Below are 72,089 nucleotides of genomic sequence, written 5' to 3'. Positions count from 1 at the left end.
TTATCATGGTCCGTGGTTGACTCGGCAACTAACAGCGATCACCTTCCTGTAGTTTTTGATATTACTTGCCCAATAATAACTTTAGATCAGCCAACACGCATATATGTCAATCACAAGAAATTTCAAAGCTGTCTGCGTTCTGCTCTTTTAAAACTTCAGAATGCCAGTGGTCAGGAAATTGCGTCTAAGATCGGCTCAATACTAGACGGATCTCGGAAAAACTCCGAGGTCGTTATCCCATCGAGTAAACGATCCTCTTCTCGTTGGTGGAATGATGAATGTACGCGCGATTACAGAAGACGAAAAGCTGCCTGGAAAAAGCTCCTACATAATCAATGCCCAACAAATTGGAAAGACTATCAGTTTCTCGCTGGCGTATTTAAGCGCACTGTTAACCGTGCAAAAGAAGAATATGACATTAGACATTACGATTACCTTTCCAAGTCAAAAAATAAGCGTGCTTTGTTTGCGTACCTTCGAACAAGAAAAGTACTGCCAACGCCTTTAACATTAGAATCTTGTATCTTGACGCCGCAAGAAATGAGCGCTTCACTGGAAGAGATAGCCAAAGGTTTAGAACGTCGCTTTACCACTAATCTATCGGCTATTCGCAACATGTCGGTATCTTCGCATGATTTTCCGGCAATTTCTTTATATGAATTGACTCAGACTGTATTATGTCTACCGAACACTGCTCCTGGACCAGATGGAATTACGAATTCAATGCTAAAAGTTTTACTTCAGGAATCGCCTAACGTTCTTTTAGAACTTGTGAATTATTCCTTAAAGAATGCATGGATACCCTTGGAGTGGAAAATTGCTAAAATTATATTGCTGCTTAAGAAACAAGATGGAGGGTATATTTTGGATAACATAAGGCCAATCGCCTTGACGTCAAATCTAGTAAAATTAATCGAGAGAATTATCCATACTCGAATCAATGATTTTATTGACGAGAGATCAATTCTAAGTCCCTGTCAAATCGGGTTCAGGGCTGGGTGTTCAATTTGGAATGCCCATGTTGATTTAGAAAGTCGTATACACTTAGCACGACTACGTAATGAATATGCGGCTTTAGTTACTTTAGACATCGCTAAAGCATATGATACTGTAGAACATGGTATTTTATTGGATCGATTGGAATATCTCAATTTTCCGGCATACATAGTAGCGTGGATTCGGAAATTCCTTGTGGACAGAAAATTTTATTGTTTTAAAAGCGGTTTTTCATCGACTACCCATACACAAACGAGAGGAGTACCGCAAGGCTCAGTGCTTTCCCCGGTGCTATTTAATATACTAATGAGCACCATTCCACGACACGAGGAAATAACAACTTATGTGTATGCTGACGACATCGCATTCTTTGCAACGGCAGATAATATCCAGACATTATATGAACGGATGCAGACTTACCTTAATACCCTGGAGATCTGGCTCGATCACAATCACTTTTTGTTTAATCCGAGTAAATGTGCCCTTCTTGTTTTTCCACTGCAATGCCCTGTGCACATCTCACTGAGTTACCATTATGAGGACATACCACAGGTGGAGTCTATTAAGTACCTTGGGGTAATTTATGATCAATCCCTTAACTGGCGACCCCACATCGAATATACAGCTGGAAAGGTGCGCGTGCTGTTGGCATGTTGCGTAGGCTAAGCAACTACCGCACAGGTTTGAAAAGAGACACACTATTAATGATCTATCGCATGTACGTTCGCCCTATCTTGGAATTTGGCTGCGTACTATTCTCTGGTGCCCCAGCCTATAAGATACGGCCTTTAATTCTTTTGGAAAGGGAAGCGCTGCGCTTATGCCTCGGCCTTCCAAAAACTGTTTCTAACAACGTTCTGTATCTAGAATCGAGGGTTCCTTCTCTTTCGTGCCGGTTTCGCCTTCTGACTGTTCAGACATTCTTAAGAATTTACGAGTCCCCACTACGACAATTAGAAACAGCTTTTATTTCCCATCCGGAATTATTTTTTGGGGCTAGATGGCCGCGATTTCACACACCCCAAATTATATTTGCACAACGTTTACTGGACCCTTTGAACGTACATATCTGCGATATAACCCCGCCTCGTGATAATTCGTACCCTGTGGATATTCAATTTGATGATATTTTTCCTAATAATGCAAAATTACTCCCCCATCATACTTTAGACGGTTTATTACAAGAACACCTGCAGAGCATTAGCACTAACATTATTATTGCTACAGATGCATCACTGTCATGGTCTCTAGATGGTTAAGCACAACACAGGAACACCGAGGATAACGAAAAATTGCTTTATGCGAGAAAACCACTAAACTATTTACATAAGAAGTAGTGAAGAAAGCCCAACTATATAAACAAACATCCCTTGTGCACACTATCCCAAAACTAATAAAAAAAATTGGGGGACGCTTAAGCTTCGCCTTTAACAGCTGAACGCGATAGCGATATTCTGTTCCTACTGCGCAGTTCGAACACTACGAGGGTTTAACAGAATGCGCCCACTAAGGCGTGTGCCTTATGTAATGGGTAGCATGCTTTAAACCAGGAGCAATTATGCGCGAGAAACTTCTTCGAAGTTGCGATGCACCCACTACGTGGTCTTAAGGGAATACGCGCACTAATGTGTGCGCCTTTTGTAATGGGTGGCTGTCTTTAAACCACGAAGTCGTTATGATATTGGCATGGTGTGACGCCCTATGGGCAATGTACACTTGTACCACGCAATACTACTGCGATGTTACATCTCGTACTGTGACACCTGTATACAGGACGCGTATTTTTGGGAAGCATGAAAGTTACTTTCAGTGCAGCTGCAAGCAGAGGCGTGGCTGTGTGGTAGAACACCTGCTTGCCACGCAGACGGCCTGGGTTCGATTCTCACCCGGACTTAATATTTTTATTATTTATTTTATTTGCAGCTTTTTCGATTTTTCGGTCACGGACAAGATGATGATTTTTCGCTCACAACCAACGGTGCCGACGCCGACAGCGCAATTTCTGCGATACGAGCTCTTTAACGCTATCGCGTTAATATTTACAGTTTCATCACGGGTTACTGGCGTTGATGTGGCAGCTCCGGTGCTGAGGCGACGACTTGTCGTGTCTGCGAAGTGCGTTGCTTCACCGGAGCACGACCATCTGTTGCACCGTCGGGTAGCTGCAGTTGCCGGTCCACGCCACGTCAGGTACTTGCTTTGGCTGTACCGCTCGTAGTCCGGTGCGCGACCCACGGAGCATAGCCGCAGAACGTCTGCGCGTCCTCAGGAGAAGGGTCTCGCAGATGCGCGCTGGTCGCCCTCCTGGTCACGCCTCCCAGGTCACAGTACGTTGCTGCGAAGGCTGGGGCACATTTCCAGGAGCTGTGCTGGCGGACCTCAGGCGAACGCCTTGCCACGACCACCGCTCGTCCGTGCCTCTACCCGTTCCAAGCGCGCTCTCCTTCCTCCTTCTCCTCGCCGGCCACGTCGCCTCTCGTGCCTCTTCTTCTCCCTCTTCTTTGCGTTCTTTATTCAATTCTCCTTCAATGTATGGTCTTCTTCTTTCTCTTCACTCTATGTTTCTTCGTATGACATCTGTCTTTTCTCTCATTTCTTCTTCCTCTACATCTCCCTCTTCTGCCAGAAGTCAACAAATTCATGACAATGATACGCCCTCCTTTTGAAGAGTTTTTCGGCATGAAAAACTGCTCCTGACGTCCCAGGGCCTTCCGTCGTCAATGTGTGTCATATAAACGTTCTCTTGATGCACTTCACCGGCACACTCACATCACATCACTATCACCAATCACTTCACCACACATCACGGCTATTTCACTAAACGTCACATCACATGTGTCGCGGACAGTTCATAGGTGACATAAAAGCACCATGTCACTGTGTCTACTGTAACAATTCCACCAAATGTTCACCATAAGAGTAAAGTGAAGTCTTAAATACACTCGCTTACAGTGGAGAAATCACTATGCCGACTACTCAACATATTCGACAGTTGGCTGTCTCGAAAACTCTCGTGTTGCTAAACTGCATGAAGAAAGTCCTAAAACATACAAGCAGGGTACCCTTAATTGTCACACTGTGACCATTATCACAATATTTCTTTTTCGCTTTCCCATCTACTTGCAACATCCCTCTACAAACTTTTTAACATCTCTCCGCAAACCCGGCCAGAACACTACTTTAGTTAACGCAATTACAGTTCGCCTCACTCCTTTATGCCCCTTGGCATGGCACTGCTCCAATACAGATAGTCTATACCTTGCCGGCACCATCAATTGCATACACTTTCTGCCTTTGTGCACGAACTTCCTGTACACCACGCCATTATTCAGTACGTACGTCACATCTCTTCTCGTTCCTTCACTCATTGGCTTCTCTCCGATCCTACGTACTGCATTTTCCAGTGTCTCGTCATTTCTTTGCTGCTTACCTAGCCCAGCTGTGGGTATGCCCAACTCATCCAGTGTTGCAGACGGGTTCACCTCCTGTCCTACCTCTTTTTTAACGAAAGTCTCCTTTGGCACCGTTGCGTCTCTTTTTGCATCTTTCGCCTTTCCTACGCGACCACGTATCCATGTACTAGGCATTTTCCATTGTGCCACTGGGTCGTCAACGGCTCTTACGCCTTTCACATTGCCTAACACCACGTCATACAAGGGCTCTTCTAGACACAGTGCAGTTATACGCCCTGTGAAATATGGGGTGTCTAACAATATTCTGGCTTCCGGCAAATACCTCTCTGACCCATCTGCCAGCACTACTCGTGACGTTTTTCCTGTCAGCTCCATGTCGTTGACCAAACTTCGTCTGACGAGCACCGTACTAGCACCCGAGTCTCGAAGTACCGACACACGTTTGTCGTTCACTGTCCCTTTGACAACTGGCATATTAATATGTTTCAGGCCAGCTGCGGTCACAGCTGCACTCACTATATTCGTTATCTCAGTTTCCTTTCTGTCACCTTTCTGTCCTTCTCTATTAGCTATCACCGCTGATACTTGATCTCGCGGTTTCCTTCGGCATTCCTCAGTCTTATGGCCTCTCATATTGCACACCTGGCAATAACTTCTTTCCCGTTGAACACCGCATTCCACTAGACAGTTACGGGCTTGATGACCAAGGCGATTACAGAGGAAGCACCGTTGCTGCATCTGCTGCTTTCTATGCTCATTATTTCGGGGCTCAAAATTCGTCTCCTCTTCTTCTCCTGTGATCCTCTCTTTATTCATATGTCCTAAATTTCCAATCGCCTGAGCTTCCATATATTGGTCGGAATAATCAGCTACCTCATCGAGTGATCCTAGCTTCCTTTCCTTTAGAAACACACATAGCTTCGGGTGACAACAAGCAAGAAATTGCTCCCTAACCATGCTGTCACGCACACCCTCATACGTTTTGGGAGTATCAGCCATCTCCATCCACCTGTCAAAGTAGTTAGACAAGCGGCCCACAAACTGCTTTCCCGTTTCACCGTCTTCGGGCTTACATTTACGAAATCTTTCACGGAAGCCTTCAGCAGTCAGCCTGAACCGCTGAAGCAGTGCTTTCTTGACTTTGTCATAGTCCATTGACTCGGAGGCGGGCATTCTCCCAAATACACTCAAGGCTTCGCCTACTAAACAGAGACTAAGTGCTGTCGCCCACTCGCTTCTATCCCAACCTTGTCCCACAGCAATTCTTTCGAACCGGTGTAAATAGGCATCTAAATCATCTCTCTTCTCATCAAATGGAGCCATTAACTTCCGCGGACAAATGCTCTTAGCTCTCGGCAACTCCCTTTCGCTAGAAACCGACGACCTACTGTCATCATCTCTGGGAATCGAGGCGTCTGCCAAGCGCAACTTTAAGAGAAGAATCTCTTTCTCAGCTTCACGTGCCTCGCGAGCTTCCTTTTCCGCGCGTTCAAACAAGCTTAGCGACTCCTCTCGGCTGAGTCCCAGCGCGGTCGCGATTCCCAACAATTTCTCGTAATCCATGTTCCTGTGAAGTGAGAGACCAATTGGGTAGGATAATCAATCCTGGCAGGCTCGCCAATATTTTGTCATGGTCTCTAGATGGTTAAGCACAACACAGGAACACCGAGGATAACGAAAAATTGCTTTATGCGAGAAAACCACTAAACTATTTACATAAGAAGTAGTGAAGAAAGCCCAACTATATAAACAAACATCCCTTGTGCACACTATCCCAAAACTAATAAAAATATTTACAGTTTCATCACGGGTTACTGGCGTTGATGTGGCAGCTCCGGTGCTGAGGCGACGACTTGTCGTGTCTGCGAAGTGCGTTGCTTCACCGGAGCACGACCATCTGTTGCACCGTCGGGTAGCTGCAGTTGCCGGTCCACGCCACGTCAGGTACTTGCTTTGGCTGTACCGCTCGTAGTCCGGTGCGCGACCCACGGAGCATAGCCGCAGAACGTCTGCGCGTCCTCAGGAGAAGGGTCTCGCTGATGCGCGCTGGTCGCCCTCCTGGTCACGCCTCCCAGGTCACAGTACGTTGCTGCGAAGGCTGGGGCACATTTCCAGGAGCTGTGCTGGCGGACCTCCGGCGAACGCCTTGCCACGACCACCGCTCGTCCGTGCCTCTGCCCGTTCCAAGCGCTCTCTGCCTTCCTCCTTCTTCTCGCCCGCCACGTCGCCTCTCGTGCCTCTTCTCCTCCCTCTTCTTTGCGTTCTTTATTCAATTCTCCTTCAATGTATGGTCTTCTTCTTTCTCTTCACTCTATGTTTCTTCGTATGACATCTGTCTTTTCTCTCATTTCTTCTTCCTCTACATCTCCCTCTTCTGCCAGAAGTCAACAAATTCATGACAATCACAGTGTGACGAAAAGTCAGGTGTTGGTATATTTAGCCCGAATTTGGACTGGTCTTATTCCCTTCGACTACCCGACTTCATACCCGTTTTTGTGGCTGAATTTCTGGCAGTAGTGCTCGCATTGCGCAAGTTAAACTCGACAATTACATCTGCCGTTATACTCACAGATTCCCTATCCCTCTGTGCTGCACTTTCTGCTGGGGTTGACTCCCACGTAATAAAGGCGTTTCGTGCACTGGTACCCGTGCATTTGAGAAAAGTTCGCTTAGTTTGGGTTCCTGGACATAAAGGGTTGCTCCTAAATGAAATTGCCGATTCTTTAGCGAAGTCGTCGATTAATGGACCGATTTTACCTTCTTTTCCAACATCCGCTTATGTGACGGCTGCGCGATTTCGCAGGCGTAGCATTATGGAAGTTTTTGCAGACACAGCACTCACAAGTTCCACAGAATATCGGCACTTATTATATCCCTGGCGGAGGTCATTTTGTCAAACCCGTAAACTGGAAGTGTCAATTACGAGGCTACGATGTCGTGTACCGAGGCTAAATTTCTACCAACACAGGTCTGCTCAGGCACCCTCTCCACTGTGCGCATTCTGTGGTGAGCTGGAAACAATTGATCATTTCTTTCTGACCTGCAGGCGATATACTACAGCACGAAAAACCCATTTGGAAAGGCCTTTACGGGCTATTGGAATGAATTTATCTGTGCCTGTGCTTTTGTCTTTTGGAGCCTCTATTTCTGGGTTCTCCAATGCGAAGGTTTGCGTGGCTGTGAGGGATTACCTCAATGAAACCAATCGGCTAACTAGATAATCTATATTACTATTCTTCTGTGTCAACTCATGTATATAGTTAAAATATTCGGGCATTGATTTATTTTATTTCATTATTGTTATTTCTTTATTTATTTTTCATATTTGATCAAGTGTCAAAATTTCCTATCAAATTTATAATTTTTCTATTTTGTAACCTCCCCTCTAAAGAATTATAACATTTATAAAACCACTCAAGTCTTGGCCAATCCCCCACAGTGGGTGTGAGCCAAAGTTGCAGGTGAACAAGAACAAGAACAAGCCCTTTGTAATGGGTTGGAAGCATTCAACAACCTTCTCGTTGCGCAATTCGCGTTGTGTGACGCCTGATTGCAGAATTCGCATTGTGCGACGCTTGGTGTTTATTTTACTCTTCTACCACGCTATATGGCATATGTTAATGTGGTTCCTGGTCATGAACACGCGCCTGGTCATGAACACGCGCGCCCTGGATAAGTTTAGTAATGAACGCCCGGGCCTGGGCCGGGCCCGGACTTGGAACCATGGGGCCGGGCCGGGCTCGAGCTGGGCTCGGTCATGTATGCCCGGTCCCGGGCTGGGCTCGGGCTTCATAAAGCGGGCCCGGCCGGGCCCTGGCCGGAAAATCAGGCCCGTGCAGTGCTCTAGCTCAAAGTACCTTTGGTTTGCTAAGAAATGCTTCGCATAAAGAAAAAAATTAACCAGCTCCACTTCCCGGACACTGATGAAACAGAGAAGCCGGTGGCCTTCTCTTCGTCAGGCTATCGCATTTCTACGTTTGGCAAGTCCTTCAGATGTGTTGTATCGCTGCTCTTTATTAAACTCTCTTTGTAAAGCTTTGAGATGGTAGTATAGTTTTATTGCACTTGAACATCCCACTCTTATACACAGGTTTACAAAGAAGGCTTCACCTAATATGCGCGTCAGTGGCAACGTTATCAGGAATGTTTCTGGAAAAGCAATCTACACTTGTGTGCACGTCAATCGGCACGTTCACCACCTGTCCTCCAATCCCATATTGGCCACTGCCTTGAGCTATACCATTCCCGCGTTAGTTCTGGCTGGCGCTCACGTCGGGCGGCTTCTTCACAGGGAGAGCGAGGAAGCTCGACCATTCTGAAAGCACGAACGTCGCAAAACCGAGACTAAACAGCTGCATCCTCGACCAACGAAAGCATTTGAGGAAAAAACTGTAACGACGCAAAGAAGACGGGGACGAAGCGAAGACACGAACAGACAGACACGTGTCTGTTCGCGTCTTCGCTTCGTCCCCGTCTCCTTTGCTTCATTACAGTTTTTTCCTCAAGTTATGAACCAACTAGCTCAGCAACAAGCCCTGTTGAAAGAAAGCACGTTTCTTCTTTGTTATTCTGTTTATTACTACTGCGCGGGCCTTCGGTTCCCGCAGTCTTCTTCTTCCTCTTGTTGTCTCCTATGAGTTGCAACCGCTTCCGGCTCGCAACAAGTTTTCTTCTTCATTTTTAGTGGACCAGTCGTGAGTAGTGGGATTTACCCTATTTCTATGGCACATACCCGTAAAACGACCATGGGGGTTACGCCACCATCGGACACGAAAGACTCGACTAAGAACAACTTCGCGGTTAAAATTTGGGGCAGAACTAGTGGCGCGAAGACTGAGGAAACGGGCGAGCTGGTGGCGTTTCACTCCTCCTTTGCCTCATCACCCTCGCATTACTCCTCCTCACCCTCGCTTCCCATGTTCAGCTCCTCGTTATACTATGCTACGCACGGACACTCTGTCCTCCCCTCCTCCTTTTCCTCCTCATCCTCACTCCAGCCCCTTTATATACTATGCTATACGCGGCGATGCTAAGCCTTACCTTTTTCCTCCTCCTTCCCTCCTCCTCATCCTTACTTCCCTTCTCCACCCTTTCGTTTACTGTACCACACACGGCTACGTAGCGCTTTACCCTGCACCCTCCTCCTTTCTCTCCCCTTCACTTCCCTTTCCTGGCCCCTTACTCTACTATACATGCCTGAATGCAAATAGCGCAAAAAAACGTAAGACTAGACGAAGAAGGCTACAGCACAAGCGCTACAGCACAAGCGCTATATATTTTTGTCTTTCTAATAAAAGTTCAGTTGTTAGTATGCGCTTGTGCTGTAGCCTTCTTAGTCTAGTCTTACGTTTTTTTGCGCTATTTGCATTCATCATGAATTACCAACTCGCCCAACAATCAATCCTTCTAAGTTACACATGCTTATGCTATGCACGGTTTTGCCAGCGTGAGAACCAGCATGACACATGACACGACGACAGCCCGGGTCCTTAAGATGCTCCGCACATGAAAAGTTTCTTCTGCATTCCTGCAATATATGCTAATGTATAGATTGTGTGAAAAAAAAATACACATAGCTGAGCTTTTCTGGATACAGTAAGGCAGACCTCTTGAGCCTTTAGTTGCGGAGTCGTCGAAAATTTCCTTCTCGCGGTAGCGAGTGGGTCGTTTCCAATGTATTGCCATTACTGGCAGCTTCAAGCACAGGCGCTGGCAGCGTCAGGGATATGCGGTGCTCTTTCTGTACAGTCTCTTCTGTGACGGCTGGACGTGCTGTTGTCGAAGGCCGGGTGGATCAAGAGGACAGCTTAGTAAGCAGGTTCACTGTGCATACAACGCAGCTTTCGATCGATTGAGCGGCAGTTTCTCCCATGCGTCGAACTTCGTCGTGTAGACTGACGACGTCGGAGGGGACACGGATTTTCAATGTGTCAGCCATTCTCAGACACGCGCTCTGGCAATTGTTCCTTAACAGCTCATAGCGTCCTTGTTGGGTCAACTTGCCGATGGCGTTTGTCACCTTAACAAAGGTCCAGTCGAAGTCCCCTAGATGCACCTTGAAATAGACAAAAAAAAACAACTATTTCCAAAAGGGAAGCTTCACAGAGATGCGTTTGGCTACAGTCTGGCTAACGAGATGTACTGTGCCGCTAAACGCTGCTGTTGCTTGACTATCACCATGATGTGCAACGACATTGACTTCAGACGAAATATGTTTGCGCAATTTCATAGTACGGATATTCTAGAGCGTTGCTGTACCAAGCAGACAACGCTTCTGCTAGTTCCATATCGTGCAGAATGGCCTTCCACGTGTGAAAACGTACAATGCCAGTTAACCGCATGCAGGAAGATGGGGAGGGTGTGAGTAAGGAGCAGAAAACTTCGGGCATTACACCGTGGCGAAATGAAAGGAAACGGTGTCAATCCTGGCCGGAAAGGTTCCTCTCATGAAAAATTCGGAATACAATTTTTTTTATTGGCGCATATGCTTGAAACTGCTTAATTTCTTGCATTTGCATATCCTGAATAAGAACTCCGACTGTCTGTGCCCGCGCATTCCTTCGTAGTAGCTTTTGTTTATACGTTCTCATGATGTATGATTACTAGAGGCCGGATTTTTAGGCACTAAAAAAAGCCCGTTTTAGGCGCCAAAAATAGGCATGCAAAACAATGTTTTAGGCTTCCAAAATCGTAAATATAGGCACAATAAATTTTCACATAAATGCAAATAGTTTCAAATGAAGGCGTGCGCGATCTTTATCTACGACAGGAAAGCAAAAATGTTATTGCTTAAGATGGCACAAAGGCGCCAACAGTTGAACATAGCCCTACAATTGTGCTTTCTCCCTCACGGTTCACCCCTGTTCTGCACGATGAGTCAAGTGTCCACTGTAGAATCAACACACTCTTGAGTGTCTTTCGGGCATGACTGGGAAGTGCAGACCAGGAGCAGACAGCCAGATCGCTAAAGGACCAGAAGGGAGGGATTCCACCTACTGGCCGGGTCGAATCGCGTAGATACCATTTATCCCCTGGCTGTGAACCACTGGCCTAGCCAGGCGGTGTGGAGGTAGCGGGAATGGGGTTCAGCCTCCCTCCTCCCCGAAACTTTTCAGTTTGGCGTGTGTATATATACACGCACACATACAAACGCATGCACGAAAATACATAAAGTATAGGTAAAACCTCCCCCACCCACCCACAAACAAAACTTCAGTCTAGGCTACCGCGGTGAACACCTTAAAAAGTAAACAGCAAACAAAACAAAAGCTGCGTGCACATCACATTTTTCTTGCATTCTTTTCTTCCCGACTCTCCTTTCTCCTGACAACTTTCGGCGGTTTGGCATGCGCCAACTGCTCGAGCCACATCAGCGCGGCGGCGAATGCTCACCGGCGTGTCCCACTTCACTGCTGCTAGCGGTTGTTTCCGGGATTTGGTTGAACTAGAGGACTAGGTTCAACTCCATATTTCCCAACAGTCAATGTTACGCGGTAACACGATTAACGGTCTCAGATAGCAGCCGGGAGCAAAACTTGAGGCTAAATAGCGTTAATATAAGCGCCAATATTGAAAATAGGCATTTATAGGCATTTGTAACCATTTAGGCACGAACCCCCAAAATAGGCATTTATAGGCACCATAAAAACACTATAAAAGCCCTTCTTAACCTCTAATTCATGCTCATATATGAAAACGGCGCGATAGGAGCGCGAGGAAGAAAATAGGCATTTGCCTAAAATCCGGTCTCTAATGATTACTACTGAGCTCAAATCCCCTCAACCGGGAGCTAATTCTAAGATGAACATCTCTCACCTGTCTTCGAATTAGTGGCTGTATCTTATCCATCTGGTTTTGGTTCCGCCAGCGACACACGAAGGCCAGATCTCTGTTGTCGTCGCGTACCCCATCCACCAGCTGAATCATGCCACCTCGTTCGAAGGACAGCGCCCAGTGAGTCAACACCAGCGGAGGCTTGGAAACTCCACGGCACAGGATCATACCGGCCGTATTGGCGGCCCATTTTAAGCGGCTGTCTTCGAGGTGGATGTACAAGAGGTGCACCTTCCTCTTCATGGCGGTGGCCCTGAAACACGGTTGCGAAACACGCTTAGTCAGTGCGACTGCGCCTTCGCGCGATAGGAGGCCGCTAATGCTTACAATGCTAATGAATTACCGCGTACACCTTGGCATTGTACGGAGGAGTCTGTATATAGTGCTCTCAATTTACGAATTCTACACGGCGTTACGCGTTGTCCAGGAGATCGCTTTTCTTCCGCCCACACGAAATATTTCAATGAAGCGTCCATAGCCTGTGTATTACTTCCCAATTTGTTATTATTATTTTTTTTGCCTTGTAGGCAGAACGCATTCGTATGGTTCAGCTCAGTTAACGTTGCGCAAGTATGGGCGCATGACTTAGGGGTTAAGGCACATGCTTTGGCACCGGGGAGACCCGTGTTCAAACGCCAGCGCCGGAAAGAAAATTTATTTCGTCATGTTTCTTACTTCCTTGGTGTAAGGCAGCTGCGGGCCAGGAGGTTTTTTTTTTGTTGGAACACCAGCTTCACAGGTCAATCGATACAAGCTTCGCCTGAAAAATTTCGTTGAGCATATGGGAGATGAATTAGAGCACTGCACGGGCCGATTTTTCCGGCCCGGGCCCGGCCCGGCCCGAAAACGCCATGCTCCGGCCCGCCCGAGCCCGGCCCGGTGTTCCTGAATGTGGCCCGTACCCGGCCCGGGCCCGAAAGGTTTGGGCCCGGCCCGGCCCGGCCCGGCCCGTTTCAGCTAGTTATGCCTTGAGCATAAATGAGGCACTGTCCAGTCTTCGGTTATTGTGAAGATACCTGCCGCACACAAGATATTTTCTAGATTGTTTTAGGAACTTCTTTCAGTGTCACGACTTTCACTGGTACTGTGTATACTTTCGGTGAATTACGCGCGTAACACTCTTGCGAAATGATTGCAGGGCAATATAAAATATAATTGGAGTCATAGCTGGCTCTTTCATGTACGCACGCAGTGCTAACCACGCAATCTCATTTTTGCATTTCAAAGAACAACTACAAAATATAATACCTGCATAAAGTGGAGAAAAAGCATGGCAGACATTTTTAAATTGAGTCTACATCAACTGCATACGAGCTAGGGCTTTTGAGTAAAGTAGCAAGTCTCCTGCAAACCTCATCTATGGCACAATGCAATGGGGATAAAAACGTGCTCTATCTGCTTCTGGGAGGAATACGCCAGGCTGGGCAGCGTTACATAAATTAAAGCTGTCGTGTTGACTCCTCGGCAGGCAACTACACCCAACCTACACTACGTTTTCGTGTTCAAAACAACAAGGTTCTTTGTCCCACCCTTCTTCCCCGAGTCACCGCCACCGTCACCGCCACTCGGGGAAACGAGTGTCTCTATGGTCTGGCGCATCGCCACTAGTAATGGGAAAATTAACAACGGCGTTTGCCCTGGGATAAGAGTCGCTCCGCATCTTGCACTTAAAATCAGTGTTGGCGGTAACGCGTTACAAGTAACGGCGTTACCGGTAACGCGTTACTTTTTTCGGTAACTTAGTAACGTACTCGTTACTATTTAGGAACTGTAACGGGTAACGTACTTACGTTAACATTTTTCGGCAACGTGAGGTGTCACGTTACTCGTTACTTTTTTTCTCAATTATCCCGGAAGTTTCACACAAATTTCCCTCGTCTCATAGGCGCCACTATTGCAGAGCTCGCCCCGACGTTCTATTGTCACAGCGGCGTACTCATGCCAGCCCGCCAGGCGTTAATTGAATAGACTGTTGACGAGTTGGTAATTCATGATGAATGAAAATAGTGCGAAAAAACGTAGGACGAGACGAAGAAGGCTACAGCGCATGCGCTTGTGCTTTAGCCTTCCTCGTCTCGTCCTACGTTTTTTCGCGCTATTTTCATTAATCAGGCGTTGAGAGTACCACCCAATGCGTCCTTCGAGTGCCTATTCAGGGTAGGTGTGGACGTATTGATTATGAGAGAGGCAATCTGTCCGATGACAGCGTTCAAATTCAGCTGTTGCTTTATTTCTACAAGAAGCTGTAGTTATTGGAAAATTCTCCTTGCAATAATCTAGCGATGGTTATCAAATTTGTTTTCAAAATGAAAGTTGCTTCTTTCTATCGGCAACTGCGGGTACACGTTTCTATAGTTACCCAATTTTTCAGCGAACGAGGGTGACCTTGAACACCTTCACATAAACGCTCGCAATTTTTTAGTCAGGTATACAGATTATTAAAGGGGAGAAATACATATGTGAAAAAATCTCCCCCCCCCCCCGAAACTATGCCGTTTAAGAATTTCTTTATGACTATTTGATCTTCTGCCTTGTTAGTAGAAGCGCACTATCAGAATTACTGTAAATTTGTTGACAGTTGTGGTGTTTTCTTTAAGGAGAGCGTTGATGATAAGATGTAATTTGTGTTTAACGTCACACTGAGAAAATGGATTTACCATGTGCCACAGAGTTAGCAGCCATCACGTGTAACTGTATAGGCGACTTTAGGTCACTCCACTATTGCGAAGCACTGTCGTTGCCGGGGGGGGGGGGGGGGGTAGGTTGAGGGTTTCAACCCTCCTCTACCCCCTGCCCCGAAATCTTTCAATTTTCCATGTGTATATGTACAGGCACACATACAAACGAACGCACAACCATACATAAAGTATGGCTGAACGCTCCCCGCCCCAGCCCTGAAAAAAATTGCTGGCTACGCTACTGTTGCCATGGTACGACACATTTGTGCAACGTATTCTCGTTAAATCGGTACTTCGCGCAAAAAATGTTAGTGATGGAAATTTTGTGTGAATTATAAATATCACCTTTCTAAAACTGTTATTTGGGGTTCCTACAGTGTAAATGCGGTGAATAAAATTTCTGACTATAGAGTAACGGCAGAAGTAACGTCCGTTACTTTTTTAGGGTAACTGTAACGGTAACGCGTTACCTTTTTAAGAGGCAACGTAGGGCGGTAACGCATTACTTTTTCGTTAGCGTAACGAGTAACGTATTTAGTTACTTTTTTTCGGTAACGCCTACAACACTGCTTAAAATGCACGAAAAACAGCTCCTGAGATATTAATGACCCACAAGTCGCGTTGGCCAGTCTACGGGCATGCGAGCGTAGCTGCATACTCGAAATGTTTCCCTAGATACAAACGCGCACATCTTATACACACTAATCTAGGCAGCTTACCGTTGTTTTCCTTACACGGTACCCAAGAACGTCTTTCACTCACTATAATGGCGGAAACTTATATTAGGCCTTTCTTGAAATCCCATGTAGCATACCGATGGAGCAAAATTGTAGACGTCTTGTACTGTGCAATTTCTATGCACGCCAATGCACTCCAGGTGGTTTAAATTACCCGGAGCCCTCAACGACGGCGTCTCATATAGCCTGGGTCGCTTCGGGAAGTTAAACCCCATAAAACAACGAAAACAAAGCCACACAACGTACACACGCAATTATACCTATACGTATGAGACCCGGGCCTACTACGGGCCTGGCTCAGGCCCGAGCCCGACCCGAGCCCGAAGACCAAGGGCCCGAGCCCGGCCCGGGCCCGATCCAAGAACGCCTTACCCGGCCCGGCCCGGCCCGCGGGCCGGGCCGGGCCCGGGCTTTCGGGCCGGCCCGGGCCCGTGCAGTGCTCTGAGATGAATTACCAGCGGAGTTGTATCTACGTTTCTGCTGTAGACGCCTCTCCGCTCATCTCTCCGGCGTGAGGGACTGCCGACTGTTACGTTCTCCGTGGACTCACGCTATTTCAATGCTTTCTCGCTTTGCAATAGCAAAGCGAAGGCCAGTTTTTGGTCAGTTTTTGCTGTCTGTATTCGCGTTGCAGCTGCGAATGACTCTCCCCTTTGTTAGCTTTGTTTTTCTCCAGCGGGAACGTGCTGCCCTGTCCCAGTGTCTCGCCTACTCCGGTCCCCGCAGTACTCAAAGTTATACGATAGCAGCGCCGCCACAAGAAGCCGAGGCAAGAGCCGCCTGACTGAGCAGGCTCCATCAGCTGCGCTGTATCTATTGTTCTCGTTTAAATAGGGATGCGAGTCGGGCAAATTACATCACACCCTTGCAGAACGCATGATCTAGAGGTATAGGCAGCCTCGCTCTAAGACTGTTAACTCAGACGAGTGCATGCGCACGCGTTCTACACGGAAAAGAAAGTGTAAAATATCTTTTAGGGGCGAAGCTCCTCTTAGTCTAACCTTGTCGCGCGTCCGGCGTACGGCGTAAGGCGTAACCGGCCCATCACCGATCCTTTGCAAACTGCCCACTACTTCGTCTTTGCAAACATCCCACCACGACCCATCACCGATCTATCGCTTCACCGACCATAAAGCCATTATAATGAAGGGGAACGGAAGCAACGTCTAGCTACCACTTACGATTAATAAAATTTCTTGTATAAATATATACAGTGTTTGTCACGTCTTTGATGATGTACTGGGCTATCGCTTTGATTACTGCTGGGCGAAACCACTGAAGATTTCACGGTGTAACCATGATTGCTTCAGGAACTTCGCCGAAGCTCTTCATCATTCACCCGTGGATTTGCTGTGAATTTTTTTCTTTGCACTGAAGAACATACACGAGTGCGTACTAACCGATCACATCACGCCTTGAACTCATAAAACCCGAATAAACGCCACGTTGGCGTACCTTTCTCACCTTTCGAGTTCAGGGCTCAAGGTAGTCGACCTGGCCAATCTTGGAGCCTTGCCCGTAGCTAGAGCACCTGCTTGTCCTTGAAGCCGGCTTGGCGTCGGCCCCGGGACTACCTGGCTGCACGGTTGGCTTCCGCTCTTCGACCGCCGCCGTCTACTTTGCGCGCGCAGCTCGCGCTCAACGCCTCGCGCCTGCTTTCTTCTTCGTCGTCAGATCGCGCCGATAAGCTGTCATTTTCTTCGCTTTTCGGCGCACATCTTTACACCTGGTCTCTTGGAAAGGATAGAAAGGATTACATGGCAAAAATTGCAGCGTACAAAGATGGACACGTACCACGAAAGTTGAAGACAGGAGGATGCGCTTATTTCCAACAGACTCTTGAAGAATTTTTGGAGAAAGTCAGTGCGCAAGAAAACGTAGACAAAGAAGGGAGGAAAGACAGACGTCGCCGCACCCGCAAGTGAATGTTTATTGGAAGGTAACATGAACTTATAAGCGCAAAACTCTGCATGTAAAGTGAGGTCAACTTCCGAAAAAAAAAATAATTCCCTCATCAATAAAAGAAAATTTTTATGCCACATCCCTGAGGGTTTGTTAACCCAAGGATCGCGGGTCTTGCTAATGTGAGAACCTTCTGAGACTTCTCGTGTGAACCGGTCATAGTGCTTAAACAGTACTACAAGGGTATTTGAAAAACCGGTCGTACAAGGGCACGTGGCTAATTTTGTTACTGCTTCATGAGCCGAGGAGATACATGAGCCGAGGAGAGCAGCCTCAGCGCGCAGGCGCTGAGGCTGCTGGCTAGGACGACAAAGCTTCGTCATGAGTTAAAGCTGAACATTGGACAGAATTCTGCCTCGTTGGGAAGGAACTTATGGTTGAAACAGAGCGGCCCAAACCAAGCTACTTAATAAAATTAAAAACTTTTTTTTTTACATATATCGCCACCAGCAAACCCATTCTTTGCTCCTTTCAATGAAGGGATCACTGAAGTAGTATGTGTTATGTTGGGGGCTCAGAGCCCCGCAGCACAGGAACCACCCGACACAGCGGCTGGCAGGAGACTGTTTTTATTGCTTTTTTTTTTAGAAGCGGACGAGAGGAGGTTATAGCGAGGGTAGAAGAGGAACACGATATGCAGGAGCTGGGGACGAGAGTCCAAGGAATGCGCCGCGCGCGCTAGCGCGTCGGGCAGCACCAGCAAACGAGGAGTTAAACACCTGGAGTGGCCGTGTATGCGATAGCAATGTATGCGATAGCTACGCAACAAATTAGAATGTCGCGCGAAGAACGGCAAGCAGCTCAAAACTTGCGGCGCGCTGTTCAAGCATAAATTATTATTATTATTATTATTATTATTATTATTATTATTATTATTATTATTATTATTATTATTATTATTATTATTATTATTATTATTATTATTATTATTATTATTATTATTATTATTATTATATTATTATTATTATTATTATTATTTGATTTGCACACAGCGATACACAAGGACACAGAGACAAGACGGAAAGAGCGATAGTGGTTACGGACACCGGCGGAGGCGGCGGCGGACAACTACGGCGCCAAAAACGGCCGGTGAAATGATCTCATAACAGCTTTCGCTGTAAAAGGTCCTATATAGTATATAGCTTGATGTCGGGAAGGAACCACGTTAACATATGCAATATAGCGTGGTAGAAGAGTAAAATAAACACCAAGCGTCGCACAACGCGAATTCTGTAATCAGGCGTCACACAATGCGAATTGCACAACGAGAAGGTTGTTGAATGCTTCCAACCCATTACAAAGGGCACCGCCATAATTCTTCATCTTCATCAGGCACAGCATCAACAAAGTGCCCATAATGCCTTACATGCGTTTAGCAGGTACCACGGCTCTCCGTAGAATGACGAAAAATGGCATAATGCCTGCTTTCCTACTTCTCAAAAATTACAATGATTTATAGCATAGTGGGTTCCTCGCAAGTGCACTTGTATTAGTTGCCAAGGAAGCCCATAAGCGCATGATCGATTTCCTCGGGGTCTCAGTAAAGGTCTTCGCCCCCCCCCCCCCCAACTCTTTCTCCCACTCAACGTATGTTATACAGCATGGCGGGAGAGGGACATAGAGACAGGGCGTCACCTAATGCAAATTACATAACTGGTGGGCAGTTTAAAGCTTCCAACCCATTACAAAGGGCTGAGCCATAATTCTTCATCGTCATAAGTCGTCGCGTCAACAAAGTGCACTTAATGCCTTACACACGTGTAGCGGGTGCCTCGCTTCTCCGCAGAATGAAGAATAATGGCTTAGTAGGTGCTTCCGAACTTCACAAAAGTTCTGATTTATGGCGTAGTGGGTACCTTGCTAGTGTACTTGTATTAGTAGCCCCAAGAGAGCTTACAACAGTGCTTTAGAAACGCCGCTCTTTCAGCTTTCGCTGTGACTGTGCTGCGGTTTCAGCGCAGGCCTGGCGTTTTCTTTTTGCAAAGTAGTTTCAAGCACCGGCATGGCTCAGAGGTTGAATACTGGGCTCCCACGCAGAGGGCCCAGGTTGGAACCTCGTTCCGTCCTGGAACTTTTTTTCTTATTTCGTTTTTTTTTATTTCGAGCGATAGTGGTTACGGACACCGGCGCGGCGGCGGCGGCGGCGGCGGCGGCGGCGGCAGCGGCGGACAACTACGGCGCCAAAAACGGCCGGTGAAATGATCGCATAACAGCTTTCGCTGTAAAACAAATCAACCAGCTCCGCTTCTCGGACACTGATGAATCAAGGAAGCTGGTGGCCTTCTCTTCGTCAGGCTATCGCATTTTTGCGTTTGGCAAGTCCTTCAGATGTGTTGTATCGCTGCTCTTTAATAAACTCTCTTTGTGAAGCTTTGAGATGGTAGTATAGTTTTATTGCACTTGACCATCCCACTCTTATTCACAGGTTTACAAAGAAGCGCGATTCGTTGGGCAAGTTGGTGAACCATAATCTTACTAACAGCGCAAAAAAGGACGAAGGACCAGGAAGAAACACAGACTTGCGCATGACCACCGCAAGTGATGTGGGCTGATAACACTGTTTTGGTTTTTTTGCAAATAAGTGCTTTGCAATCTTTTTTGTCCACGTGCCGTTTCCTTATATTCTGTCTCGTTTCGGAAATAAACTTCAGTTGTAAGTCAGCGCTTGTCTGTGTTTCTTCCTGGTCCTTCGTCCTTTTTTGCGCTGTTAGTAACATTACAAAGAAGGCTTTATTTAATATGCGCGTCAGTGGCAACGTCATCAGGAATGTTTCTGGAAAACCAATCTACAATTGTGTGCACGTCAATCGGCACGTTCACCACCTGTCCTCCAATCCCATATTGGCCACTGCCTTGAGCTACACCATTCCCGCGTTAGTTCTGGCTGACGCTCACGTCGGGCGGCTTCTTCATAGGGAGAGCGAGGAGGCTCGACCATTCTGAAAGCGCGAAGGTCGCAGAACCGAGACTAAACGGCTGCATGCTCGACGAACGAAAGCAAAGTTCTTCTAGTTGTTATTCTGTCTATTTCTACTGCGTGGGCCTTCGGTGCCCGCAGTCTTCTTCTTCCTCTTGTTGTCTCCTATGAGTTGCAACCGCTTCTGGCCCGCAACAAGTTTTCTTCTTCATTTTAGTGAACCAGCCTTGACTAGTGGGATTTACCCAATTTCTGTGGCACATACCCGTAAAACGACCATGGGCGTTACGCCACCATCGAACACGAAATACTCGACTAAGAACAGCTTCGCTGTTAAGATTTGGGGCAGAACTAGTGGTGCGAAGACTGAGGAAACGGGCGAGCTGGTGGCGTTTCACTCCTCCTTTACGTCATCACCCTCGCATTACTCCTCCTCACCCTCGCTTCCCATGTTCAGCTCCTCGCTATACTATGCTATGCTCGGACACTCTGTCCTCCCCTCCTCCTTTCCCTCCTCATCCTCACTCCAGCCCCTTTATATACTATGCTATACGCGGCGATGCTACGCCTTACCTTTTCCCTCCTCCTTCCCTCCTCCTCATCCTTACTTCCCTTCTCCAACCTTTCATTTACTGCACCACACACGGCTACGTAGCGCTTTACCCTGGACCCTCCTCCTTTCTCTCCTCCTCACTTCCCTTTCCTGGCCCCTTACTCTATACAATGTTTTGCCAGCGTGACAACCAGCATGACACATCAGACGACGACAGCCCGGGTCCTTAAGATGCTCCGCACATGAAAGGTTTCTTCTGCATTCCTGCAATAAATGCTAATCTGTAGATTCTGTGAAAAAAAAAAACACATAGCCGAGCTTTTTTGGCTACATCTCTGAGCCAGTAGTTGCGCACCGCGCAGAAATTTACTTGGCCTCTGATATGACCTCTTCTCACTACCCGAGTGGCAGCCATCACTTTAACACAAACTTGACAAGTCTCTCCGCTGGGCATCTTGTTTGCTGCGGCAGGCATAATCACGAAGAAAGCTTCGTCAGTAGGTCCGCGGTGCAGACCACGCACGCCTCGACGCACTTGCCGGCAAGCTGTCCCAGCTGTTGCACTTTCGCGTGGACAGTGACTACATCTTGGGGGACAGCAATCCCCAGTTGGTTGAGGAGTCGCATGCTAGCCGATTGGCAGTTGTTCGACAGAACTCGGTACTTGCCAAGCTCTGGGATTCGACTGATGGCGTTCGTTACACTCTGAAGCGTCCATTGATAGTCGCCCAGATCGACCTTGAGAGAAACAAAAAAAAAAAAACAACAACCATTTCCAAAAGAGAAGTTTCACAGCGATGCGGTTGGCTACAGTCTGGCTAACGAGATGCACTGTGCTGCTAAACGTTGCTCTTGATCGACTCTCATCATGACCGCTATGATGTGCAACGACTTTGACTTCAGACGAAATATGTTTGCGCGGTTTCGTAGTACCGATATTCTAGAGCGTTGCTCTACGAAGCAGACAACGCTTCTGCTAGTTCCATATCGTGCAGAACGCCCTTCCACGTGTGAAATCTTACAATGCCAGTTAACCGCATGCAGGAAGACGGGGAGGGTGTGAGCAAGGAGCAGAAAACTTCGAGTATTACACCGTGGCGCAATGAAAGGAAAACGGTGTCAATCCTGGCCGGAAAGGTTCCTCCCATGAAAAATTTGGAATGCGCTTTTTTTAGAGGCGCATATGCTTGAAACTGTTTTATTTCTTGCATTTGCATATCCTGAATAAGAACTCCGACTGTCTGTGCCCGCGCATTCCTTCGTAGTAGCTTTTGTTTATACGTTCTCATGATGTATGATTACTAGAGGCCGGATTTTTAGGCACTAAAAAAGCTCGTTTTAGGCGCCAAAAATAGGCAGGCAAAACAATGTTTTAGGCTTCCAAAATGGTAAATATAGGCACAATAAATTTTCACATAAATGGAAACAGTTTCAAATGAAGGCGTGCGCGATCTTTATCTACGACAGGAAAGCAAAAATGTTATTGCTTAAGATGGCGCAAAGGCGCCAACAGTTGAACATAGCCATACAATTGTGCTTTCTCCCGCACGATTAGCCCCTGTTCTGCACGATGAGTCAAGTGTCCACTGTAGGATCAACACACTCCTGAGTGTCTTTCGGGCATGACTGAGAAGTGCAGACCAGGAGCAGACAGCCAGATCGCTAAAGGACCAGAAGGGAGGGATTCCACCTACTGGCCGGGTCGAATCGCGTAGATACCATTTATCCCCTGGCAGTGAACCACTGGCGTAACCAGGTGGTGTGGAGGTAGCGGGAATGGGGTTCAGCCTCCCTCCTCCCCGAAACTTTTCAGATTGGCGTGTGTATATATACACGCACACATACAAACGCATGCACGAAAATACATAAAGTATAGGGAAAACCTCCCCCACCCCCCAAACAAAATTTCAGGCTAGGCTACTGCGGTGAACACCTTAAAAAGTAAATTGCAAACAAAACAAAAGCTGCGTGCACATGACATTTTTCTTGCATTCTTTTCTTCCTGACTCTCATTTCTCCTGACAACTTTCGGCGGTTTGGCATTCGCCAACTGCTCGAGCCATATCAGCGCGGCGGCGAATGCTCACCGGCGTGTCCCACTTCACTGCTGCTAGCGGTTGTTTCCGGGATTTGGTTGAACTAGAGGACTAGGTTGAACCCCATAGTTCCCAACAGTCAATGTTACGCGCTAACATGAATAACGGTCCCAGATAGCAGCCGGGAACGAAACTTGAGGCTAAATAGCGTTCATATAAGCGCCAATGTTGAAAATAGGCATTTATAGGCATTTGTAACCATTTAGGCACGAACCCCCAAAAGAGGCATTTATAGGCACTATAAAAACACTATAAAAAACCTTCTTAACCTCTAATTCATGCTCATATATGAAAACGGCGCTATAGGAGCGCGAGGAACAAAATAGGCATTTGCCTAAAATCCGGTCTCTAATGATTACTACTGAGCTCAAATCCCCTCAACCGGGAGCTAATTTTAAGGTGAACATCTCTCACCTGTCTTCGAATCAGTGGCTGTATCTTATCCATCTGGTTTTGGTTCCGCCAGCGACACACGAATGCCAGATCTCCGTTGTCGTCGCGTATCCCATCCACCAGCTGAATCATGCCACCTCGTTCGAAGGACAGCGCCCAGTGAGTCAACACCAGCGGAGTCTTGGAAACTCCACGGCACAGGATCATACCGGCCGTATTGGCGGCCCACTTCAAGCGGCCGTCTTCTAGGTGGATGTACAAGAGGTGCACCTTCCTCTTCATGGCGGTGGCCCTGAAACACGGTTGCGAAACACGCTTAGTCAGTGCGACTGCGCCTTCGCGCGATAGGAGGCCGCTAATGCTTACAATGCTAATGAATTACCGCGTACACCTTTGCATTGTACGGAGGAGTCTGTATATAGTGCTCTCAATTTACGAATTCTACACGGCGTTACGCGTTGTCCAGGAGATCGCTTTTCTTCCGCCGACACGAAATATTTCAATGAAGCGTCCATAGCCTGTGTATTACTTCCCAATTTGTTATTATTATTTTTTTTGCCTTGTAGGCAGAACGCATTCGTATGGTTCAGCTCAGTTAACGGTGCGCAAGTATGGGCGCATGACTTAGGGGTTAAGGCACATGCTTTGGCACCGGGGAGACCCGGGTTCAAACGCCAGCGCCGGAAAGAAAATTTATTTCGTCATGTTTCTTACTTCCTTGGTGTAAGGCAGCTGCGGGTCAGGAGGCTTTATTTTTTTGTTGGAACACCAGCTTCACAGGTGTTTCGATACAAGCTTCGCCTGAAAAATTTCGTTGAGCATATGGGAGATGAATTACCAGCGGAGTTGTATCTACGTTTCTGCTGTAGACGCCTCACCGCTCATCCCTCCGGCTTGAGGGACTGCCGACTGTTACGTTCTCCGTGGACTCACGCTATTTCAGTGCTTTCTCGCTTTGCAATAGCAAAGCGAAGGCCAGTTTTTGGTCAGTTTTTGTGGTCTGTATTCGCGTTGCAGCTGCGAATGACTCTCCCCTTTGTTAGCTTTGTTTTTCTCCAGCGGGAACGTGCTGCCCTGTCCCAGTGTCTCGCCTACTCCGGTCCCCGCAGTACTCAAAGTTATACGATAGCAGCGCCGCCACAAGAAGCCGAGGCAAGAGCCGCCTGACTGAGCAGGCTCCATCAGCTGCGCTGTATCTATTGTTCTCGTTTAAATAGGGATGCGAGTCGGGCAAATTACATCACACCCTTGCAGAACGCATGATCTAGAGGTATAGGCAGCCTCGCTCTAAGACTGTTAACTCAGACGAGTGCATGCGCACACGTTCTACACGGAAAAGAAAGTGTAAAATATCTTTTAGGGGCGAAGCTCCTCTTAGTCTAACCTTGTCGCGCGTCCCGCGTCCGGCGTACGGCGTAAGGCGTAACCGGCCCATCACCGATCCTTTGCAAACTGCCCACTACTTCGTCTTTGCAAACATCCCACCACGACCCATCACCGATCTATCGCTTCACCGACCATAAAGCCGTTATATGAAGGGGGAACGAATGCCACCTTTGCAAACTGCCCACTACTTCGTCTTTGCAAACATCCCACTACGAGCTATCACCGGTCTGTCACTTCACCGACCATAAAGCCGTTATGATGAAGGGGGAACGGAAGCAACGTCTAGCTACCACTTACGATTAATAAATTTCTTGTATAAATATATACAGTGTTTGTCACGTCTTTGATGATGTACTGGGCTGTCGCTTTGATTACTGCTGGGCGAAACCACTGAAGATTTCACGGTGTAACCATGATTGCTTCAGGAACTTCGCCCAAGCTCTTCATCATTCACCCGTGGATTTGCTGTGAATTTTTTCTTTGCACTGAAGAACATACACGAGTGCGTAATAACCGATCACATCACACCTTGAACCCATAAAACCCGAACAAGCGCCACGTTGGCGTACCTTTCTCACCTTTCGAGTTCAGGGCTCAAGGTAGTCGACCTGGCCAATCTTGGAGCCTTGCCCGTAGCTAGAGGACCTGCTTGTCCTTGAAGCCGGCTTGGCGTCGGCCCCGGGACTACCTGGCTGCACGGTTGGCTTCCGCTCTTCGACCGCCGCCGTCTACTTTGCGCGCGCAGCTCGCGCTCAACGCCTCGCGCCTGCTTTCTTCTTCGTCGTCAGCTCGCGCCGATAAGCTGTCATTTTCTTCGCTTTTCGGCGCACATCTTTACACCTGGTCTCTTGGAAAGGATAGAAAGGATTACATGGCAAAAATTGCAGCGTACAAAGATGGACACGTACCACGAAAGTTGAAGACAGGAGGATGCGCTTATTTCCAACAGACTCTTGAAGAATTTTTGGAGAAAGTCAGTGCGCAAGAAAACGTAGACAAAGAAGGGAGGGAAAGACAGACGTCGCCGCACCCGCAAGTGAATGTTTATTGGAAGGTAACATGATCTTATAAGCGCAAAACTCTGCATGTAAAGTGAGGTGAACTTCCGAAAAAAAAAATAATTCCCTCATCAATAAAAGAAAATTTTTATGCCACATCCCTGAGGGTTTGTTAACCCAAGGATCGCGGGTCTTGCTAATGTGAGAACCTTCTGAGACTTCTCGTGTGAACCGGTCATAGTGCTTAAACAGTACTACAAGGGTATTTGAAAAACCGGTCGTACAAGGGCACGTGGCTAATTTTGTTACTGCTTCATGAGCCGAGGAGATACATGAGCCGAGGAGAGCAGCCTCAGCGCGCAGGCGCTGAGGCTGCTGACTAGGACGACAAAGCTTCGTCATGAGTTAAAGCTGAACATTGGACAGAATTCTGCCTCGTTGGGAAGGAACTTATGGTTGAAACAGAGCGGCACAAACCAAGCTACTTAATAAAATTAAAAACTTTTTTTTTTTACATATATCGCCACCAGCAAACCCATTCTTTGCTCCTTTCAATGAAGGGATCACTGAAGTAGTATGTGTTATGTTGGGGGCTCAGAGCCCCGCAGCACAGGAACCACCCGACACAGCGGCTGGCAGGAGACTGTTTTTATTGCTTTTTTTTTTAGAAGCGGACGAGAGGAGGTTATAGCGAGGGTAGAAGAGGAACACGATATGCAGGAGCTGGGGACGAGAGTCCAAGGAATGCGCCGCGCGCGCTAGCGCGTCGGGCAGCACCAGCAAACGAGGAGTTAAACACCTGGAGTGGCCGTGTATGCGATAGCAATGTATGCGACATACCAATGTATGCGATAGCTACGCAACAAATTAGAATGTCGCGCGAAGAACGGCAAGCAGCTCAAAACTTGCGGCGCGCTGTTCAAGCATAAATTATTATTATTATTATTATTATTATTATTATTATTATTATTATTATTATTATTATTATTATTATTATTATTATTATTATTATTATTATTATTATTATTATTATTATTATTATTATTTGATTTGCACACAGCGATACACAAGGACACAGAGACAAGACGGAAAGAGCGATAGTGGTTACGGACACCGGCGGAGGCGGCGGCGGACAACTACGGCGCCAAAAACGGCCGGTGAAATGATCTCATAACAGCTTTCGCTGTAAAAGGTCCTATATAGTATATAGCTTCATGTCGGGAAGGAACCACGTTAACATATGCAATATAGCGTGGTAGAAGAGTAAAATAAACACCAAGCGTCGCACAACGCGAATTCTGTAATCAGGCGTCACACAATGCGAATTGCACAACGAGAAGGTTGTTGAATGTTTCCAACCCATTACAAAGGGCACCGCCATAATTCTTCATCTTCATCAGGCACAGCATCAACAAAGTGCGCATAATGCCTTACATGCGTTTAGCAGGTACCACGGCTCTCCGTAGAATGACGAAAAATGGCATAATGCCTGCTTTCCTACTTCTCAAAAATTACAATGATTTATAGCATAGTGGGTTCCTCGCAAGTGCACTTGTATTAGTTGCCAAGGAAGCCCATAAGCGCATGATCGATTTCCTCGGGGTCTCAGTAAAGTTCTTCGCCCCCCCCCCCCCCCCCAAGCTCTTTCTCCCACTCAACGTATGTTATACAGCATGGCGGGAGAGGGACATAGAGACAGGGCGTCACCTAATGCAAATTACATAACTGGTGGGCAGTTTTAAAGCTTCCAACCCATTACAAAGGGCTGAGCCATAATTCTTCATCGTCATCAGTCGTCGCGTCAACAAAGTGCACTTAATGCCTTACACACGTGTAGCGGGTGCCTCGCTTCTCCGCCAGATGAAGAATAATGGCTTAGTAGGTGCTTCCGAACCTCACAAAAGTTCTGATTTATGGCGTAGTGGGTACCTTGCTAGTGTACTTGTATTAGTAGCCCCAAGAGAGCTTACAACAGTGCTTTAGAAACGCCGCTCTTTCAGCTTTCGCTGTGACTGTGCTGCGGTTTCAGCGCAGGCCTGGCGTTTTCTTTTTGCAAAGTAGTTTCAAGCACCGGCATGGCTCAGAGGTTGAATACTGGGCTCCCACGCAGAGGGCCCAGGTTGGAACCTCGTTCCGTCCTGGAACTTTTTTTTCTTATTTCGTTTTTTTTATTTCGAGCGATAGTGGTTACGGACACCGGCGCGGCGGCGGCGGCGGCGGCGGCGGCGGCGGCAGCGGCGGACAACTACGGCGCCAAAAACGGCCGGTGAAATGATCGCATAACAGCTTTCGCTGTAAAACAAATCAACCAGCTCCGCTTCTCGGACACTGATGAATCAAGGAAGCTGGTGGCCTTCTCTTCGTCAGGCTATCGCATTTTGCGTTTGGCAAAGTCCTTCAGATGTGTGTATCGCTGCTCTTATAAACTCTCTTGTGAAGCTTGAGATGGTAGTATAGTTTTATTGCACTTGACCATCCCACTCTTATTCACAGGTTTACAAAGAAGCGCGATTCGTTGGGCAAGTGTTGGTGAACCATAATCTTACTAAACAGCGCAAAAAAGGACGAAGGACCAGGAAGAAACACAGACTTGCGCATGACCACCGCAGTGATGTGGGCTGATAACACTGTTTTGGTTTTTTTGCAAATAAGTGCTTTGCAATCTTTTTGTCCACGTGCCTTTTCCTTATATTCGGTCTCGTTTCGGAAAAAACTTCAGTTGTAAGTCAGCGCTTGTCTAGTTTTCTTCCTGGTCTTCGTCCTTTTTTGCGCTGTTAGTAACATACAAAGAAGGCTTTATTTAATATGCGCGTCAGTGGCAACGTCATCAGGAATGTCTCTGGAAAAGCAATCTACAATTGTGTGCACGTCAATCGGCACGTTCACCACCTGTCCTCCAATCCCATATTGGCCACTGCCTTGAGCTACACCATTCCCGCGTTAGTTCTGGCTAACGCTCACGTCGGGCGGCTTCTTCATAGGGAGAGCGAGGAGGCTCGACCATTCTGAAAGCGCGAAGGTCGCAGAACCGAGACTAAACAGCTGCATGCTCGACAACGAAAGCAAAGTTCTTCTATGTTGTTATTCTGTCTATTGCTACTGGCGTGGGCCTTCGGTGCCCGCAGTCTTCTTCTTCCTCTTGTTGTCTCCTATGAGTTGCAACCGCTTCTGGCCCGCAACAAGTTTTCTTCTTCATTTTAGTGAAACCAGCCTTGACTAGTGGGATTTACCCAATTTCTGTGGCACATACCCGTAAAACGACCATGGGCGTTACACCAACATCGGACACGAAAGACTCGACTAAGAACGACATTCCGGTTAAAATTTGGGGCAAAACTATATTGGTGCGAAGACTGAGGAAACGGGCGAGATGGTGGCGTTTCACTCCTCCTTTACCTCATCACCCTCGCATTATTCCTCATCTACCTCGCTTCCCTTGTTCAGCTCCTCGCTATAATATGCTATGCTCGGACACTGTCCTCCCCTCCTCCTTTCCCTCCTCATCCTCACTCCAGCCCCTTTATATACTATGCTATACGCGGCGATGCTACGCCTTACCTTTTTGCCTCCTCCTTCCCTCCTCCTCATTTTTACTTCCCTTCTCCACCCTTTCATTTACTGTACCACACACGGCTATGTAGCGCTTTACCCTGGACCCTCCTCCTTTCTCTCCTCTTCACTTCCCTTTCCTGGCCCCTTACTCTACTGTACATGCCTGTGCTATACAATGTTTTGCCAGCGTGACAACCAGCATGACACATCAGACGACGACAGCCCGGGGCCTTAGGATGCTCCGCACATGAAAGGTTTCTTCTGCATTCCTGCAATAAATGCTAATCTGTAGATTCTGTGAGAAAAAAACACATAGCCGAGCTTTTTTGGCTACATCTCTGAGCCAGTAGTTGCGCACCGCGCAGAAATTTACTTGGCCTCTGATATGACCTCTTCTCACTACCCGAGTGGGAGCCATCACTTTAACACAAACTTGACAAGTCTCTCCGCTGGGCATCTTGTTTGCTGCGGCAGGCATAATCACGAAGAAAGCTTCGTCAGTAGGTCCGCGGTGTAGACCACGCACGCCTCGATGCACTTGCCGGCAAGCTGTCCCAGCTGTTGCACTTCCGCGTGGACAGTGACTACATCTTGGGGGACAGCAATCCCCAGTTGGTTGAGCAGGCGCATGCTTGCCGATTGGCAGTTGTTCGACAGAACTCGGTACTTGCCAAGCTCTGGGATTCGACTGATGGCGTTCGTTACCCTCTGAAGCGTCCAGTGATAGTCGCCCAGATCGACCTTGAGAGAGACAAAAAAAAAAAAGCAACCATTTCCAAAAGAGAAGTTTCACAGCGATGCGGTTGGCTACAGTCTGGCTAACGAGATGCACTGTGCTGCTAAACGTTGCTCTTGATCGACTCTCATCATGACCGCTATGATGTGCAACGACTTTGACTTCAGACGAAATATGTTTGCGCGGTTTCGTAGTACCGATATTCTAGAGCGTTGTTCTACCAAGCAGACAACGCTTCTGCTAGTTCCATATCGTGCAGAATGCCCTTCCACGTGTGAAAACTTACAATGCCAGTTAACCGCATGCAGGAAGACGGGGAGAGTGTGAGTAAGGAGCAAAAAACTTCGGGCATTACACCGTGGCGAAATGAAAGGAAACGGTGTCAATCCTGGCCGGAAAGTTTCCTCCCATGAAAAATTCGGAATACAATTTTTTTATTGGCGCATATGCTTGAAACTGTTTAATTTATTGCATTTGCAAATCCTGAATAAGAACTCCGACTGTCTGTGCCCGCGAATTCCTTCGTAGTAGCTTTTGTTTATACGTTCTCATGGTGTTTGATTACTACTGCGCCCAAATCCCCTCAATCGGGAGCCAATATTAAGTGGAACATGTCTCACCCTCCTTCGCACCATGGGCTCTATCTTCTCCAGCTGTTTTTTGTTCTTGAAGCGGCAGATGAGCACCAGGTCCCCGTTCGCGTCGCGAACTCCGTCTACGAGCTGCACGCTCGCACCTCGCTCGAAGCAGAGCGCCCAATGGGTCATGACATCTGGCGGGTTTGAAAAACCGCGGGACATCATGATCCCCGCAGAATTCGCTGCCCACCTGAGGCGGCTGTCTTCAAGCTGCAGATAGAGGAGCTCGGCCTTGGTCCTCATGGTGGTCACCCTGAAACACGGCTGCGAAACAAGCTTAGTCAGTGCGACTACGCCTTCGCACGATAGGAGGCCGCTGATGCTTACAATGCTAACGAATTAACACGAACACCTTTGCACCGTATGGACGAGTCTGTATATAGTGCTCCCAATTTACGAATTCTACAAGGCGTTACGCGTTGTCCAGCAGATCGCTTTTCGTCCGCCGACACGAAATATTTCAGTGAAGCGTCCGTATAGCCAGTGTACTGCTTCCCAATTTGATGTTATTCTTTTGCCTCGTAGGCAGAACGCATTCTTATGGTTCAGCTCGGTTAACGTTGCGCAAGTATGGGCGCATGACCTAGGGGTTCAGGCACATGCTTTGGCACCGGGGAGACCCGGGTTCAAACGCCAGCGCCGGAAAGTATTTATTTCGCCATGTTTCTTACTTCCTTGGTGTAAGGCAGCTGCGGGTCAGGAGGTTTTTTTTTTGTTGGAACACCAGCTTCACAGGTCAATCGATACAAGCTTCGCCTGAAAAATTTCGTTGAGCATATGGGAGATGAATTACCAGCGGAGATGTAACTGCGTTTCTGCTGTAGACGCCTCTCCGCTCATCTCTCCGGCGTGAGGGACTGCCGACTGTTACGTTCTCCGTGGACTCACGCTATTTCGATGCTTTCTTCGCGTTGCAATAGGGCCCGTTTTTGCTGTCTGTATTCGCGTTGCAGCTGCGAATGACTCTCCGCTTTGTTAGCTTTCTTCCTCTCCAGCGAGAACGTGCTGCCCTGTCTAGGCGTCTCGCCTACTCCGGTCCCCGCAGTACTCAAAGGTATACTATAGCAGCGCCGCCAAAAGAAGCGGAGGCAAGAGCCGCCGACAGAGCAGGCTCCACCAACTGCGCTGTCTCTCTATTGGTTTCGTCTACATAGTGACGCGAGTCAGGCAAAATACCCCACATCCTTGGAGAACGCATCATCTAGAGGTATAAACATCCTCGCTTTAAGACTTCTAACGCAGTCGAGTGCATGCGCACACGTTCTTCACGAAAAAGGAAGTGTGAAATTTCTTTTTCTTTGCGCTGAAGAACATACACGAGTGCGTACTAACCGATCACATCACGCCTTGAACTCATAAAACCCGAATAAACGCCACGTTGGCGTACCTTTCTCACCTGTCGGGGGTATCACTCGAGGCAGTCGACTGGGCCGTACTTGAAGCCCTGCGCGTAGGTCCAGGACAGGAGGTCCTGGAAGTCGGCTTGGCGTCGGCCCAGGACTACACCTCGCTGCGCTTTCGCCCGCTGTTCGGCCACCGCCGTCTGCTCTGCGCGCACAGCTCGTGCTCAACGCCTCGCGCCTGCGGTCTTCTTCGTCGTCAACTCGCGCCGATAAGCTGTCGTTTTGTTCGCTCTTCGGCCCATATCATGTCGATCCCCCACAGTGGGTTGCGCCAGGTTGACAAGGTCCAACCAACCAACCATATCATGTCTCCCGGTGTCTTTACACAATGTACGATGATTTGGTAATACGGAAAGGATTACACGGCAAAAATTGCAGCGTACAAAGAAGGACACGTACCAAGAAAGTGAGGACAGGAGTATGCGCCTACTTATAACAGACTGCTGAAGGATTTTCGGAGAAAGACAGTGCCCAAGAAAACGTAGACGAAGAAGAAAGGGAAGACACACGTCGCCGCACTCGCAAGTGAAAGTTTATTGGAAGGTAACATGAGCTTATAAGCGCAAAACTTTGCATGTAAAGTGAGGTCAGCTTCCGAAAAAAAAATAATTCCCTCATCAATAAAAGAAAACAATTTTTATGCCACATCCCTGAGGGTTTGCTAACCCAGGGATCGCGGGTCTTGCTAATATGAAAACCTTCTGAGACTTCTCGTGTGAACTGGCCATAGTGCCTAAACAGTACAAGGGTGTTTGAAAAACCGGTTGCACAAGCGCCCGTGGCTAATTTTGTTACTGCTTAATGATCCGAGGAGACACGTATACGCTGACCATTTGCGGGCAGGCGCTGAGGCTACTGGCCAGGCCAACAAAGCAAAATAATAAAATACTAGGAAAATAGGGGGGGGGGGGGGCAGAATCTATAAAGGACATTGAATGCAACACATTGTCACGTGTAGAGCCACGCTACCGCGTTTTATTAAAAAATCAAACTTTTGATTATATAGAGTCAATAGAGGCTCTACTGGTCCACGCGTATGTATCTCCATGACTCAATAAATAGTTTTGAAAGGAAGCGCATTGTCCTGTCTTCCCTTTCTGCGTGCGTTTCTTACCTTGTACGATCCAAGTTTTGTCATGATTTAAAGCTGAACATTGGACAGAATTCTGCCTCGTTAGGAAGGAACTTATGGTTGAAACATAGCGACACCTACCAAGCTACTGATTCAAATTAAAAACTGTTTTTTCGCCATGGATCACCACCAGCAAACCCATTCTTTGCTCCTTTCAATGAAGGGATTACTTATGTCTACAGGCTGTTCAGTAGGTTTATGTTATATGAAAGCATTTTGGTATGGCCATTTCTGGAGCACACGAGACAAGACCATAGGCATTACCAGTTGTGGTACTTTCCTTGAAGCTGTCATACTCGTGCTTATGAAAAATATGGAAGGGGAAAAAATGTGATGAGCGCATGCCCTGCTGTTGAAAAAAAAGTAAATTATATGCGTATAGTATTCTGTGTTCTGCATGTCCTCTTTTTTCGAACCCTTTAACTGGCCAGATATGAATCAATGGCTAAATAATTTTTTCTATGTTTGTAATCAATTTCAACACCCAAACGTGAATCAAGCGAAGTTTCAAAAACATTGAAAAATAAATAGCAAAAATGCGCGATCTCGACAATTTAGTTGATCTGTCACAATGAGAGCAGAAAGCCGGTCAAGTGACACTGTTGATACGGTCCTACTTTTGGTGAAATAACTGTTCAATTCCGTTCTTTCCTCTTTTTAGGCACACTGTTTGATAGCTCACGTGCTCAACAAGCTCATCCTTGAATAAAGAGCTGGATCAGGTGTCCGGGTAAAGTGCCACTTCAGGAGTCACATGCCTTTTTTCAGAAAGTTGTATATTTACTATGTCTTTTTTCTTCCACTTCGTTTTCTTGGGATTTATGTGATGCCTCCCTTTTTTATAATTATTCACATCACGTGGTTTATCGGGCACAGGAAGTAGTCCCTCGGGAGCTTTTCGCGGCTTTCTTTAAGGAGTGCCGGCGTATCTGCCGCCGAGGAGCGTCGTCGGTGTTCGTTACTGGAACCGACTGCATCTATCAGAACATCTGAGGTCCTAGATTAGTCGGACGCACAATTCAGCTCTATGATTCTGAACCGAACTTCATCAGCATGGCATGGCTCGAGTGAAGCGGAACAAGCGCGACGCCCTTTCGTTGCCCCATCTGCTCCGTAGAATAGCATTGCGTTCATTCCTAAAAGCAAAAAGAAAAACAAAAACAACCTACATTGCTATCAAAGCGCACTTGCCACCCCCTGTGTTGTGCAGGTTGAAGATTTTATGCATACGATGCACCAAAATTCGCAGAACATAGGTAGACGGCAGCCAATCAGGTACAACAACTGCGCCATTGAACCACGTACTGGCAAGTCAACAGCATTGTTGTCCATGGTCATACACCACTGGTAACTCATCCAACGTAAGAAACCTTTCCGAGATACTAATATTGCTTCTTGAGTCGCTCTTCTACGCAGAGACAAAAATAACAACTTGCCTAGATACGATAAACTGCTTCCTCCGGCGATTGGATTGGATTGGAACAAACTTTATTTGTTAGGCGCTCGCTTGTGCCCACCAGCGCTTACGTCGTCATCGGGGTTGCCGTTACTCGCCACTAGGGTGCGATGCAGGACTGCGCGAGTTTGGCAAAGTTCGGAATCTTTCCGAGCTCCGGCGACACCCCCTTTTGAACGAGCTGACAGTAGGAAAAGGTCAAATGCAGCCCTCAACGCGCGGTGCGCTACATTGGTCACGATGGAACTCGGCGTCACGTCAAGAGCGGTCGACAAAGTTGGTTGGTGTCTTCAAACCAGAGGCATCTTCTTTTCGTTTGTCGTTGCACAGAGTACACAACATGACAAAAGCTTGTTACTTGAAGAAATGCCAGCAAAATCACGGGACACGAGAAAGAAGACAGACGCAAACAACGCTTTACATAGTCCCGCGGTTTTGCTGGCATTTCTTCAAGTAACATGAACCAACTAGGCTCATATATTGCCTCTTCAGCAAGAGCTTGTGTTCTTCCAGACTCTACCAACCAAGGCGGGGAGGGGTAGGCGCTGCGGTGAAACTTGCCCTCATCTCCCTCTCCTCGACACCCCCATCCCTTAATGGTGACTCCTGCGCACGCATATGATTACGAACTCAATGGGGATGGGAGAAAGGTCGGGACGTCCCCACTGGATGCGCGCATGTCTCAGGTCTGGATCTTGCGCAGTCATGTTGCTTCTGCGCAGCGTTGAACGGGCACACCAATCAAACGGCGTATACTATACCACGGTTGTATCTGGGACGCGCTAGATATCAGAACCGGTGGTGTAGTTCCGATGATCGTATCCGAACAGCACGAAATCGTAGAAGTACCGGTGGTAGAGTCCTTCCACCTGACTCGGCGTCAATTGGTCGAAGTAGTGTTGCCGGCGAGGCTTCCGAGGCGTCGCGTTGCGGCGCTCCAGCGTCGACGACTGGGGCGAGGTTTTCAGACCCACGCGTCGCCACAGCAACGCCATGTCCTGTCCGACCGTCTCCAGGTGTCCCACGAAGTTGTACCGGAAGAGACACGGTTCACAACGCGAGTAGTACGGAGCCCAGTGGTCGTCCCACTGGGATACAGGCACCCTAAGTAAGTAGTCCACGAACTGCGGGAAGGTGATGGCGCGGGTCGAGTTGTTTGTGGAGTTGTTGCTGCTGCTTCTATTGTTGCCAGCGAGGATGCGGTCCCAGTAGACATCGTAGAAGAAGCGTTCCCGGTCCCTGGGCTTGCCGGCCTTGTCCTCGAAGGCTGAGACTAGACGCTCGAAAGGGTGCCGCACGAAAAGCACCTGCGGATCGAAGCGATACGAGAGTTAGTGGGTCACTGAATCTTCATGTAGGTTAAGAGTGTCACAATGGCGTAGCGGGGGGGGGGGAGGGGGCGTTGAGAGGATTAGAGACCCCCCCCCCCCAATTTTCAATTTGGTATGCACTATATATACACGCACACACACAAACACACGCACGAATAACATAAAGGGTAGTTTAATCCCACCAAAAGTTTTTGGCTACGCTCTTCGAGTGTTAAAGGGTCATTTTGTAACAATATCTGGGGGTTTTACGTGCCCAAACAACGATACGATTATGACGGACACCTTAGTGGAGGGCTCCGGAAATTTCTACCACCTGGGGTTCTTTAACGTGCATCTGAATATAAGTACATGGGCATTTAGCACTTCGCTTCCATCAAAATGCGGCCCCCGCGGCCGGGATTTGATTCTGCAGCCTTTCAGGCTAGCACTCGAGCACCATAGCCACAAGACCACCGCGGCGGGTCCTCAGTCACCGAAGGGGGGCGCAACGTCTCCCCCACACCGTTACGCAGCCAGACCTGTCCCATCGTTGTTCAAAGAGCGGGGTTAAGGCCACGCACGCTTTTGACGATAATGACATCAGAAAACCCCTGTAGTTGCATTCCATAGACTATTGAATGGGAGCCAGTTGGTACTTACCCATAGTTAAACACAACGCGAGGTAGACACGCACAAGAAAGTACACAGGACTAGCGCTGTGTACTTTCTTGTCCGTGTCTAACACGCGTTGTTTTTAGCTACGTTCCCATATTTACTCCCGGAAAGCCAGTAACGTAAGACAGGCCATTGTGAGGAGCGCGTCATCGCTTCATTTTAATTTTTTTTCAACGGTTATGAAGCATTTGGCTTTTGTACTCAACCAATGGGGGGCTCTTCGGGGATACTTTGCTCCATATAGTTAGTACAGACTCTATAGCAAAGACTGGGCCGAAAGAGCGCCGACCACAAGAACACCGCCATTACTCTACCTTTGTGATTGCTCCCTTTGCATTTATTTACAAATCGGCTAGAAGTAGCGCTATTCAATGTGAGTGATACTGGCAATAAGAATTAAACACGGGAATTTTGACAAATTATCAACGTGCAGACAGTGTTTAACGTTTACTTAAAGTATTTCTAGGAAAGGGTCAAGGCCATTTAGGCATTTTACTGTGCGAGGAACCACGACTAAGGAGAATGCGTTTGCAGGCACTTTTGCTAGACGGCGCCACCATATCCACTTGAGTTCGAGATCTGCGGCCGATTGTGTGTCTTTTGACCAAGTTGTGAGACACAATGCGTCGTCTTCTGCGCTTTCTGTTGACACGAACTTACAACTCGACTTTACGTGAGCTCACTTTCATTATTATAGATGAAAACGTAATATCACCGTCAAGTCTAGCAAGCGTCTCAGGGGCTGGTAACGCTCGCACGGTACAGTAATGGCGGCGCCCTTGTGGTCAGAGATTCTAATGCATGGGCCCTATGGGGAGCTTTTCCTGTAGAATCTGTACTAACTCTATGCTTTGCTCCCTCCCCCCTCTCCCCGAATGGGGAACACTGCACAGGCCTATGAGGATAACAGTGTCATGTCAGCGTCACACGGCGGACTGGCGATCGTGATTAAGCCCGATCGTGATCAAATTTCTCAATGTTCAGCGACCGGCTTCCTTCCGCAGCTTGCGCGAAGGAACCAATAGCAATCAAGAGATTCGATCTGGATCAGGCTCGATCGCGATCAAAAGTGACCGTGTAAAACCGATATTAAATAAAGGTATAGGCGAGAGCAGAAAGGCTGTGAGAGGGGGGAGAGGTTCACTTATCCCCCTCCCCCCTCCTAGGGTTGTCTGTCAAGTTGGCATTGCATCCGGGAAGCCATCTCTGCGATGTGACCCACAGCGACTCTCGAAGCCCAGTGTTTACCGCTCAAATTATATACTCACCCTCGTGTACTGGCGCAGCTTACTAGGAGGCCACTGTGTGGGACCGATCCGGAACACCCGCTCGTTGAACGAGGAGTGCAGTGCGTCGTCATCCCGTTTGCCGGAGGTGGCGTTGATTCGCAGCAGAGAGGCAAACAGGGACTTCAGCGATGTTGAGGCCACCTGCGTCAGCGTGGATGATGCATATGCTATTAGTACTCCAATGTTTGAAGGCATATTTGCCGTAAAAGGACGCGCACAGAAGAAGATGAGGACGACGACACGGACGGCACTTCCTACTGAATTTTTGTTAGGATGCAGAGAATACATACTTAAAAACAACGCATGTGCCTGAAAGTACAAACATATCTAACAGGGCAACCAACGCTCAAGGAATCTAATCTCCGAAGAGGGCAGTTGTAACGATGGTTCGGCACCTCACTCAACTTCTGAATATGAAAGGCTTCCAAAGATTCACGAACCGTTTGTTGATTGCTCCTATCAAGAATCTCCACGTTGTCGAATCGCGGTTCACACTTGCAGGCTTTGCAGTGCGAAGGCAAATGCGCAAGTTCTTTAATTTTGTTTAGATTTAGCTCATCCTCTGTGTACAGCGGTGAGCACTGTTAGGGTGAACACGCGAGCGCGTGGCCGACGGCACTATCAGCGCCGCGTAACAGCCATCGTTAGAAACATTGCACATGCGCAGCATGTGCTTTGCGGTACACTCTTTCCACCACGCGCACTGCGTCATAGATATGCTTGTTGGGGATACGCTTGTGTGCGCGCGGTGGAAAGAGTATTTCGTAGAACGCATGATGCGCATGCGGAATGTTTCCACCGATGACCGTTACGCGGCGCCGAGAGTGACGTCGGCCACGCGCTCGCGTGTTCACCCTAACAGTGCTCACCGCTGTACGTCTTTCTAGCGGCAAGTATGCCTTTAAACACACGGCAACTAGGCCAAGATGTTCTGCTCTAATGCACTTATGTTATGAAAGAATACCGGCAGATACACGATAAAAATGATTTATTATATCATCATCGTCATCATGCGCACTGTGAAAACAGAAGACGAAGGCTGGTGATGTCATCGGTTCGTGCTCACTCAGCATCAGCCTAAAGATGCTGACCAGTGATCTACACTTTTACTCCATTGTAGAAGAAGTAGGATTAGTTAGAACAGCGATGAACACATGCACAGTGAAAAGAGAGGAAACGGCTTGCGACTTCATTATTTGGTGCTGGCATCCTTGGCGTAGCCAGGGGGTGCGAATCCCCCGAAATTTTTCAGTTTTTCATACGCATATAGTGTATACGCACACATACAAAATGCATGTTTTCCTTATGCATGCACAAACATGTATAAGGTAAGGTTGAGTCCCTCCCCCCCCCCCTTTCCTGCTGAAAAAGATTTGTGGCTACGCCCCTGGCTGGTATGCCCAATCTTATCCTAAACTAACACGTTCAGGTAGTTCTATGACGATAACGCGCTGTCCACGCACCTCAATAACCGAACACGCCCGTTTACCGACTTCCATTAAGTTCAAATTGCCGAGTACTTTGTGTTACGGTATCTACAATTGCTGATGTTCGGATTCCACCAACAGCCCAGACTACCTATGTATCAGTCGAATACGAAGTCGTTCAAATGATAATGAACAGTCAACTAGCCTACCACTACCAGTGCCTCCTGAGCTACTGCCTGCAAATATAAATGAATCCAACAGACAGTTAGACCAGGGAAATCATAGGGGTCATTAATTGTCTTTAATTGTATAGTAATGATGACGTATATTGAAATAACATGGACGAATGGCACTGGCTAACACACCCAGGGATTACACATGCCGGAATACCCAACGAAGTGGGCGGGGAAGCGCCTTCCGTCGTAGCTCAGTATAGAGCGTCGGACGCGTAATTCGAAGGTTGTGGGTTCGGATCCCACCGATGGAGAGGGTGATTCCTTGTCCATTTTATTTCAAGATACGCTATTATTACTGCACTACAGTTACATACAGCATTTAATGGCCCCCATGCTATCCCTGGCCTAATTAGTATGTGGGATTCATTTATGGTTGCGTCTAACAAAGAAATTAGCCCCTCGAAAAATATTCCCCTTCTTTGCCTACAAGTAGGTGGACAGGAATGCACTGGCCCAGTACACAGATGTCTGCAAAGGAACGAGAGAGAAGATGCGATGGTCGGTGTGTATGTACAGTACGGTCCACTGTTAAAGGGAACACTCGAATGAGCAGCTTTCATATTGCTGGCCCTCTAGCAGCTAGTGGACAGGGAACCATTGTTCATACACTGCACTTGTCTGTCAAAAAAAAAAAAAAACTCAGGACTGTCAACCACCTGTAATCTTATGGAAGTCTAAGCCACTTTGCTTTTGCAAGAGAGCGAAATGCAAACATGCCATGTGCGCAAGTGTTCCCTTTAACAGTGGACCCGTCTGTACGTCACCTTTGGCACGAAGCAGAGGGCCACTTTCCTGAAGTCGTCCACGAAGATGGGGCACAGCCGGGGTGGGCAGTGGGCGGGCTTGCCGCGACGACGGTTGCTGCGACTTCCCAGGTAGTGAGGACCCAGAAGGTCTCGGTCCTGTCTGGCGCACACCTCTTCCAGAAGTCGCACCCGGCGAGTCTGCTCGGCCCAGAGCTGCGCCTCCTGAAAGTGCGAACGTCTCTGTTATAAGCGCTGTACCGCAGGTAATCTTTTAAGACTGAAAGCCTTAGATGCCTCATCAAACTCGAAAAGTGACCGTCGGCATCGGCGGAGTCAACACGAGTGATGGCAAAAATCATCATCATCATGCAATGACGTCGCTGGTTGCCAAAGTTTGTGACGTCATCAGGAAGTCACATGCCATAACGTCATCACACGACACCGTCACTTGGTCAAAGGTGGGCCGATCACGGAGGAAGTGCAAGACCAGGTGCGGTGCAGAAAGCTTGGAATTCCTCCGATCCCCGAGGCAGTGCAAAACCACGTTAGGTGCAGAAAGCTTTCGGAGGAGGAGGGGGGGGGGATAAGTACATCGACTGAGAAGAAAAAGAAGCAAAAGAAGGTAGCTCCCTCCTTCGAGTCGTCTTAGGCGAGTGCATAAGGGACCCTGTGAGTTTTTTTATTCATGGGCGCCGCCATCTTGGGCTGTTATAGACTATTTCACGGATGGCTTTCGGTGTCGCCATATTGGGATGTTATCCTTGCCGTTTTGTATCTTTACCAATTAAACGAACTGTGCTAGGTCAGATGCATATGCACAAAAATGGTTGGATTGTGCATTCGACGTTTCATGACCATATTAATTCACGTGGCGATATACAAAAATAAGAAAACATTCGTTTTGGAGCCCAAGGTAGCGGCGCCCATGTGTCCTACGTAAAATCGTGTATATGAAAGATTTCTCAGATATGTATTCAGATTAAAGTTCTTCAATCACACTAGTTTCAAAACTCCGCTCCGAAACACATGACAAATTTTTAGGACGATAGCACTGCGGAGAACAAATCTGCGGATGATATTTGTAAAGTGAATGTCGTACCCCACGGGACATTCACAGCATACAGATATGCGCGTCCGAGCATAATTACAATGCGTGTGGGTGATACTATAAGAACAGACTTTGGGAAGGGTTCGCATTAAAAATTTAACAGCACACAACATTGCCATTGCCAAGGGGATTCAAACCCTAAATTTTTAAATTTTTGCATGTTGATATGTACACGCACACATACAAACACACGCAAAAACATACATAACAGGTGGCTCCAACCCCCTCTCTGCCTCCGAAAAAAAGAAGGAAAAAGATTTCTGGCTACGCCACTGGCACACAAAGAGTTACAGGAGAATAAAGGAAATCTAAAAGTAATTCTTGACAGGAAAGTGGTAACTGCCGAGTTTTAAAGAAAGGAAACGCAAGCAAGCCAGGTGACGTCTGTTATGGGGCAGAAATACACCCTAAATACGCTTTTCTATAGAGTGTACAATTAATTACAACCTAAGCGTAAGTGTGATTCTCACATACAAACACGTGTTCGTGTCGCTGGTCTTCGGTCCCAATCTTGAGCTTCCTGGCAAATTTCAGCAAAGTTCCGAGATCACTGCTCAGTGAAACGTAGTATTTTAAGTAGGGGCGACGAACATTCAATTACTAATAGGCGTAGTATTCAGATTAGCAGCGTAAAAGTACTTATGGTTAGAACGGCAAACCACCTAGCATGACTCTCTGGCACATGTGAATGGCAGGTGCGCAGCATTTCCAGGGGCGGAGAGTGTATTTATTCTTACAGTCGGTTACAACCTAAAGATGAATGCGAGCTCCACCCACTGTCATCGCTGTCACTCCCACAGAGAATTTGCATAAAAGGTTCTTCCAATAGCGCTCACTTAATTCCGTGGCATCATGCACTTCTCGAGTGTTTCAGATAGTTGACTCTGCCATACAGACAAGCTTTTGTGTCGCTGGTTTTAGGTCGGAAACTTTTAAGCCCTGGTCAATTTCGTCAGGAATTCTGACATCGCTCAACAGCCAAAAGTAATGTTTTATGTAGTAACAACAAACCTTTAACTCCTAATATGCGTAGTATTTACATTAGTCAAGAAGTACTTAAGGTTCGAGCGGAAATCAACTAGCTGGGCTGTCTTTCGCAGGTGAATGACAGGCGCTACGTGGTTTTGTGGGCGGAGCCTAGATTCTTTCTTAGGTTGTAACCGACTATACATATGTAACAACCGACTATGCCTACGTCAATTTTAAACGCGGTTCCGTGAACCGCGCTCGCGTACCTGATCGTCCACGTCGTTGGCGGCCGCGTCGTGGCGTCTGTTGTTTCGAAACCAGGCAGCGGCGACCAGTAGGAACGCCACAAGCGATACGCCGAGCGCGGTGGACTTCCTCATGTAACGTCCGACCCGCACGGCATCCGCAGCGACCACTACGTACCCACGTAGTACGTACTCGCCGGGCCGTCGCAGCTTTGACCCTTCGCACTCCGGCACGCGGCCTCCACGTTGCGTCGCCCCGCTGCTCCTAAACTCGCTACGCGCTCACTACCGGCCTGACCTGTCACGTGACCATCGCCTCCTTCTCCCAGCGAAGGCGGCGAGGGAAGCTAGGCGCGAGCTTCAAAACGAACTGTTCTAGACGGGAAGCGTACGTTGGGAGGCTAGCTGGTAAGACATAACAGAAAAAAATTATAACTGCGCTAAGGACAAGACACCAGAAACGAAGTGGACAGCACGATCGCAGTCCTGTCCACTTCGTTTCTGGTGTCTTGTCATGCCCATCATCAGTAGCCCATCTTCAGTAGCACCAAGGTGATAGGCCGAGCCAGAAGCCAAAGAGCAAGAGAAATCTTGGAGACATCTTGGATAGCCAGACACGGGCCTGATAAGTGCGTCAGCGACACATCCGTGTATCTTTTCAGAAAAGAGCGTGATTTCCTTTGCAGTAGATAGGAGTCTTGGGGGTGGTGAAACCTGTAACGTGGTCATGAATGTCATTGCGCACGCGCTTAGTTTGTTTCTTAAGGGTGGTGTATGTTTCAATAAACCACTTGTTAGTCTGCGATCGTCCTGTCCACTTCGTTTCTGGTGTCTTGTCCTTAGCGCAGCTATAAATTTTTTCAATTTGTTCTAGACGGACCGGTCAACGGTAGCTGTGGTCTTCTTGTTCCTTCTTGTGTCCTTGTCTTTCGCGTTACTTGTTCAACATGAATTCCTACAAAGTCAACTGAATTTTAGTTCTGGTAGCTCCAGACCAGGGGTGCAGCCAGAACTTTCTGGGAGGGGGGGGGGGGGAGGTGCGACCCCAATTACTTTATGTATGTTCGTGCGTGTGATTGTATGTGTGCGCGTATATATACATATGCAAAAATATAAATATTTTACATTTTTGGATGTGTATGCATGCAAAAATGTACAATATTTACATTTTTGCAGATAGCCACCTCCCCGCTCCCTTGGGCTCTCAGAAATATCTGCTTTTTGACTAGGCCACGGCCCCAGACTAGAAAGCTTGCCCCATAGGTGGGCACAAGGCTCATACCCAACGTTAAAGTGGAAAGTTGGGCAAGTTGGTACATATTCACGATGTTGAACAATGCAACTGACAAAGGATGGTTGAATGGGAAAATGGACAGGCGCTGTCGTATTTTCTTTTCAACCATTCCTTGTCATTTGCGCTGTTCAACATCATCATTCATATCCAATACTATGCAGTAGCTTTGAGTCACCGTTGATGAAAAAGAACTGGAGAAGAGACTAGAAGAATGCTTTGCTATATTCTACCGGCTTTAAATATTTGTGACTAATAACCTGCAATTCAAATTAATGTATTATTTAGCTTTAGCAGTCTGGTAGTCTTACTGTATAGAAAATAATAAAAAAATTCCCTCACTGCTTGAACAATCTCCTGTATCGGGTATGAGCCATCGGCTGATGATAAGAAGAAGAAGAAACAGAGGCGTTGTGCTGACCGTACGCGTTTGCCTCAGCATATCGAGTTTTCATAGGCGTTAGAAAGTATCAAAGATCACTTGGGTAAGTCGCGTTACGTGTTGCATACATAATCAAGTTTACTCTTCCAACTGAATTCGACAAAGTTTTGTTTATTCTTTCTTCCGTGTAAGTGTTCTGTTTAAATGTGACCGACCCAAAACTTACGACAGTAAGGTCAGTTGACTGTCAGGACTTGATCTAAGGAAGGCCTCACTCAAGACGAGTTGGAAGTCGGTCAGGAATTGCAGTCGACGCTATCGTGGACACCATGACGTCGTCATAGCTCGTTTCAGAGAGTCAGTGGGTTGAAGTGGTCGTGAATTGTTAAATGCGAAGCATTTCTTAGCGAACTTCTGCGACTTTGAGCGTATCTATCTATCTATCTATCTATCTATCTATCTATCTATCTATCTATCTATCTATCTATCTATCTATCTATCTATCTATCTATCTATCTATCTATCTATCTATCTATCTATCTATCTATCTATCTATCTATCTATCTATCTATCTATCTATCTATCTATCTATCTATCTATCTATCTATCTATCTATCTATCTATCTATCTATCTATCTATCTATCTATCTATCTATCTATCTATCTATCTATCTATCTATCTATCTAGCCGCCTACGACTTTGTGCTCTCTTGGTCGCTTGGTTAATCGAATGTACACCAAAATTGGTATGACGTAACATGACTGCATGACGAACATAAATGACAAGTCATAACATGAAAATCATGACACGCATGTCATGTACAGCATGATTTACATGCCACGCTCATGGTGCGCTGGCGGCCGTTTTGCTAGCTCTATATACACCAAAATTGGTATCTTGCGACTTGACTGTGTGACGAACATAAATGACACGAGTTGACATGACAATCATGACACGCATGTCATGTACAGCATGACTTACGTGCCACGCTCATGGTGCGCTGGCGGCCGTTCCGCTAGTTTGATCTACCCCGAAATTGGTATTGCGTGACGTTACTGTGAGACGAACATAAATAACACACGAGTTAACATGAAAATCTTGACATGCATGCCATGTACAGCATGAATTACATGCCACGCTCATGGTGCGCTGGTAGCCGTTTCGCTATCTTTATATACACCAAAATTGGTATCTTGCGACGTGACTGTGTAACGAACATAAATAACACGTTAACATGAAAATCATGACACGCATGTCATGTCATGACACGCATGTCATGACTTTCGTGCCACGCTCATGGGGCGCTGGCTTTCGTTTCGCTAGCTTGATCTATCCCGAAATTGGTATTGTGCGACGTGACTGTGTAACGAACATAAAAACACGAGTTAACATGAAAATCATGACACGCATGTCATGTACAGCATGACTTACGTGCCGCGCTCATGGGGCACTGGTGGCCGTTTCGCTAGCTTGATATGCACCAAAATGGGTATCTTGCGACATGACTGTGTGGCGAACATAACACAAGTTAACATGAAAATCATGACACGCATGTCATGTACAACACGACTTACGTGCCACGCTCATGGTGCGCTGGCGGCCGTTTCGCTAGCTTGATATACACCGAAATTGGTATCTTCCGACGTGACTGTGTGACAAATATAAATAACAGGAGTTAACAGGAAAATCATGACACGCATGTCATGTACAGCATGACTTACGTGCCACGCTCATGGTGCGCTGGCGGCCGTTTCGCAAGCTTGATTTACCCCGAGGTTGGTATTGCGCGACGTTACTGTGTGACGAACATAAACAATAGGAGTTAACATGAAAACCGTGACACGCATTTTCCTCAATGACATACAAGACGACGTATGCAGCTCTTTGCTGGCTGCTTCGCATTACATCGATTCCCGCAATGCGTGTGATCTGCCGGCGTTTTTTCTTGCGCCGGCGTCGCACGGACGCTCTTGATCACGGCTGCGTGTGATCCGGATCAAAACCCTTGGCCATGATTGGCTTCCTCACGCAAGCTGTAGACGGGAGCCAACCGCTGTTTAGAGACTTGATCGCGATCGTGTTCAATAGCGATCAGCAGTGCACCGCGTGACACCGCGGTATCAAACATCGAGTACAGTCTGTACCCTTGTGTCTGCTTCACCATGTGACGTCATCGCGGTGTCTCTGATCGCCAAAATTTATGACGGCATCATGGCATCAGATAACGGGACATCACGTGATGACGTCATCGCATGACATCGCATGGCTTGATCAAAGGTGGACCGATCCCGGAGGTACTGAAAAACCATGTGAGGTGCAGAAAGCCTGCAATGCCACCGATCCCGAAGGCAGTGCAAAACCACGTCAGGTGGAAAGCTTTCGGGGGAGCGGGGGAGGGGGGGGGGGAGAATTTGTATAATCGACTGAGAAGACAAAAGAAGATGGAAGAAGGGGATTTTTAAAACCACGTGTACGTTGGAAGCAGCAGCAAAAGATGCCTGTTTATTCCGAGTTTCAAGCGAACAAGTGTGGACGTCGCCAGATTCATTCACGGATGAAGCAATTTTAGAAAACCTGTAGCCGCTCAAACTTGCGCAGAGTTGGTTCCTGCGTAAGTTGGCTTTCGCCTTAGAGTGGTCTTAGGAGAATGCTTAAGAGACCCTAAGGGTTTTTTTTTTGCTATGTGAACTTTAGGTCTTCTGATCTGCTATTCTGCGCTGTGGCGGACATTCAATCTGTGCTTTACCTTCTAGGGTATCGGTTCATGTATCCCCGTCCGGCATGTGGCAAGTTGCTCCCTCCGCTCCCGGGGCAGCCAAGGCGCCCGGCTACAATCAGCAGTATCACGACCCCGCTGCCCCGTATTACCCGCCGACTGCGTACGGACCGGAGCCGCAGATTGCGTACGCACCAGCACCCACTGTCCCAGGTACACAATGTGTGAAGATTGCGGACACGTTGCATCGACGTCACATCGCGAGGCCGCCATTTTTGGGCCCTGCACCGCGTTTGCATTGATGATATCTTGACCGTCATTTCAGGGTGCTAGCATGTCAAGAAACTGCATTATAAGCAAACACGTGACAGCAGTCGATAATAGTGATAATCCGCTTCAGGAAAGTGCCGCTCTCGATAGCAGAGTGACCACTCTGCTATCGCAAGTGCCTGATGAGGCACTTGCTGAAAACCTTGCTTTTTTTATAAGACACCTATTTTCTTTACTTATTTTCGGTAAAACACCCCCCTCCACCAGAATTTCGGGGGCCTAGCCTTCCCCCCCGCCTCCTGGCTACGGGCCTGGTACTGACGTCACAGCGGTCGCCATGTTTGGGTGATAAACAGCGAGAAACTGACTCGGCAAGTTCATCTGCAATCAACAGACCCTTTTCATAATTGTAATGCTGGCTTTCTGCTACGCAGTTTGCCCAACTAATGGCGGCTGGTCACTTAACTACTGCGAACATCAGGTTGCTTGCGCTGTGACGTTGAAAACGTAGACTCGTTTCCCTTGACATAAACACGCATAACGACGAATCCCAGCACGTTCAACTATCACCTTCTCTCCACTTGAAGCATGACAGGTACCGCCATTAGTTTTGGGAAAATGCAGCGCTGGAAAGCGCACTTGCCGATTATGAAAATGGTCTATTAATCTATTAAGTGGATGTCAATGTATAGGGCTTACCATATGCCCAGTGTGGGTGGGTGGTGGTGGTGGGGGGGTGGGGGGTGGAGGGTGGTTTAGAAGCATATGAAGCCGGATTAACTCGGCATTCAGGCAGTCATGTGACGTAAATCCGTCATTGCTGTTGCCGTTACACTTTGGAAGTGTATTTGTGAATGGTGCATTTCAGCAGTGTACTACATCTTACGAAAAAATGAAGCTGCTACCTGAGGCTGCTCAGGTGTGCGGCCAGGGCTTCCGCGTACAAGTTCAGGTGAAGGGAGCGAGTGCACTTTTGCCCCCGTAAATGATGCCTCAGTATCTGTCTGTCGACTTTTCTTCAAAAGTAATTAGCGTCGCAGTGTATACTTGCACTTAAGTACAGATTGTATGATATAATTTGTACGTCGTACATCGAATCACCAAAGATTTCCCCTCCTGTCTGTCTAACTTGAGAAATATCTTTTGATACTTCATTAAAAACTGCTCCTGAAAGCCCCGTGTCATGGAAAATTTCCATTTTTAAATACGTACAAAGTGTGTCGCCTTCAAGTGTAGGTATATGTTTGTTGCAGGTTTGTTACAGGATGACTTTTGAATGACTACAGGAGTACTCATGCTTAGTATGTTCTTGCAGGTCCTCCTGCAGAACGCGGGAATGCTTCATCGTAAGTACAACCGTTCGTATCCCAAGTCACGTGACTTGAACTATGGGGCTGTGACGCCTATGCTATTTCGAAGTTTCAGTGTAACAGCGCACAAAACACAGCGCTTGCTGTGTGTGTCGTTTCTTCTCCTTTCAGTCTGCTTGCTTTGTTCTGCGCTGTTACACTGAAGCACGAACCGATACCAGAACGCCCAAGTTGCCGTCGTATTGCTATTTCGAAGGTGTCAATCAATCTGCTCATCATTACACATTATTTGTGTAACTCTTCAGAGGAAAGCTAAGAATTTTCTAAGTAGCATAGAAAACGTCGCACCTTTCGCTGACCTGCTAACAGATAAATGAATTGGCAGTACTCGTCTTTTTACGCTATGTAGCACGCAGGAATAAAGTGACACGATAAATAAAATGAAAAAGGGGTACAGAAAGTTTAATAATAATTGATGGGGTTTAACGTCCCGAAACCACTTAATGATTATGAGAGACGCCGTAGTGGAGGGCTCCGGAAATTTCGGCCACCCGGGGTTCTTCAACGTGACCTAAATCTAAGTACACGGGCCTCAAGCATTTTCGCCTCCATCGAAAATGTGGACACCGCGGCCGGGAGGGTACAGAAAGTTTACTGCGAGAACAAGTGCCGGCGACGTTTGCTTGAGGTCTTTCTTGACTGCTAAAACCAGTTGTACGTAGCAAACAACGAAAAAAAAAAGATGCCTGTTTATCCGAGTTTTAACCGAACAAATAGGCACACCCCTACAGTGATCTATGCAGGAAGCAATTTTAAGGCGAAAGCCTCAGATGACTTACCAAACACGAATAGTGACCGTCGGCGTTAGCACGAGTGATGCGAAAAATAATCATGTGATTCCGTCACCCAATGACGTCATCGTGACGACACATATGGCCAAAAGTGCGACTTCATTACGGCGTCATAATAACGTTACGTAACGTCAGGTCACACGATGACGCCATCCCAAGCCATCGTCGCTTGGTCACTCTTGGACCGATCCTTGAGGCACGTGAGGTGCACGAATATTTCAGTGCCTCCGATCCCGGAAGCAGCGCGAGACAACGCTAGGTGCAGAAATCTTTCGGGGGCGGGGGTGATCAATGCAATCGAATGAAAAGAGAAGCAAAAGGACGATGGCTTTCTTCTTCGAGTCATCTTATAGGCAAATGCATAAGTGACCGTATGAATTTTAGAAAGCCTGTAGCCGCTCAAACTCGCGTAAAGCTGGTTCCTTTGGCTGTACTTACTTTTGGTGTTGTATAGGAAGGTATGCAGGCAACAGGGAAAGAAAACTTAAGGCATCTTCGCACTAGCTGTGTCAAGCCTGAAGGAACAACGGAGTTGCATAGGCGGCCGTCCTTGTTAGATGCGAAGCAACTTATGGCGGAGTTCAAACCGGTGGTGGTGGTGTGCGGCGTGACCACACTTACTGCGCATGCGCGAACCCTCTCCACACACTTCCTCTCCCACTTCCCCCTCTCCCACTCCCCCTCTCCCCTTCACCTTCCTCTCTCTCACTTCCCCCCTCTCCCCTCCCTCTCTCCAGTTCCCCTCTGAAACGCGGGCTCGACATGCCGAAACGCTGCTTCGCATCGCCTCATGGTCCCCTTTAGCGGAGATGGTGTGATTTTTTCTCTTTATTTATTTTATTTTTTTAATCCTCCCTTTCTTTCTCTCTTCCTCGCTCTTTCTATCTTTTCTTTCACTTTCTTCCATTTCTCTTTCTCTGTTTATCGCTTCCTGTTTCTTTCGCAATCTTTCTTTCTCTTTCTGTCTTGTTCTCCGTTTTTTCTATCTCTTTCTTGCGTCTCTTTCTATCTCTTACTCTCTCTGTGTATGCATGTCTCTGTCTTTATATCTTTTTTTCTCTTTCTTCTCTTTCTTGCTCTCTGTTCCTCTCTTTCTCTTTCTTTCTATCTTTTGTTTCTCTCTCTCTCTCTTTCCTTCTCTCTCTCTACTCGTTCTCTCGCCCATCCGAGTTGTTGCATCTCACGCTGGAACAATCGTCGCTGTGGGACAGCGCGCGCCGGGCGCGCATGTTCGGGGAGCGAACCAGAAGATGAACAAGAGGACGAAGAGAACGCGCGCCGTCCGAGTTATTGCGGCGCAAACACTTGAAAGGGAGATGCCATTCGTGATCATGATAGTTTTTGTGAACGCCTAAAGGCATAACGAAAAAGCATAACAGCGCCGCTGTAAAGAAGATGCGTTACGTAGCCAAAGAAATGCTCTCGCATTAGAAACGTGCCATAAAATGTCGCCTTACCTTCTCTTGTTTTTTTGTTTTTTTTGCAGGGACAGCAGCTATCCGGTCGCTGCTACGGTGGTGGTGTTCGTTTCAATCATGTGTATAATCAGCTGCACCTTTTTCATCTTGCTGGTGCTTCAGAACTGTAAGCATGTACACACTTACGATATCTTCGTTAAAGGTTAACAGTCTTTTTCATGTATTATTTCGTGATAAATAATACTTAGATAAGTTTACAAGGATACTATAGCTAGGCGGACTTGTTTCTGAAACTATAAATCCTTCCATATATTGTCGATTATTTACGACTGACGCACTTGTTTCATTTTCTCTTATCGCAGTGAATATCATATTGTTCATGTAGCGCCCCCAGCATTGCTCTCAATCAAACCTACTGATCTTATTACTAAAGCGTTGCGATTATCTTAGTGCATTTGTTATAATATTTTCACATGCATATCTTAAGAACAGATTACATTGAAGAAATTCAGTATTGTACCTTCTTTGTAGCTACAGACTTTTATCAGCGATGTGTTTTGTTTCCACGCACTTATATTTGCGACGATCTGTGAATAAACAGTGGTCTAGTTACCGGAATGTGATTTAAAAAAAAGTTAGCTAATAATACTTATACTCCACCTTGAATTCTGGCCGGTTGAACTTCTGACCGAATTCCTTATCAAAATACTAATTAAAGCCCTTTCTCTGTTGTCTATGTAGTTGCCTACATATTGTCTACGTATTTATACGTAGACATTATAAATAGAGAGAAGTGGGTTTGCTTCATATCCGCAAAACATGATCGATTTATGCGCAAGATGCAACGTGTCTTGTGAAAAATTGTATGCGGAAAACCTCCTTAAAAACTAGAAAGTATCTTCTGAACCCTCTTGTGAAACTGTTCTCGTACTGCTGTTGTATTGCTGTTATACCTATTATATGTCGCGGGCGGTGGCTGTGGTTGCGTGGCTGATTGTATGTTTCGGCGTGCTTGTTAGATAAACCTATCGTATCAGGTTGATCCAATAAATACACTTGAGTATACAGAACCGCGCGGCACGGTTTTATTCATTCATCACATTTGTACCATATACCACAGTGTCGTCATTAAGAAAAAGCTTCCATAACTATTGCCCACTGACCTATTAACTATTTCCTATTGTCCCTACTAACATTACGAGAGCTCCCGCAACCGCCCGTACCGTTCTTTGTTTCTCTTAATGCGACAGCAATTATATGTACACTCTTGGCTGGTTTTCGCCGTCGCCGTTGCCGTAATCTCCTGGATAAGTATATGTATGTATTATAAATAAAAGCCACAAAAAATTAATTCAGAAGAAAAAAATTCCGAAGCGCGCTATCGGGATTCGAACCTGCGACCCCTCGTTCTGCAGCACGTTGGCGGTCATCCCGTGTGTGTTGTTTTCGTGAGTTTGCGTTTGAGTGGCGAGCTTCAAGCGTGACATTCTAATCTGTTGCTATCGCATTCATCGCTTCGCCGTTGCCACGAAACTGTGACTATCTATCTATCTATCTATCTATCTATCTATCTATCTATCTATCTATCTATCTATCTATCTATCTATCTATCTATCTATCTATCTATCTATCTATCTATCTATCTATCTATCTATCTATCTATCTATCTATCTATCTATCTATCTATCTATCTATCTATCTATCTATCTATCTATCTATCTATCTATCTATCTATCTATCTATCTATCTATCTATCTATCTATCACACGTGCAGCCCGCATATCTGATCGCATAGGCCATGACTTACAAGTCAGGCGGCCCCGCAGCCAGACTACGACATTTTACGCTTTCTGCTTTCCACGTGTAGCGTCCGAATGGAACTACCTTTATCACAGCACTGCCGGGATTACCTGCCCGACATTATTTCTTCAGAGTGTAACACATTAGTTGTCGCGTAGTTAGCATGTGGTTGCCATCGATATTATATATGCACATCGACCCCTTAAGTACCATCTTATGTAACACTCCTTACCCAACATCTTCTCCACCTAACACTTTATGTAACAAACCTTACCTAAGTTCTTGTCCAACCCTTATGCAACACCCCTTACTTACCACCTCATCCACCCCTTCTTCAGCACCCCTTACCTGACACCTTATACAACCCTTATGTGACACCGTATATAACACCCCTTACGTAGCAACTTATTCACCCCTTATGTAACACCTTATGTAACGCCCTTTACGTAACACCTTATGTAGCACCACTTGCAGAACACTTTATTCACCCATTATATATGACCTAATATAACATCCCAACCTAATACCTTATCCTCCCCTTGCGTAACACCAACTACAGGCATCCTTATGGAGATCAAGTGAAGTGAAGCCTATTACGTTCGCTAGTGGGCATCGCCTAACTAAATTTCTGCACTCTCAGGCTCCGCCGACGCTGACACATCAAGCGAGCCCGCAAACAGCAACGGCCGTCACGGCAACGTCGAATCAATCGTTGTTCCACCGGAGACGTCGAGGGTGGTGCCGGCAGTAGTGTCCACCCCGAAAGTGACCACCGCACAGACGACCACTACAAGAGAAGCTACCACCTCGGAAGAGCCTGCCACTAGAGAAGAGGCTACCACCACACAAGAGCCTACCACCACGGAAAAGCCTATTACCATTACACAAGAGTCTACATCCGCAGCAGTGATGACCACTACCGAAATGAGCACCACAACACGGAAGACTACCACCACTCTACCGACGACCACTACGGAAAAGGCTACAACCATACCACAGACGACTGCTACCGACGCGGCAACCACCACGCCCCAGACTACAACTACAGAAAAGGCTGCCACTACACCGCAGGAGACCACTACAGATGTGGATACCAATGAACCACGGACGAACACTACAGAAAATGCTACCACTGCACATGAGGCTACCACCGCAACACAGATCACTACAAAGGTGTTTACTGGTACACTGCAGACGACCACTGTACACACTGATACCGCTGCACCGCCTATCACTACAGAAGTGACTACCACTGCACGGCAGACGACCACTGTACACAATGTTACCACTGCAGCGGAGATCACTACAGAAGTGGTGACTAATTCGTCACAGACGAGCAGTACAAAAGAGGCTACCGTCACACCGCACATCACTGCAGAAGTGGCTACCACCACACTGCAGACGACCGCTGAAGAAAAGGCTACCACTAGACCGCAGGCTACCACTGAAGAAGAGGCTACCACTACACCGCAGGCGACCACCGCAACACAGGTCACTTACGAAACGATAAGCGAAGAATATGAGTACATTACGACAGACGAGATCAGGGAGTCGACCAGACCAGAAGTCGAAGGTACGTCCACCCAATCCTCTTACATGCCTGGAACGTCGCTCTCTTTTCCCTAGAGAGCCTCCAGCCGGAGGCGATCGCGGAGGCCACGGCCTCCTGCCGCATGCTGGGACTAGGCGCCACGGGGAAGCGCTTTCCACCGTACCGCTTAATCGCGTGAGATGAAGTTATCAGCTCCTCGGAGGCAGCTGCGAGAGCTGTGCGTGTTTACTAGAGAACGCCACGAGAGGCGCTGGCCACTGTACCAACAAGGAGGAGAAAACAGGCGGGGGAAGCGCAGCGCATTCGCGGCATACCTTCCCGCCATTGAGTTATAGTAGGCCTTTGTCCGCATTAGCGAAAAAAGAACACCCCTCCAATCCCCTAAGGAACACCAACAGCGATGGCACTTCTAGGCATACAAGATGGTGGTTAAGCTGACACATGAGCATATTATATAACGACTAACTAACTAACTAACTAACTAACTAACTAACTAACTAACTAACTAACTAACTAACTAACTAACTAACTAACTAACTAACTAACTAACTAACTAACTAACTAACTAACTAACTAACTAACTAACTAACTAACCAGCTTCGTGTGGGTTGGGCATGCACAACCACAAGTGTTGAGTAATTACTTAATTACTATCTCACTAGTTACCTAAGTAAACAACTTGCTTACTAATCAAATAAGTCGATAGCATCGTGTAGCAGCACGTTACAGAGAGTATGCGTCTTCTACAAAAGGATTGATTCTCTTCGTTTCCTGCCATTGTGCCAGAGCCCCGAATTCACTTGATAATGCCAATATTCTGCTCTTCATGCCCCCCACCATGTTACACAATTTTCAATCATAACCTGTGTTATGCGGGTTAATCCTTGTGCGTTCGCAAACAGGCTGGCGGAAGTTTGGCGCATTTGGTTGAGTGCCTAATTTATGATTGAATATATTTATAAAACACGTGAGCGGTCTGAGAGCCGGTCAACACTGGCGCACTCGCTAGCCGTGACGTGACAAGCAGCTTTTTGTGCGAGCGTCTGCATTCCGGCGAGCGATATTGTTCCGTGGTCACCTGCGCGTGAAATCGAGATAACTTTCTTCATCTTGGCACTGAAATTGAAGGATTTGCAACGGCTGAAAAGAAGACAGCATCGCGCCATGCAGCACATGACGTCACACACGCCACAACAAAATGGCGGTCGCCGGCGGGGGGCGAGGTTTATAGCCGGCGAGTTCTAGGGCTTGCTTTGCACTGAAATATTCATTTACACTCTGCTTTTCATATATGTATAGGCATAATAGACCTCATACTTCTATTTTTCGCAGAAAACCACAAATTGTTTGGTAACCTTGTCAGGGCCCCTTTAATTTCTGTCGATTCCATCGCAGCCATGCAGGCTCGAAGCAATGCACCCGTCCACGCCGTTCGGCATCGCAGCGTAGGACCTGGAGCACGAGGACTATTTGAACGCTTGTTTCTTCGCCAACCCGCACGGGGCCTTTTCCAGGCTCAAGTTTCTGTGACAGCTGACAAACTTCGCGACGAACTTCACTCGCCCGCGGGGCGGAACTACCGGCTTCCGTCTAACGCGCTGAAGCTTCGCGTCTAAGGTCGAGTGCTCAGCTTAAATGTGATTCGAAAACAATTATTTATAGAACACGGATTAACTCTTTCATACACAGAACTCCATTTTATTTCGGGGAAAGAGAGTTTCATTAAAAATATAGTGAACTCTCTGTGAGAAAATGATTTTCTTACAAGAAAAAAAAATCGCACTTTTAGTTAACAAACTACAACAGATCGGGGCTCTGTGGTAGAACACATGCTTGCCACGCAGAAGGCCGGGGTTTGAATATCACTCGAACAGAAGATTTTTTATGATTAATTTTACGTGCATCTATCTCTCGGTCAAGGGTAACGCTGATTTTTCGCTCACTACCAACGACGCCGACATCGATGCCGACCCCGTAATTTCCGCGAAACGAGCTCTTTAACGCTATCGCGTTACTGAAATGTTCCATCAATAAACCCAAACTTCAGCACTGCTGGCCATTGTGAAACATTACTTGAAGCAGAATCACCCTATCTATCACTGCCTAGAATTATCTAAGATGGCGTAATGGAGCCGCCGAGCGCGTTTTCCGTGAGCAATAAATGTGATTATTCACCATTGTATCTCTCCTTTCCCCGTCTCCTTCAGCCGACAGCACGTGTGAACGAACGCGCTGTACTTAAAAATCGCGTCTCTTATTGTGCTTATAATATCATCAATTCTCACATGATGCAGGGTAAATCCGCAGAAGATGAGGACAGAGAAAAGGCTTGACACAGACTAACGCTGCATAATAGAATGCTTTGCTGGGCGAGTGAGTGTATTGTCTTAAAATAAAAGCCGAGCGCAAAATAGAGAACTCGTAGGCTTGGGCGAGTCGGTTCATCTTGCGAATAGCTTGAAGCAGCGCGAGCAAACGAGGGCAACGAAGGAACCCACACAGCAGTGCTAGCGCTGGCCCTGTTGTGTGTGTGTTCTTTCGGTGTCCTCGTTTTTTTGCGCTGCTTGAAGTTATTCGCAAAAAAGACAGGACAAGAGAGACAAGTGCCCATCCCGTATTTTTGGCGCTCTGCTTATATTTTAGGATAACGATGCACGAGTCAAGCCTCTCCTCTGTCCTCGCCTTGTGCGCATTTGCCCTGTGCTCCAGAATACACTCGCTGGTACCCGCCGAGTAACCTATCTGGGACTCATCGCACCATTGATTACGTGTTATGTGTTCGTGTGCGCGCATTGGGGAGAGCGGTGAAGAGCAAATGGATGTACACATGACGTTATGTAGGAGCCGCTGTGTAGGTGTTGGCTACATATCATCATCATCATCAGCCTGACTACGCCCACTGCAGGGCAAAGGCCTCTCCCATGTTCCGCCAATCAACCCGGTGCTGTGCTTGCTGCTGCCACGTTATACCCGCAAACTTCTTAATCTCATCAGCCCACCTAACTTTCTGTCTCCCCCTCGCACATTTCCCTTCTATTGGAATCCAGTTGGTTACTCTTAATGGCCAGAGGTTATTTTGCTGACGCGCTACATGCCCATGTCCATGCCCATTTCTTCTTCTTGATTTCGACTAAGATGTCCATCCTTTCCTTTCATCATTTTCCTTTCCACTGGTCGCTGCGTCGTCCTCAGTTTAAGTTGAACCCAGTTTAAATTGGCTACATATGTATCTGCCTATCTCTGAAGGGGTTGCGTAGCATGTCGACACTGGCTAATAAGGTTTCTTCCAGAAAAGGCGCCCTGGCGCTTCTCTAGTTCCTTTTCCTGTGTCAAGATAAAGGCTGATTGCCGGCAACTCTCCCCGAGGCTTGCGCAGCCACCATATAGTGTTATAAGATCAGTCATCATTACTAACCAACCAAGAATAATAGATCGCCTGCTTCTGTGGTGTCGGCGGCCGCCTGGAACGCTAGGGCGAGAAAACGAAGTACCGGGTGCACGCCAGGACGGCGTCCCCGAAGCAGACAGAAGAGACGCAGCCGAGTGCCGAGCGAAATACCCACTTTTAATATAGACAATGGAATATATACACAGTGAATGCGTCCCCTGAGGGCAAGAGAACACGTTTCGAAATCGAAACCGAAACCTATACATAACATCGTCCTCCCTCTTCTGAGAGACGACGTCCGCAGCATGCTTACACAAGCTTTGGAAATGCAGTAAGGCATCCTTATACAAAGTTAAGACTGTGTAGCAAGGCATCTACTTTGAAAATCATGCAACACAAATGTAGCCAATCGTTACATGTTTTACGTAATACTGAATTATACTGATTTTTAGTTATAAAACATATGGTATTACCTTTATACAATGGTTAATGAAATGCCTTTCAAAGATCATTATCTCTTTTCCCCTTCTGGGAGGAAGGACGTAGTCGTCATTTATGAAGAAAATGACACCAAGAGATAAAGCTGCCACAGCATACACTCTAAACAACACTAATTAAAAAATACATCAGAATAAACAAATTGCATACGTAATACACGTATTAGTGCGTAGCGGGTATAAGTCATCGATTACGATCGACAACAAGAGAAGAAGAAAGAGACGCATCGCGCTTGCTGTACGCCTTTGCCTCGATCTACCGAACTTCTTCCGTAGGCGTTACAAAATATCGAAGTGGCTCCGGTAAGTGGCATACGTGTTGCATACATTATCAAGCTCGCTCCTCAAAATCTCAGAATTCGACAAAGCTTGTTCGTTCTTTCTTTCGTACAGTTGCTGCACGGTGCGACTCCCGGTGTCACACGAACACACTTGATCACGATCGGGTGTGATGCGAATCGAAATCCTCCATCGCGATTGGTTTCTTGACGCAAGCTATAGAAGGGAGCCAATCACTGTTGAGAGACTTGATACCGATCTCGTTCAATAGCAGTCAGCAGGGCAGGGTGTGACACCGCGGTATGGAGCACCGAGTACCACCTGTTTCCCTTCACTTGTGCCTTCTTCTGCACGCCTTGACCGCTAAGACGAAATACTTAAATGACTCACCAAACGCGAAAAGTGACCTTTGGCATCGGCGGCGCCAACACTAACGATGCAAAAGATCGTCATAATGTGATGACGTCACGACGTCACTTTGGCGTCACATAAGGTGACGTTAAATGATGACGTTATCATATGATATCGTCGCTTGCTGAAAGGTGGGCCGTTCTCGAAGGCACTGCAAAACGATATCAGGTGCCCAAAGCTTTCGATAAGGATGGGGGAGGGGCTGATCAATACAATCCGCTGAGAAGAAAACGATCAAAATGTCTTTCTAGCAGTCTGGTTTTCCGGGCCAGTTGGTACGTGATGACAAATTGAATGGTTCCAGCCCATTACGATGGGAGTACCGATGGAGAGACGCGCAGGAGAAAGGCTAGACATACGATTGAAGCTTACTAAAAGAAGGTGTAGCGGTTTAGGTGCTCGGCTGCTGACCCAAAGGTCGTGAGTTCGATCCTGGCCGCGGCGGTCGCATTTCGATGGAGGCGAAAGGCTAGAGACCCGGGTACTCTGTGATGTCAGTGCACGTTAAAGAACACCAGTTGGTCGAAACTTCCGGAGCCCTCCGCTAACGGCGTTCCTCATATCGTGGTTTTGGGGCATAAAACCGCAGATATTATTATCATTATTCTGAATAGACTAGAACACCGCCACACATGCGTAAATAAAAAAACAGCAGTAATCATGTAAGTTAACTGCTGTGAACATACAAACTAACCCACTCTGTCCCCCTTATCTTTCGTAACTGAGCCTTAACACGTGTATTACATCGGGAAATTATGGTTTATATAGATAAGGAATTTCAATATCTGATAAAACTGAAATTTCACCGCGTAGGGCGAACGTTAAGACCCAGGTAAAAAAGATAAAAATGGGGGTGGAGCGTGTCAGATTGCATGTTTGGATGATTGCTGCTGCTGGTTCTTTACGTATGCGTTGCGGTGTTGTGAATAGCTTGTTCTAGTGAACTTGAGCTGTAAGTCCAGATTTTGTCATGTGCGTTTTGCTTCTTGGGCTCGCGTCGTAATCTTTTGAAGCCTTCGCGTTGTCAAGATGGCTGTCGGCTTAGAGTCGCGTGAGCCGAATGCATAAGGGACTCTGTGAGTTCGTTTTTTTGCTCGGTGAACTTCAGGTGTTTTGGTTTGCTGCAAACTCTGCGCTACGGGGGCAATTAAATCGGCGCTTTGCTTGCTTTTCAAGTAGGAATACAATCAAAGTGCTGTTTGTGGGGTGTGGTAGCAATAAATACTAATAACTGTTGGGGCATTACGTCCCAAAACCACGATATGATTATGAGAGATGCTGTAGTAATAACTAATAATAAGTGTTGGGGCTTAACGTCCCAAAACCACGACAGGATTATGAGGGACGTCATAGTGGAGGGCTCCAGAAATTTTGACCATCTGGTTTTCTTTAAGGCGCCCCTAAATTTAAGTACACGGGCCTCAAGGATGCTCGCATCCATCGAAAATGCGGGCGCCGCGGCAGGGGTTCGATCCCGCGGCCTTCGGGTTAGCAGTCGAGCACCATAATCACTACACCACCGTGACGGGTGGAGATGCCGTAGTGGGGGGATTCGGAAATATCGACCACCTGGGATTTTTTTACGGGAGCCTAAATATAATACACTTGTGTTCTTTGCGTTCCGCCCTCATTGAAACACGGCCGCCGTGACCATGAATCGAACCCGCGCCCTCGAGCTCAGCAACGCGACACCCTACGCTCTAAGCTGCTACGGCGTGTTGAGGTGTGGTAGAATACTAGCGTGTGTGAATGTGTCTGTGAATGAGGGACATCCAAGTCGTGCTTAATTTTAAAGACGCTTTCCAGGGTTACGCATATTCCAGACAAATACATACACCAACTTATACAAGCTACGTATATTCTACCCCATAGCGTACAGAGGTACATGTCCATGGTGCGGGACCACACCTGCTCTGTGTCACATTACGTGGGAACGTATACTACCGCGAAATTCCGACCAAGCCCCCCCTCCGCCTTCCTTCCCCACCATTTTTTTAACCTGTTCTCCGCTACAGAATTCTGCAGCAGCGGTTTTTAGGAACCAAAGTTCTGAGTCTTTAGATATGTACACGAATTCTTAGCACTTTTCCAGCGTGGTGCCTCGGTGTTGTCCTCTGAGTTGTCACAAATTGTCGGAACACTTGAAGAACGTCTTTCCCCAATGTCATAACACACAAAAAAAAAAATCACACGAGGATTCCCTCCGGTTCTGTAAAAACAGTAAATGCATATGTATTCAGTAAAACATTTTGTTAGGAGCGCGTGTGTGCATTCTTATAAGAGATTCGTCAACTGCCGTCTTGAAATTTGGTCCGCGACCAAGCAAAACCCCCCCACACCCCCTCTTCCTTCAAACCTTGTCTGATTATCTTTCACCTCGAGGGGGGGGGGGAGGGGGCGCTTACTCGGGATCTTACGGCACACAATGCAGAACACCACTACCTGAACAACACAGACGCATGACGGGAGGCTCAGACTTTGAGGACCACCTTTGGCTGGTCCAAAGGGCAGAGATGATGGGAAGGGCCCGCGAAGCCCTGGAATAAGGGCCCCAGCTATTTGCGATGCCCCGCCTAATGTGATAATAAAGTTTTGTTCTCTCTTTCTGTCTCTCCAGGGTTTTGTTTCTGGTCCCCCCGCCCGGCATGCGGCAGGTTGCTCCTTCCACTCCTGGTGCAGCCGAGGATCCCGGCTATGATCAGCAGTATTACGACCCCGCTTATTACGATCCCGCTTATTACGGACCCGAGCCATACGTTGCGTACGCTCAAGAAAACATCGTCGCAGGTACAGAATGTGTGAAGACTACTGACAGATAACATTGATGTCAAATCATGAGGCCGCCATATTTGGGCACTATACTACGTTTGCATTGACTGCTTGGCCACCACTATTTCAAGGCACTGGCATGCCGAGAAAGCACGTTGTAAACATAAACAAACATGGCAGCACTGCAGGTGCATCTTGCACGATAGACCAATCAACAACTATAATCCGCTTCAAGGGAGGGACTCACGCGAGAGCAAATCGATGCACGCGTAATGATGCTGTCTATTTACTTCATTGTGTCCGCCATGTTTGGGAGCTAGAACATTGTTAAACGGATTCTGTAATGTCACCTTTAATCAAATATTATAATAAGTAGATACTAATCTAGTGGGTATTACATTTGCCTTATGGGTAGGGGTGATTGCTTACACTGGCGTAGCCATGAGGTTGGGGGGGGGGGAGAGGGCGGGGAGGGGCTAAGGAAGAGTTCAAGGCACCCCCACCCCCGCCCGCCGCCCTCCATAAATTTCAAATTTTGCATGCGTATATATACAAGCAGAAATAGAAACACACACGCTAACATTGTAATTAAGCCCCCCCCCCTGCCCCCCCCTCCCAATCTCTCCCCGAAAAAGTTTGCAGCTACGGCCCTGGTGGCTTTACAGCCGCATTAACTGTGCACTGAAGCGTGCCACGGAATATAAATCCGTCATTGTTGCTGCAGTTACACTTTGGAAAAATATTTATGAATGGTTCATTCCAGCAGTGTACTGTCTCTCTCAAACAAAAAGCAGCCTGTAACTTTTGTTGCTCAACTATCCGGTCCTGCTTCCCGCGTGCAATTTTGGGTGACGAATGCGAATGCACTCTTCCCAGAAATTGACGCCTCTGTATCCTTATATAGACCTTTATTTTGTAATAATTAACATTACAGTGCATACTTCCTGCTCTCTATAGATTATACGATATAGTTGACATCTTTCCTTCGAATCACCAAACATTCCCCTCCCCCGCTCTCTCTCGGACTCGAGAAATATCTTTTTGATAATGAAGAACTGCTCCTGAAAGCCTCGTCTCATGAAAAACTTGCATTATAAACACGTACAAATTGTGTCGCCTTCAAGTGTAGGTATAGGCTTATTATAGGTTTGTTACAAGATCACTTCTTATTGAGTACAGGAGTACTAATAATTCGTATGTTCCTACAGGTTCTCCTGCCGAACCCGGGGATGATTCATCGTAAGTACAATCTTTAGTATCCTAAATCACTTAACTTGAAGTATGGGACTGTGACACCCACGCTGTTTCACAGGTGTCAATCAATCTGCTCATTACTACACTTTATTTGTCTAACTCATCATAGGACTGCTCAAAATTTTCTCAACATAGAAAACGTTGCGCCTTTCCATTACCTCCGAAGAGATAAATGACTTGGCAGTCCTCAGCACACAGGAAGAATGTGATAATTAAAAAGGCTATAGAATGTTTAGTGCGAGAAAAAAAGTGCCGCAGACGTTCGCTTGGAGTCTTTGCTGAGCGTTGAAACCAGATGTACGTAGCAAACCGCAACAAAAGATGCCTGTTTATTCCGAGTTTCAACCGAACAAATGCGCACGTCGCTAAAGTCTTTTACGGATGAAGCAATTTTTGAAAGCCTGTAGCCGCTCAAACTTGCGTAGAGTTGGTTCCTCTTGCATTACTTATGAATGGCGTCGTAATCGAAATGTACACAGGCAATAAAGAAAGTGAAAAAAGAGACAAAGCTGCGTTACGTAGCCAAAGAAATATTCTCGCATTTGGAACTGTCATATCATAAAATATCATCTCACGTTTTCTTTTATTTCTTTTTTTTTTGCAGAGACACCAATGCGCTAACGGCTGCGGTGGTGGTCTTGATAATCATGTGCCTAATCAGCTTCATCTCTTTCATCTTGATGGTGCTTCAGGACAGTAAGCAGGCGCACACTTACGATATCCTTTTGAAAGCTTAAAGGATTGTTCACGCATTATTTTGTTGCAAGGAATACATAGATAAGTTCATAAAGATACTCAACGATTGTTTACTTGCATCGCCTGACTAGGTGGCGTTACTGGCAAGTTTCTGGAGCTATAGTTCCCACCATACGCTTCCCAAGCAAGGTCAAGCGGCGCCACTGCTCTTATCGTAACTTGGAATATCGAAGGCGCGTTTCCTTTCACGACAACACTGCTACCCCCGCTACCGCGCTCGCGCAGAGCTGTCGGATTGCATCTGTGGTGCGTCAGAATACAGCTATTGCTGACTAGCAGAGCTACGGACCGAATGAGGAGCGCATGCGCGCACGTGTCCTTGCCGTCGCCGCTGGCAAGTCCGGCGACAAACCGCCTTCGCCGGCAGCGTCGATCCCCAGTAACGCATAGTGCCGCCGCGCGATCGTCGCGCCCAAACTTGAGCTTGGGTTCCCTGTATGCTATCGATTATTTCCGATTGTTGCATTTGTTTTTTTGTCGACGTGAATAGCATATGCTTTATGTTGCGCCCATAGCATTGTTATCAATCAAACCTACTCTTCTTTTATTTCCTAAAGGTGTTACTATCGTCTTAGTGCAAATGTAATGCTGTTATATACACATCTTAAGAAAAAATTACCCTGCAGAAACTCAGTTTTGCACCTTGTTTGCCGCTATAAACTTTCTCCAGTGGTGGAGATGTTTCCGGGTGCTTATATCTGCAGCGATCTGAATATAAACAGCGGACTAATGATTGCAATGTCATTAAATATAGCTAAGAGCATTTATTAATCGCGTTCAACACTGGCCGGCTGACCTTCCGACCGCAGTCCTTACCAGAATACCAATTAAAGCCCCTTCTATATTGTATTTCTAGTTGCCTATATGTAATCTACATCTTGTGTATATATAGGCATTGTAAATATAGAGTAGTGGGTTTGCTTCATATCCGCAAAACATGATCTATTTATGTACAAGAGGCAACGTGTCTTGTGAGAAATTGTATGAGGGAACCCTCCTTAAAGTGTACAAAATATCTGAACCTTTTGCCCGACTGTTGCTCATATTCAGCGGTTGTGGTTAATTGCTGTTATGCCAACTATTATAAGTCGTTGGTCGCGGCTGTGGTCGCGTGGCTGTTGTCTGTTTCAACATATTTATTAGATAAAACTGTCGTATCAGGTTTATTTTATAACTCCATTTTATGGCACTGCATAACCGCGAGGGACGATTTTATTCGTTCATCATATTCGTACCGTACGAGTGTACCATCATTAAAAGAAGAATCATCCCTATTAACTATTGCACTTTGTCGCCGCATCCCCACTTGAAAGGTTTCCGCAGAGAGCGCGTGACCACCCGGTCTCTATCACCCCTGTAGCCCGCATATCTCGTCGCACCGGCCATGACATTACTAGTCGCCCGGCCGCGCGCAGGCGTAGTACGTCATTGTCCGCTTCCCGCTGTGCACGTGCAGCGTACGAATTCAAGGCCCCTCTCCACTCGCTTGAGGACCTCCACGTATGAGGACCTCTTTGATCCGTGTGGCTGGAAGCAACGCCGCCGCACTGCCTTGCTCATATTCCCTGATGTCACGACGCTAGTTGAGCGGTTCTAAACTACGCTTTCCATTGTCCTTCTTGCAGGCAATCTCTTCTCAACTCCTCTCTCTTTTAAGCCAAAAGCCTTAAATGCCTCATCAAACGCGACATTTGACCGTCGGCGTCCCGCGGCGTCGGACACGAGTGATGGAAGAAATCATTATCCCGTGATGACGTCATCATATGACGACACGATTACGCCAGAGATCACCAGAAATTGTGACGTTACCATGACGCCCCTGTGACGTCACGTGATTACGTCATCACATAACATCGTAGCTTGGTCAGAGGTGGTCCGATCACGGAGGCAATGCAAAACCAGGCGAGGTGCCTTCGATGTTGGATGCAGTGCAAAAGCACGTTGGATGCAGAAGGCTTTCGAAGGGTGGCTGGGCAGGATCAATACATAGACTGAGAAGAAAAATAAGATGGCTTTCGCCCTAGAGGCGTCACTTAAGTGAATGCATAAGGGACCCTGTGAGTTTTTTCTTTTTTATCCCCCTCCAATGTGTGTCAAAGTTGAGCTGTTCTCACCCGAGAGGCAGTTACCCATATCCTCTTCATATCCTTCATATCCCCATATCCTCTTCCTATCAAGAACCAATATCTCTCACCACTACACTGCCACTATTACCTGCCTGATGTTATTTCTTCAGAGTGTAACACATAACATGTCGCGCAGTTGACATGTGGTTACTATCGTTAGTATATATGTAATCCCTTCCTTAAGTAAAACCCTCTAGAAGGGTACATAAGGAAATAAAGTGAAGTGAAGTGTATAACGTTCGCTAGTGAACATGGCTGACGAAATTTCGATACTCTCAGGCTCCGCCGACAGCGACACAACAAGCGAGCCCGCTGATATCTTCGGCCAGCAACAAGTCTACGCGAAACCAGTCGTTCCAAGGGGGACGTCGAGGGTGGTGCCGCCGGAAGGGTCCACCAAGAGAGTGACCACCGAACAGACGACCCATGCAGGAGACGCTACCACCTCGGAAGAGCCTACCACTAGAGTAGAGGCTACCACCAAAAAAGAGCGGACGATATGGTGGCCCGACGCAAATGTCAAAGGTAAGTCCGCCAGTAGGGAAAGAAAAAAAGCATGGCTGATCCCTCCGTCATGGAATCGGTATAACACGAAAGTGAAACGTGCCTTCACCGAAGTAGTACTTATTGTGTAGTAATATATGACAGCTTGTACAATGTCTATTTGTGTTTGGCAGCTATAGCACCGTTTGACGTGACGTGGATGCACCCGTGTTGACGCCTAGTGGCATGTCTCCATCGCGACGACTAACGCCCATGATCATGATTAAACCGTTGTGGTAGCTGAAGTTGTGAACATATATTTGGACATACCGAATCGAGAATCCCGCGTAAAGATTACATCAACAAGCTCATAATCAACACTGGTTCCCGATATGCACTTCTTCAAAACGTCGTCAATTAAGGAGAGAAACGGCACGGTGTGCGCTTTCTAGTAACGGCAACCGACGCCTGTGCTCACGCATACAATACACACTGCGCTTCAGCAACACGGGAGGCAGATGTTCGTAGCTTGAGGCCCAAACGCGTGCGTCCCGCTGGCCTCTCTCTCTCTCCATCAAGGCACGACGTTCGCCCGTCTAAATCGTGTCCTTTCTGCAACGCGTATTGCAGCGATGTTGTTGGTTGGTGCTCTCGCAATCGAAGCAGTCGGCGGCGGGGAAATCCCGTTGGTGCACGTGGAAGCTGCACTAATTCGATGAGCCGGCGCACGCTAATACGAAGTGAAAGGCAAAGAACGTAACTTCGTCTAGGATGCCTGGGCGACACCAGCGCGGCCATTGTCCCTGGCTGGTAGCGAGACGCTTTAACCATGACCTCCAATATCGCGCACAATCTCGGAGTAAGCGCTAGTAAGTGTCGATCGTGACGCATTACTTCTTTTCACCTCTCACAGATGGAGGCACCACCCCCCGCTCCGCCCCGCCTATCTACACCGCCAGGGAGAATGTGTGAAAGATATAAGGCGCGTTCATGAGGTGCTCAAGATCCTCCAAGCTAGCTCACTTGGTTTAGTGTCGGGCGCTTACCATCGCGGCCGCAGCGTCGTGGGTTCGATTCCCAGCGGCGAATCCGTTTCATGGTTTTTTGTTTCTCACCCGTATTCGCCCATTTCATCAACGTCACATCTGTAACGGATGTACTTGGTGGACCGCGGCATGAAACACTTTCGTGTTAAAAAAACAGCCATCTAATCACCTTACAGGAGTCCTGCAACACTTTTCCAAGTAATTATGGAATGACTTCATTAAAGATGTTTATTGCCTCACGAATCGACTGCCCCCAAAATTTTGAGAATCCGTCAAGTACGAGCGGAGTTAATTTGTCGCACGCTTAAAACGCTTTCTCTCTCCTTTCATACTATCGTGCGCGCTGAAGACGACACAGGGCTCCGCAGGGCGGAATGACAAGGAGGCAAGAAGCTACGTCCTTTCGGCAGCGCGCGTCATGACCTTGGACACATTTCATTTTTTTTTTCTCGTGAAAGCGCGGCTTACTTTCAGTGAGCATCGCTGGCACATAGCGGCCTCCTGCGGCGGTCGCTGTAACTATGCAGCTCACGACGTTCGAATCAGCCGTGAACTTTGTGTTTATGACGCTATCATTTGGAATATTGCATTATATGTCGATAGATGAGCCATCGATGTTTAGATGACTTCGAAAATTAATTGTAAATTCCGTGCCGCGTGCTGCAATATAATGTGTGGCCCGCATGTTCGTAGGAGCCTCGACTAGCGATCGCCAGTGTTTCCTGACCACGCTCAAAAAGTATTGCAGGGCCCCTTTAACAACACCAACAGCGATTGTGCTTTTAAGCGTAAAAGAGATGGTGGTTATACTGAAACATGAAATCCCGAAAGAAATTCGGCAGCATGTTGGAACAGTGGTTTCGGTGCGAGAAACCGCATATCCTAAATAATAATTTAATTACTAACTGACCACCTACCCGAGTAAATAACTTACTAAGCAGATAGATCCATAGTATCATGTAGGAGTATGTTGAGAAGTATACGGATCGCTCTCAAGATGGCTCGCACGATTTCCTGATATTATATCAGAGCCCCGAATTCGCTTTGTCATAGGCATGCGCAAGTTTTTCCCTTATAGCCAAACAGCCATTTATGTTTGTTGGTGTTCCTTCATCTTAACGCAAAAGGTGGGTTGCACTTTTTTTGTCGCCGTCTGTTAGTGAGCCCCACTTTTTCCATGACGATTTCTATTAGAGCGGTTGAAATATCACGGCTGCTCCGCTCTTCTCCCCCCCCCCCTCTTGATCCAGATAAAAAGAAAACAAGCTACGAAAATTCAACGATGACATACTTATAACAGAAATCTTCCTGTGGTCCCCGGCTTTACGGGGGTGAAGATGAAAAGTAACAGTTCTTGGAATGCAACATCGGAGGCCTTCAGCTGCCATTGTCGTCGGAAACCTGCGTGGCCATATCCGTGCACACTATACAATGAAGCTTACACTCGAACAAAACCACTGAAATGCGGAAATAGGACAAAAAAATGGGCGAACCTTGCACAAACCCTCGCAAGGCTGGAAACATCGAAACTGAACGATTCTGAAGGCTAATCTGCTTGCTTCTAGGTTGTTTCTATAGGCTAGGTGATGTAGGTTGTTTCTAGGTTGTTTCTAGGTCGTTGCTAGGCTTTCGCTAGGTGACGCTAGGTTGTTTCTACGTTGATTCTCAGCGCAGAGGTGTTCGAGTTAAACCGCAGACAGTCACGGACACGACACGGATGTTCAATCTGCAGAGACAGGAACTCGCGCTGAAACCGAGCGTTCACACGTTTCATAGATCTACGGGCACGTCGTCGTTGGCGTAGGCCTCAGACGGCTTCGGGGTCGCCGTTGCCTTTCCCTTTCCCCAGTATTCTCTCGTTGTACGTACTCAGGGTCTTCGGATCGCCGTCGTCGCTTCGCTGCCATTTGTTGGGCTAAGCTGCCTTCATTTTTAGTGCACCAGTGGTGAGTATAGTGGGATTTAACCCATTTATGTGGCGCATACCCATTTATGATGATGACGGTTTTTTGGTTTGCAGGACAAGGAACGATTTGCTAAACAGTTTCGTTGTTTAGCAACACAGCGGCAGAAAGCAGGAGACGATGACAGAGGGATGGCTCTGATTGTGTCACAGTCTTTGATTTGTTCCTCTCAGTTTTTTTTCCTTTTTAACACGAAAGTGTTTGCTTGGGTCCACCAAGATTTTCATGGCGTATTTCCGTCACGGAAATACTTCAGCAGAATGAACGTCATCAAATGGCAAAGAAAAAAACTATAAGAAAAAGTTCCGTCAACAGGAGTCGAACCGATGACCTCTCGGTCCGCGACGATGGCTGGCGGGCGTGTAATTTCAACAGAAGTGTAATTTCGTTTAACACACCGCGAGGTGGTGACTTTAGCCCACGCCTCGCTCATAGCATCCATACATATCGAAAAATAGCTCTCCGACGCTCGCCTGGTTGTCGCACCGAGTTCCCCACTCGGCCTGTGAGAATTAACTGCCTGGCTAGAGGGAACACACAGCGCGCGTAACGTTTCTCTTCGCGTTTCACGACGCTTTGGAGGAGTGCATATTGAGTATCAGCGTTTATTATGTGCTTGTTGATGCCATATTTGCGCGGGATTCACCATATGCGGTGTCCACGTTTATGTTAAGAACTTCAGCTGCCGCAAGCGTTAAATCATGATCATGGGCGTGAGTCGTCGGAACGGAGATGTGCCACTAGGCGTCAACGTGAGTGCGTCCACATCAGGCGGTGCTACATCTGCCAAACTACAATAGACATTATACAAGCTCTGATATACCGATGCACCAAAGCAATCAACTACTTCTGTGACGACACGTTTCACTTTCGTGTTATACCCATTCCTATGACACAGGGATCAACCATCGTTTTCCTATTTGCACCTTTTTTGTGGCTTTCTTCGGCTGTACCATCAAAGGCCTGCGCACGGAAGGGGGGTGGCAGCTTCTCTTATTCATGTGAAGCGGTGCGCCTATTCTGCCCGATATCTTTACTCAGTCAAACCTTTGATGCCATATATTTGCGCAGGGTTATGGCTAAGCAAGCTTGTGGAAAGATAATGGCGACCGGGGACCCCGGATGTTGGATTCAAAGAACTGCTCACTTCCCAACTCCACCCCCGGAACAGCGTGAACCAATGGCAAGCCGTTGTGAGAATGACGTCGTAGCTTCCTTTTCATTTTTGCATCTATCGTGTAGCCTGTTTGCTTTGGAACTCATCCCCGCGCACGTCTATGGTAACCACGCTCCAACCTGCCCAACAAATCAACTCTATTGAAGCAATGACAGGACGGGTCCGACTAGGTAAAGGTATTGGATCTATGCGCTTCTTAACGTGAGCCACCTCAAACCGTCTGCTGTCCCGTCACCGTGTTAATTTGTGTTGATTCCGTCACAGAATATTAGAGGGGGGGGGGGAGAGGCAGCGTTCCTCATAATGAAAACCCGTGTGCATGCCTATGCACTTCGTAAACGTCAATCATCTCAACCCTTCTTCTCCCACCGTGTGAATTCCTGTTGCTTGCGTCACAGCTGTGCAGGTTCAACGCGGCGCACCTGTCCACGCACTTCGGCACCGCCACTCACGACCTGGAGTACGAAGGCAACTCGAACGCTTGTCTCTTCGCCAAGTCGCACGGGGACTTCTGCGGGTTGGAGTTGCTGCGAGAACCGAGAAAACTTCTTCCCGATGAATTTCTATCGTCGCTTGGACGGGCTTGAATCTGGAGTGCTGTCGCTTCACATCTAAGGATGGGCGCTCCGCAATTTTTTTTGTCGAACGCAGTTAGTGACGCAACACGCAATAAACGTGATACGCTGTTTGATAGAAAAGTGATAGTGGGGGAGCTTGTTTGGCGATGTGCTACATTAATACGCGGTAGAATGGCCTGCTGAGCACTTGCAAAATAACTTGCGAAATTATCTTATACCAGGGGTCTCAAACTCACCTAGCTAGCAGACCACAGTCACGAAATGTAGTCTCGCACAATAACCAGGACCGTGAAGAAGGTATGTGTGTGTGTGTGGGGGGGGGGGGGGGGTGTAGTTAGAACAAAGTGTCAGCTGACGTTGCCATTTGTAAGAAGGCATTTGCCATAGCTCACATATGGGTCATTTCTGAAAGTGATTTGACGCCATATTTTGAGAAACGCACCGACACTGATTTCCAGAATGACTGAAATCTGGACGCCGATTCGGAAGTAAACAGTTTTTATTCCACTGTTATGCTTAAACACGTCGTGACCGCATGGGACGTCTAAGGAAAAAAAAAATACTTGAGACCAGTCACGTTTGTCTTGTTCACAGGCGTACTTATCAATAAACAAAAAAAAAATATGGGGCAAAGACGGTGATGTGCAGGCCTGGCCGCTAGTGAAAAGTCCGCGGACCGCGTGTTTGTTGTCTTTTTTAAACTAATGATTTCGTATGCGAAGCATAAGTTGCTCCTACAACGAGCAGAAAGAGTAGCGAACACTAATGAGCAGTAACCAACACAAGGCAGCGTAAAGGCAAGTGTTAATTAACAGCATTCAACATTAGTGAAGAGTTAGCGACAGAAATCGGGTAACAGGTAGCCAAGATCACTCCGCGCTAGCGG

The 72,089-nt window shown here is 47.2% G+C and overlaps 2 protein-coding genes across 2 annotated transcripts; one reads left to right on the top strand and one right to left on the bottom strand.

Moving 5' to 3' along the window:
- Positions 1 to 35,377: 35,377 nt before the first annotated feature.
- Positions 35,378 to 43,093, bottom strand: LOC119400256 (carbohydrate sulfotransferase 8). Its single transcript, XM_037667267.2, has 4 exons — positions 42,906 to 43,093; positions 40,581 to 40,784; positions 38,133 to 38,294; positions 35,378 to 36,186 (listed from the first exon to the last, which is right to left on the bottom strand). The coding sequence occupies exons 1-4, from the start codon at positions 43,017 to 43,019 to the stop codon at positions 35,662 to 35,664; spliced, it is 1,005 nt and encodes a 334-aa protein (XP_037523195.1). The 5' UTR covers positions 43,020 to 43,093; the 3' UTR covers positions 35,378 to 35,661.
- A 4,246-nt stretch (positions 43,094 to 47,339) lies between these two features.
- Positions 47,340 to 54,653, top strand: LOC119399161 (integumentary mucin A.1-like). Its single transcript, XM_037665976.1, has 3 exons — positions 47,340 to 47,487; positions 53,564 to 54,496; positions 54,550 to 54,653. Exons 1-3 carry the CDS (start codon positions 47,340 to 47,342, stop codon positions 54,651 to 54,653), a joined length of 1,185 nt encoding a protein of 394 aa, XP_037521904.1.
- The last annotated feature ends 17,436 nt before the right edge of the window (positions 54,654 to 72,089 follow it).

The sequence above is a fragment of the Rhipicephalus sanguineus genome, chromosome 7 (genome assembly GCF_013339695.2).
Source record: "Rhipicephalus sanguineus isolate Rsan-2018 chromosome 7, BIME_Rsan_1.4, whole genome shotgun sequence".
In the NCBI taxonomy this organism is placed as follows: domain Eukaryota; kingdom Metazoa; phylum Arthropoda; class Arachnida; order Ixodida; family Ixodidae; genus Rhipicephalus; species Rhipicephalus sanguineus.
This window is presented reverse-complemented; position numbering and strand designations above follow the sequence as displayed.

Bases quoted from the DNA above. Each gene is read 5' to 3' on its own strand.
- LOC119400256 (XM_037667267.2), bottom strand. From the start codon at position 43,019: ATGAGGAAGTCCACCGCGCTCGGCGTATCGCTTGTGGCGTTCCTACTG. The intron at 40,785-42,905 runs GTACGCGAGCGC...TCGCACTTTCAG, and splicing joins CCAACGACGTGGACGATCAG to GAGGCGCAGCTCTGGGCCGA. The intron at 38,295-40,580 runs GTGACGTACAGA...ACGCTGACGCAG, and splicing joins CCCTCTGCTTCGTGCCAAAG to GTGGCCTCAACATCGCTGAA.
- LOC119399161 (XM_037665976.1), top strand. From the start codon at position 47,340: ATGTGGCAAGTTGCTCCCTCCGCTCCCGGGGCAGCCAAGGCGCCCGGC. The intron at 47,488-53,563 runs GTACACAATGTG...CTGCACTCTCAG, and splicing joins ACCAGCACCCACTGTCCCAG to GCTCCGCCGACGCTGACACA. The intron at 54,497-54,549 runs GTACGTCCACCC...TCTTTTCCCTAG, and splicing joins GACCAGACCAGAAGTCGAAG to AGAGCCTCCAGCCGGAGGCG.